The sequence below is a fragment of the Folsomia candida genome, unplaced genomic scaffold, assembly GCF_002217175.1.
Source record: "Folsomia candida strain VU population unplaced genomic scaffold, ASM221717v1 Fcan01_Sc053, whole genome shotgun sequence".
NCBI lineage: Eukaryota > Metazoa > Arthropoda > Collembola > Entomobryomorpha > Isotomidae > Folsomia > Folsomia candida.
The window spans coordinates 182252-253584 of record NW_019091245.1 but is presented as its reverse complement, the minus strand read 5'-3'; the positions used below and the strand labels follow the sequence as shown (position 1 = coordinate 253584).

General features: G+C 37.1%; 7 protein-coding genes and 2 long non-coding RNA genes across 12 annotated transcripts; 7 read left to right on the top strand and 2 right to left on the bottom strand.

Annotated features, from left to right (window-relative positions):
* Window positions 1-1434: 1434 nt before the first annotated feature.
* On the top strand, window positions 1435-2148 carry LOC110862283 (PE-PGRS family protein PE_PGRS26). The gene is made up of 2 exons (XM_022111464.2): window positions 1435-1601; window positions 1782-2148. The coding sequence occupies exons 1-2, from the start codon at window positions 1564-1566 to the stop codon at window positions 1993-1995; spliced, it is 252 nt and encodes an 83-aa protein (XP_021967156.1). The 5' UTR covers window positions 1435-1563; the 3' UTR covers window positions 1996-2148.
* A 4673-nt stretch (window positions 2149-6821) lies between these two features.
* Window positions 6822-22618, bottom strand: LOC118433473. Its single transcript, XR_004833401.1, has 14 exons — window positions 22504-22618; window positions 22295-22409; window positions 20505-20750; window positions 20294-20401; window positions 20042-20212; window positions 18884-18988; window positions 18694-18801; window positions 18479-18631; window positions 18272-18358; window positions 17075-17178; window positions 16875-16964; window positions 16690-16779; window positions 7228-7320; window positions 6822-7124 (listed from the first exon to the last, which is right to left on the bottom strand). It is a non-coding gene; the product is annotated as an uncharacterized LOC118433473 (long non-coding RNA).
* Window positions 7359-15948, bottom strand: LOC118433472 (exosome complex exonuclease rrp6-like). Its single transcript, XM_035845412.1, has 2 exons — window positions 15455-15948; window positions 7359-9987 (listed from the first exon to the last, which is right to left on the bottom strand). The coding sequence occupies exon 2, from the start codon at window positions 9982-9984 to the stop codon at window positions 8323-8325; it is 1662 nt and encodes a 553-aa protein (XP_035701305.1). The 5' UTR covers window positions 9985-9987; window positions 15455-15948; the 3' UTR covers window positions 7359-8322.
* Window positions 22619-30042: 7424 nt separating the features above from the next.
* On the top strand, window positions 30043-31497 carry LOC110862272. The gene is made up of 3 exons (XM_035845391.1): window positions 30043-30178; window positions 30242-30747; window positions 30815-31497. Exons 2-3 carry the CDS (start codon window positions 30477-30479, stop codon window positions 31444-31446), a joined length of 903 nt encoding a protein of 300 aa, XP_035701284.1. The 5' UTR covers window positions 30043-30178; window positions 30242-30476; the 3' UTR covers window positions 31447-31497.
* Window positions 31498-36345: 4848 nt separating this feature from the next.
* On the top strand, window positions 36346-46938 carry LOC118432855 (tenascin-like). Of its 4 annotated transcripts, none has more exons than XR_004833396.1 (13): window positions 36346-36445; window positions 36598-36682; window positions 39479-39580; window positions 39657-39764; window positions 39835-39949; window positions 43713-43801; window positions 43872-43979; window positions 44061-44144; window positions 44562-44663; window positions 44759-44848; window positions 46187-46332; window positions 46403-46507; window positions 46582-46614. XR_004833396.1 is itself a non-coding variant. In XM_035845403.1 (13 exons), coding segments are annotated over exons 1-13 (1233 nt in total). In that variant the 5' UTR covers window positions 36346-36443; the 3' UTR covers window positions 46765-46938. The 4 variants fall into 4 exon arrangements, 3 of the variants coding, with proteins under 3 accessions (XP_035701296.1, XP_035701295.1, XP_035701297.1); XM_035845403.1 differs by having other exon boundaries at window positions 39687-39764; window positions 46187-46276; window positions 46582-46938; XM_035845402.1 differs by having other exon boundaries at window positions 46187-46276; window positions 46582-46938.
* A 106-nt stretch (window positions 46939-47044) lies between these two features.
* Window positions 47045-48856, top strand: LOC118433464. Its single transcript, XM_035845405.1, has 4 exons — window positions 47045-47649; window positions 47756-47944; window positions 48021-48425; window positions 48502-48856. Exons 1-4 carry the CDS (start codon window positions 47455-47457, stop codon window positions 48724-48726), a joined length of 1014 nt encoding a protein of 337 aa, XP_035701298.1. The 5' UTR covers window positions 47045-47454; the 3' UTR covers window positions 48727-48856.
* A 12390-nt stretch (window positions 48857-61246) lies between these two features.
* LOC118433453 lies at window positions 61247-61705 on the top strand. The gene is made up of 3 exons (XR_004833380.1): window positions 61247-61343; window positions 61431-61529; window positions 61619-61705. It is a non-coding gene; the product is annotated as an uncharacterized LOC118433453 (long non-coding RNA).
* A 374-nt stretch (window positions 61706-62079) lies between these two features.
* LOC118433454 (keratin-associated protein 4-4-like) lies at window positions 62080-64171 on the top strand. Its single transcript, XM_035845384.1, has 6 exons — window positions 62080-62085; window positions 62255-62365; window positions 62455-62544; window positions 63155-63244; window positions 63732-63836; window positions 63917-64171. The coding sequence occupies exons 1-6, from the start codon at window positions 62080-62082 to the stop codon at window positions 64088-64090; spliced, it is 576 nt and encodes a 191-aa protein (XP_035701277.1). The 3' UTR covers window positions 64091-64171.
* A 2591-nt stretch (window positions 64172-66762) lies between these two features.
* LOC110862271 lies at window positions 66763-68303 on the top strand. The gene is made up of 3 exons (XM_022111450.1): window positions 66763-66957; window positions 67122-67717; window positions 67820-68303. Exons 1-3 carry the CDS (start codon window positions 66763-66765, stop codon window positions 68301-68303), a joined length of 1275 nt encoding a protein of 424 aa, XP_021967142.1.
* Window positions 68304-71333: the final 3030 nt, after the last annotated feature.

The following is a 71333-nucleotide window of genomic DNA, read 5'->3' as shown; positions in this document are numbered from 1 at the left end:
ATAAAAGATACAAAATAGTATTTGTATCTTGTATCTTGTGTAACGTGAGAGCATCTTATCTTGTATCTTGTATCTGAACTTTCGCAAAAAGTATTTTGTATTTTGTATCTTGTATCTGGACAAATTATTTCGCCCATAATTTATTTTAAATATTAGTCAAGATACAAGATAAATTTTTCAGCCTCACTAGCACATTCCAGGGGGAAATATGAGAATTTTATGCCTGTTTGTAAAATTGAAAAACTTTATCACGCATTTAGTGGGGATACAAACAATTTTAAAAAGTTAAGAAAGAGTACTCAATGCACAAATTTGTTAACCCTTGTTTGCATAAATTATTTGATAGTACTAAACTGAATGAAGGCGATTGGAACGATAATTTTTAAATGTTCATTTTTTGATATGCAAAGCTACAACTAAAGCCATTAATGCAAGCTAAAAGTTTTCCAAATACATCTGTCGATAATATTAAAGAGCAGTAACGTAATGCAAACATATATCTTTCGGTAAAATAGATAATATAATACTTTTGATAGTTTGAAACATGTAATAGCTACTAGCAATTATCTAAGTAATTTGTTATATTACCTGTAGAAACACGGTAAAACAAATTACCTAGTTATTGCATGATTCTTTTCAATCCCGAAATAAGGTATCTTGTATCTTGAAAAAAGTATTTCAAATACATATTTTGTATCTTGTATCTGGAACCACGCTATTTACTAAAAGTATTTTGTATCTTGTATCTTGTGTACTTGGCTAGTATTTGTATTTTGTATCTTATATCTTAGCGTTCCAATCAAAATATTTTGTATCTTGTATTTTGTATCTTCGTATCCAAGTATCTTGGCCAACCCTGGAAAATAGGAAAAGTTGAAAAACTCCATGGAAAGCAGTGGAAAATTCCATAAGAAAAAGTGGTGTTTGTGTGACTATTTCCAGCCAAAATTTTGAACTTTTTCTATATCAATGCAATGTTAAAAAGTGGAATTTTCGAGTTTTTTGAATTTTCCAAATTCAGAAAAACTCAAAATTGGTAGGGAACGGCTTTTCATCAAATTTAATGTCGGTATCCATGAGGTTAAGCATCCTATAAATACTATCATACATAAATATGTCGATATGTACATATGTTTAACTCGCATACAAAATTTCGGACACCAGGAACGAAATATATTGTGTGCTCATACGTGCAAAAAATTAAATTTCACATTGTTGGTGCAACCATTCGTTAACCATAGTCATGGAGTCCTACCCATGTCCGTGTTTATGGATGTATACATGTGAGCCGGCAGTATGTTCAGTGTTTGTCGAAAGTGCTATTGACTGATAAAACAGAATGCCGTTGAGGCAATTATTTACCAATAAACAAACAAGTTTACTCCTTCACGGGGCATCTTTCCGTGTAGAAAATGGGATAAAATGCTACCAACAAGTCGATCTTCTAGCTCAGTCAAGTCTTAAGCGCCCCTTGAGAGTTATCCATAACCGTGTTTACAAACATACATATGTACAAAAGTTACAAAATTATCCATACATTACAAAAAATTAGATCCTGCCACCATGTGGAAGACGCTAACTGGACTCTCTGGAAATAGCAAGTGAGATATATAATCAGAAACTGATGGTGTCACGCTCCCATTTTTCCATCGTACTTGTCTAAATTAAAGCCAGATTTACCGGGATGATCGACCTGCCTGATTATCTACGTACATATGTTTGAAGATGAGGAATTTTAAGCGGGAGTTGCACTATAATTATTTTACTCGTTTTGTTTGCAGTGCACCTAAAGCAACGTTTGGCTGTGGCGGGGATGGAGGTTTCATAAGTTCGCCAGGCGGGACGGGAAGGGTGGACGACTCGAGTGGTTCTGGGCCGCCCAAAATTACACCAGGGCAAAATTCCGGAGTAGGCGATGGAGGTGATGGAGGAGTATTTAATTCCGGCGGGGGCACGGGTTATTACGAGATCAAAAAGAACAACCTTAAAGAGTAGATCCAGTTAAGGGATTTGCTTAGTCGAAAATGTTTATGCTCATTAAATCCATTGTTTACATTATTTAAATATGATTCATGTTCTCCCGCTGTTTTGTAATTCCATTTAAATCTGAGGTAAAATAAAATAAATATTATTTATTTACTAAGCAAATAATAAGCATAAAATTTTCATAGACATCAATATTATGTATGTAGGCATGTGTCAAATATTGCGTAATTAGAGAAATATTAAATATTTAATAGCGTTAAAAGGTGTCACTTGAAAATGATGGTACATATGTTCGATTGTTCTAAGGCAATAGATCCTTTTATAAATACGTATTTAAGACTAACTTAATGCATAAAAATAAGGCAAATTTCTTTTACATACATATGTATGCATTTCTTATTAAAAATGTGTCTTCCATAAAAACAAAAACCATACGTCAACAGAACAAGTATATGCACCCCGGTTTCACTCCATATGTCCACAATCGTGGATAAATCAAACATGGGTTTTTGGGTAGGAATTCAGAAAACAGGAACTATCCACTAAATCAACCTATCCCACAATTTAATCATTTACCGTTTAATAAGGAGACAAGATACCGTTTGTCTCACACAAAATTCCTCTTCTAAATACAGTCGGTGTTAAACTTTCACAAAATTATTACCACATTCGTATCTTAATGGAAATAGGGATCTCTGCATCCTTCTCTCCGCATGGTTGGAGAACGACATACTCGACTCTAAAATCCACTTTCTACGTATCTAAATTATTTTTTTATTTAGTTGCCAAGGAAAACAAGAATATGGCAGAATATAATAAATATGTAAATTCACGTGATTTCGACTATGTGGCTATGGTACATGTATTAAAATTAAAGACATTTTTTGCTGAGAGGTGATTTGGCCGACCTCGTAATGCCTACAACATTGGAAATTCAAATTCGCATTACTTTTTCAATAGTGGACCGATTTTGAAAATTCAAAGTGTTCTTGAACCCTTAGGTCAATTGGCCAAATGTATTTTCCCAGATTTTCGAAATACGACCACACCCACCCGGAATTAAGGTCACAAGATAAAAAAAATATGTGAAATACAATTAATTCTTACTGCGAAATTTCAATTTATAAAAATTGGGTTGCATGGCCAAAATATTGCACTATACCCATGTCACAATAATTAATATCAGAACGGTCACTTACCACTCTCCCAAGGGGGTGTGGCTTAGGGCGCCTTGTTGGTCTAAACCAAACCATGGCATGCGATATGTCATTTTCCTCAGCTCAACGAGAAGATTACGACGGTCTCATTGAAAGTTAGACACCACCCCCTCAGGGGGTGTGGCTCACGGCGCCCATTCCACTTGCCTTGAAATATAGCATGTGACATATCATTTTCCTCAGCAGACAGATGTGATTTCAACGGGGTAATTGAAATTTAGACACCAGACCCACAGTGGGTGTGGTTCATCCGCCCTTTCCATGTTCGTTGGACATACATATGGTATGGTACGGCATATCATTCCTATCTGCGGACAGAGATGTCAACAGTGTAATTTAAATTTTGAAACTACTCCCCCAGAGGGTGTGGTTCATAGCATTTATTCAATTCCAATTTTGTCGTGCGACATGTCATTTTTATCTGCTAAACGATTAGATTCAGACAGATCGACTAAAATCCAGCAGCCACTCCCAAGAGGGTGTGGCTGAAGACGCCTTTCTCACTTTAGTCTACATATTCACGGTGTAATTATTTTTTCTCAACTAATCGAGGCGATTTAGACATGTCAATTGCAATTTAGGATCCACTTCGCCTGGGGTGTGGCTTGTGGCGGCTTTTCTAATTTTGAATGCTCGAAATATGACGTGTGATGTGTTAGTTTTTAAATTCGAGAAAACCATTTCGAATGAGTAATGCTTTAAATAAATCTCTAATTTAAGCCAATAGATCTTACCTTGGAGTCCTATCTGCAACTATTCTTTGGTGCGAATGAGAAAAATAATAAACATAAAAATCGCTTGTGTTCGACTGAAAATTAGCTAACCTGATTGTGCGAAAGGTTCATAAAAAATTTTAAAACCAATGAAGTGTAAAATCAGAATGACGCTTTAGTTTTCCAAACCATGAGCAACCAAGTCAAACCTAAATAGTGAATGCTGATAACGATAAAAAATTATATGTTGTGATTTATAAATGTTTTGCAGGCACCTGATAAGAGGCATGTAGATATCAGTTCCATAATTCCTGAGAAAAATGATACACATAAGTGCGAAAGGCGTTTTCAGCCACACCCTGTTGGGAGTGGCTGCTGGATTTTAATGCGTCCGTCTGAATCTACTTGTTTAGCAGATAAAATTGACATGTCGCACGACAAAATTCGAATAAGCTTGAATAAGTGCTATGAATCACACCCTCTGGGGGAGTAGTTTCAAAATTTAAATTACACTATTAACATCTCTGTCCGCAGATAGGAATGATATGTATGTCCAACGACTATGAACAACAACGCAATTTTTGATGAGTTCGGAGCCCCTCCATGTTTCACCTCTTCCGCGTAGGCCGTGGTCAAGCGCGCGGTATGTGATGACGCCTTTTCGTGGTGGATGTAAATTTTGGACTCTTCTCCAGGGTAGAATTTCGCAATTTTGCTTCAACCAAAGGCTTCAACACATCCCACATTTATCTGGCTACATTAATTTTCACATTTGGAGGAACTTTGAAAAGTCCCATGGGTCGTCGTCCTGAGATAACTCCAATGACTATTAGCTGGGAACCGTAGCTTTCCTTACTTTCACACACTCAGTCTTCGGACCCGGATTGTCCCTCTTGTACATAGCAGATTTTTCTTTTCCCTTTGCAGTTGTCCACCCTTGACTATGCCTCGTTGAAATTCACCACAAACTCGGACCTCCCACCCGCCAGGTGGCGCTCGTACAGTTTTCTGGAATTCGTCTTGCGGCTAGCGACATGATTGGGCTTCGCCGCATGTACGACGCATTTGTTTCGGGTAACTTTACCCAATTAATGTTGAATTACATTATTAATAGTTGTGTGACTCACTCCGACCCTTTTGGCAATTTATCTCTGACTGGGGAAATTTTCCTAGGACGTCAATCATGCAATTCTCTTTTTGACAGTTTTCGTCACTTTCCTTGTATTTAGGTTGTTTTTAGGTAGTTTGGGTAATCTCAACGACTCCAATTGACGTCAATATCTTCAAAATTAACCATTTTATGAATTAGACCCAGATTGACCTCGTGACCTTCCCGTTCAAGTTGTCTTTTTATCGTTCCACGCGAGCTCCTACCCTTGGAAAGGGTTTTTAAAGTATGTACCTCCATTTCTGCTGACGCTTTCCTCGCCATTTGACTTTCAAAAATACGGGAAAAATTCTAAGCTGTTGCCAATGATCCCCCCCGTCAACAGTAAAAAGAATTAGGCGCCACCGCATCTACAACTCCTGCAATCAGCGGGGCAAAGTGATCACACATGAACTGATCATGCTCTGTACATACGTTCGACTAAATGCCAAAGTGTCGCTAAATGGCTACACACCTTTCGTTTATCAAATTTATTCGCCTTGCGGCACCCGGGGGTGCAAATTACACCAAAACGTATTTAGTGTATCGAAACATGTAGTGGCTTGTTGATGTATGACATCACATATACATACATACAACTCTAAAGGAATGTGGGAATGAATCACGATGGATTACTACCGGATGGAGTATCATTATGGTGTACATATGTACATATGTAGTAATAATGAAGATTACCGTTTATTTGTACATACATACCACGGCAATGGTACCGTTACCAGTGTGTAACGTTTCATAACAAACCCTGTATAGGAGTTGATTACCAAATCATTACTATGACGGAGTAACTACACTGTAAACAAAATTGTCATCGACGATGTCAATATGTGACTTAACCGTAACTGTTAAGATTTTGCTACGACGTGGTCAAAAAATTTCACTGAATGGTAAAAATGTTTACCCTGACGAGGAAGATTTGTATCCAAACGGGTAAAAGTTCGTCACCACGTCGAAGTAAAATCTTTACCGTCACGGTTAAGACACATATGGACATCGTTGGTGTGAAATCAATACAATTTTGTTTAGAGTGTACTTATTTATGTGGCTCGGATTACCTGACAGATTTTCTAAAGTGGATATCTGACCGACCTAAATAACCTTTAAGTCATAAATATACTAAACTGGTTCCAACGAATTACGTACATACGTACATCGATCACATTACTAATCCTCAATCACTTTTCTTTCCATCCGTCAAACTGATAGGGGTCGACATCCGGATGGTGATGAGCTTAAATACGTGCCAAGCTGTGTACGCCGTATGAAATCGACGACCGCGGATGGTGGGAAAATGAGCGGGGAACTCTTTGACAATGTTGAAACCATTCATATTTAGAAATAAATTTTAATTAAAATTTGAAAAATAAACAGTGCTCTTCTAATCTGCGATCACCCTCCGTACAGGGTCGAAATGAAATTTTCATATAGTATCATAGGCTTGGACTGGACACTGTCCAGTCCAAGCCAATATGCCCAGTGGACACATGACACACTCTTAATAAGGTTACAGCAAATTCATAAAGAGGAAAACCATAAGTAAATGTACAAATATAGAATTTACAGTTTAAGGAGTTTCTAAGCCGAAGGCCAGAATATTTGCTGCGGTGCACCTGGATGCAAAATAAAACATAGACCGTATGGTTGAAGATACCAATAGTATACTAATTTATTTCAAACTACTCACTAATCTTTAATTTAATACAAATACGTAATTAAGACCAATTATGCATTAAACTAATGCATCAAACAAGGTAACACCACTTCAGAAATCAATCTAAGCGATCATATTATTATCAATAAGTTTTAATAGTTCAGAGAATAAATGTTGTTGAAGTATATATCGGGACAGTTGTATAATTCAGTTCAACACCCGGCATATTCAAACCCGTTACCCCCTTTGCTGCAAGTGAGCAAGTTATCAAAAGAACTTTTGCACCGACAAGCCTGAGTCCCACCACAGTCACGCCAACAACATGGAGGGGTTAGGCTAAGAAACGAGCAGTCCAGTGAATTACTTCTGTCACAATCCGAGTTCTTTTCGCACTATTAATACATTTTGGTTGTTGCATTGTAAATTTATTTCTTAACTAAGTTCAGTTTTGATAGATATTCAGGGGTAAATATACATAGTTGAAAATTTCCTTACACCGTTTGGATGCAGACATTTGCAAGTGTGTCCATTCGAGCATAATTTCCTTAAATCTCCAGTGCATTCAGGACATTGACTTGTCTCCTGGCACTGAAAGAAATGTTAAAATTTTTATAGTAATTTGGTGTTGGCTGGTGTAAACAATAAATATGTGAATTTGCACAAGGGCAAAGTTGCCTGATCATTCCCAATACTTGATAGTACTAATTACGTTAATTTTAGTGCCCTTGGATAAAATTCGTGGCAACCTTGCGAACCAAAGTAGTTACATAAGTTGGCAAAATTAGCTGTAAATTTCAGTTTTAACGCTGATTCTGTAGTATGGAGATATTGGTGGTATAAAATCATTTGAGTAGCTTTGTTGAGCGAAAATTCGGCTCTGGGTTAAGACAACGTATAGGTTTTTATGCACGTATTGTGTCCTACGGCATATCCAAAAGATAACAAGATATGAGCAAGCTTCAGTAAGATACGTATTTGTAATCGCTCTCCACAGAAATTGCAAGACCCTCAGCCTAATCTTATCATAATAATGACCGTAACGCTATTCGCCTAAATAAATAATGCCTTAAAATGCCTTATCCGTCTATTCAAACCAATCCTCTGCTGGGAATCCAAGGGCCATCCTTCTGTTTATTGGCGGTGCCTATAGTAATGAAGCCTGTTTGGGTGTAGGTAGTGGGTGTGACTGAATGTTCCCCCGTATGCGGAATAAGGGACGGTGTGGCCACAATGGAGTTTAACAGGAACAAGAAGTATTTATTAATTCTAAGCTGGAGCACAGCCAAGAGATGCTCCTCAGCCGAAGCTCAACCGAAGACTCCCCCGAATTGTACAAGACATGTCTTTATAAGTAACTATTACAAGATATAAATAACTAGAGTAAGGTAGAAAGTGCGTACGTGACCACTCTTACGTATTAGCCTTCCTATTAACTTGTGTTGGTACCATGTATTCTTTTATTAGTCTATTTTCCTATTAGTCTGGTGTTAGCTACAAACCACTCAATAGATGATTTGATTACTCCTACATATGAATATTTAATAATAAATGTCTACATTTATACTATCACCCCTTCAAAAAAGCCCCCTCTCACCTCCTTGTGGTGAAAGTGGTCGGTCCTATTGGTAACCCTAAGCGTTTTCTAAGGGCTCCTCTTTCTCTCCAAGCTTTTCCTTTGGAATACGGCTTTTTTAACAGTGATAACCCTTTTCTAAGTCTCTCCTCATTTTCCAATTTAAACTTTAATTTCCAATTTTTCCTAGACTGATAATTTCTAATTTTCCGTTGTCTTTTTAACTCTTCTACGCATGGTTCGGTAGAAACTGAGAGAACTTTAAAATATTTACTAACATCTTTGATAGGTTGATGTATTTCCATGTCGAGGGTGCCCAATGCATCCTTCGCATCTTTAACCACTCCGGGAGTGCCCAATGCATCTTCCGAAATTTCGTTAAAACGTCCGGGAGTGCCCAATGCATCTACCGGTTCTTCTAATTCTACAAACTCGACAGAACCTCCACGAGGTACTTCAAAATTAAAATTACCTTCCATAACTTCAAAATTTCTCTCGTTTTCTATCCACTCCATATCTATCTGCTTTTTCTCATTTAAAATTGAACATAAATTTTTGATATCTGAATCTTGTATTTTATCTAATATTTTCTTGACAACTTCGAAATTAAATTTTTCCAACTGTAATAATCTAAGTGTTTGATTCTTTGTTATAAAATCTCTATTTTGATCTCTAATCTGAGCTACTTCTTTACACCATTTCCAAATTTTCTCATAAATTTCAAACTTATTTCCTACGATAATATTTTTACCATTTGATATTAATTTTGTGTAATCAGAAATTGGGGTTTTCTTACATTTAGGGAACTTATACACATTACTACAAATTAATTTTGACTCATTCAGGTTTACATTTTCGGTTCCATACATTTCCTTGAACTTATTCCAACAGCATAACAACATTCTACTATCTTTTCTAGCATATTCAATCGCTCTAACTGGTAACGGTCTTGTAATCCAATAGAATCCTTGATATTCCTTATTTAACTCTAATCCTAATAAATTTTTAACTACATTCGCTAAACTTTCTTTCTGATTAATACTTAACCTAGTACAATAAACTGACTGTAAATCTATAACTCCGACAAAAAACATATCAAAATCACGCTGAAATCGTGGTACATCATTTTCCGAAAAAACTAACTTCAAAATACTTTCATTCAGAAAAATTGGCTCTAAAAACTCTTTCATAAAAGGATACACTAAAAATGGATCTACTATGAAATCATAATCATAACTCGAAATCTGAATTAAAGCAATACATTCTCTATAAAAATACATATTACCAAACTCGGTATCAATTGCTATTTCTTTCTGCTGTGACAAATGTGAGCACATAAACTTAAATCTTTTTTCATCATTAATTAACATTACATTTCCTTCATCTACTTTCCTTATTTCCAAATTCTCTGGGCTTAACTTAAACGACATAACTCTTTCATAATACGGGTGTACAATTTTATCAAAAAATAGTAACTTATTTAACATAATACGACGATTAATGTATTCTTGACATCGCTGTGGGATTGACGGTTTCTTGAACATTTTGAGTTTCTTAATATAGTCGATTTTGCGTTGTTGCGTCTTCGTGAGTGAAGCGGTGGAGAATTGGCTTCCACCGTGAATATCAGAGGAAAACGAATTACCTCCGTCGAGAGCGAACAAATCCTCTCGTGACATTTTCTACAAGATGAAAAAAATAGCATATAAGCAAAAGAATTATACAAAAAATTAAACAAAAATTATTTTGACTTTCCTATCGTAGCTAGTTTTCTATAATCTACTTTAGTTCTTGCTCTGAGTTGTCTAACAACTGGAATTTTTGGATCTTGATGCGTAATTACTTTTCTAATTGAAATTGGAACTTTGCCACTTCTGGGTGGTCTACTAAAATAAGGTTTTAAATCTGAAACATGTCTCTTTGGAATAAGACGAGAACATACGTCCATCGTGTACGTATCTGCATTTCTTTTTAGGATTTTAAAAGGACCTAGCCATTTAGGCAAAAACTTTTGATTAATATTACTGTCTTTATCTGACTGCGCGTGGTTTCTAATCCACACTTCCTGACCTACTTGGAAAACCTCTTCTCTACGTTTCAAATCAAAATACTTTTTATTACTTTCATGAACTTTTGCAATTCTAACTTTTACTCTTGAAATTAAATCTCTAATGGATTCGCGTAATTTTTTAGCAAAATCTAATCGCTCTTCTTCTGACCATTGTGTAATATCTGTCTTTAACGCTCTGTCAATCGGTAAAGCAACTTCTCTCCCAAGATTGAGAATTGCTGGAGATACTTGGGTGGTATCATTCACCATACTACGTAAAACAAGTGCAAATTTCTGGATATTTTCATCCCATTTACCATGTGTGCTTTCAATAAAAGTAGCAATCATTCGTATTAAATCTTGATTTGTTCTCTCCGACCTACTTGGAATCGGATGATATGCTGAAATTGTAGCATGTCGTACTGACCATTCTTTACATAATTTCTTCATTTTTTTGTTAATAAAATGTGAACCGTTGTCGGTAATGATGCATTTTGGAGCACCGTATCTACAAAAAATTTGGTCTTCTAAACACATTGCAACTTTTTCGCCACTCGCCTTCGTCATTGGAAAAAGTTCTACCCAGTTACTCAACTGGTCTATAACTACTAAACAATACGTATTACGACGTCTAAAACTACGCGGGTAAGGCCCGATAAAATCTATAAAAATTGTTTCAAATACTGCGTTCGCAATGGGAACGTTTCCTAATAAACCTCTAGGTTTCATACGATCAGTTTTATACTGCTGACACTTTTTACAACTTTTAACATACTCATGAATATCCTTGTTCATTCCATTCCAAAAAAATCTTCGCTTAATTGAATTTTGAGTCTTTTTGACTCCCATATGACCAGCTTCTGCAGAGTCATGAAAAACAGTCATCACCTCACCAATGAGTGACTTAGGAACTACCGGGACCGCAACTTTGCCTACCGGATAACTAACAACTTCCGGGACCGCAACATTGCCTACCGGATAACGATTTGGGACCGGACGTCTCCCTACCAAATCTGTACGTACAATATGTGGCGTGAGAGCCAATAATTCGGGCGTGAGAGCCGATTTAAACACGGGCGTATGAGCCATCACTAACTTTGGCGTATGAGCCACTAAATTCTGACTTCCTGAAGTCGATACTGGCGTATGAGCCATACTATTACTACCGTGCACATCAACATCAATTTCATCAATACCTGAAGCAATGAGATCAGGACTTTCAAACATTTCAACAAACCTAAACAAAACTTCATCTTTCACGAGATATCTCTTTTTAAACCAACTAAAATCACCTTTTCTACTTTCTGGGATCCCTTCTAACATACTAAAATCTTCCTTGGCCAGAGGTCGATTCTCTACAATTTTACGAATTACTTGCAGATTAATATCTACTTTCTGGGCTGATTTTACTTTCTCCAAAAAATTATTACAAAAACTAAGTGCAAAAATTGGCGTACAAATGTCCCTATTCCCTTCGAGATGATCAGGCTCGTTAGGTAAAGGTTCTACCGGATCTCTAGATAAACAATCCGCTACAATATTCTTTACACCACTACAATGGATAAATTTGCATCCCCACTCTTGTATTTCTTGTGCCCATCTAGCTATTTTCTTCGATTTACTCTGCATTCTGCGTAAATAAACTAAAGCTTTATTATCAGTAATGACTGTAAATTCTTCACCATATAAAAAATCTTTAAACTTATTAATTGCCAAAATAATAGCAAGACATTCGATTTCGCATGCATGCATTTTACTTTCTCTTTCATTCAGACTTTTACTAGCAAAATAAATAGGTCTTTCTTGCCCTTCAGGGTATTGTACCATTACTGCAGCTATTCCAACATTACTACCATCTGTGCGAATAAAAATTGGCAAATTATAATCTATACCTGTCAACATTACATCTGTAAGCATTGCATCTTTTAACGCCTGAAATGCTTTCTTCTGTTCAAGACCAAACTCAAATTTCATATTTTTCTTCAACAATTTATATAGCGGTTGCGCTAATGTACCAAAATTGGGGATGAACCCTGCATACCATAAACACATACCATGAAATCTCAATACTTTCTTTACCGTTCTCGGTTCTGGGAAATCTCTAATTGCCCTAACTTTCTCCTCTTGCATTTTTAATCCGCCTTTAGAAACAATATGCCCTAAATATAGCAGTTCTGACTTTGCAAATTCACACTTTTTCATATTAATACTTAGACCAGATTGACGAAGCCGCTGTAAAACCTGTTCTATATTTCTTAAATGTTCACTCAAAGTTTTTGAAAAAATAATAATATCATCCATGAAACAAAAACAACACTTCATTAATAACCCTTCTAATATTCTTGACATCAAAGAAACGTAAGTCATTGGCGCATTCTTTAATCCAAATTGAGTAACTAACCATTCGTACAATGAACCATTTGCATAAAAAGCTGTTTTCTCAATACTATCGGGATGCAATCTAATCTGCCAAAATCCTGACTTTGCATCAATAACTGAAAAATAATGCCCTGTTGGCAATAATCTCAAAATCACATTCGCTTTAGGCATCGGCCTACTATTTTTTACTGTAACTGCGTTGAGTTTTTTATAATCTATCGTTAATCGCCATGTACCATCTGGTTTCTTCTGCAAAACTGGATTAAAACCGTATGGAGACTTCGAAGGTCTAATCAAACCTTGCTTTAATAAATCATCTACTTGCCTCTGAATTTCTCTAGATAAATGTGGAGGATAATACCTTGGGGTTTCTGCTATTGGCGTCTCATCTGTCAGTTCAATTTTATGCAACGCAAAACTAGTAACGCCTAATTTTCCATCTTTCCTTGCTACTGTAGGATACTTATCTAACAACTTTTCTATTTTATCATGAACTGAATTAAGTGGAAACTCTGGTTTGGGAATATCTTTAAGAATCATACACATATTTCCTTCTGCATTTCCTAACTTATACACAAAATCTGGTGAATCATTAAACCAATACAACTCTTTTTGCTGATCTGGTACTATTCCATACTTTATAATTGCATCTCTACCAATTATGAAATCACAAACTAACTCTGGAATCACATGAAAATCAATACTAACTACTTTATGTCCCATACGTACATTCATACGTAACACACCAATACTTTTCACTTTACTAGAATCACCAAAAACTATTTCCATCCGTACTGACGTATCTATAAATCTATCTAATCCTAATGCAGCTTTCTTTTTAACTAAACTAAGAGTCGAACATCCATCCAATGCACCTTTAAAATTTCTAATTGATTTGCCGAATACTTCTGAAAATTGGACGGTTGGAATTGACTTGAAATCTAATAGTGGGAGTAACCGCGATCTCGATTCCTCCCTTCCTGCGAGTTTAAATAATCAGAGCTCTGCTCCTGATTATTCTGCCGCTGATTATTAGGAAATGTTCTTGGATAATCATCTCTATACTCCTGCCTATTAGTCTCTTGCCTATTAGTCTCGTACCTATTATTCTCATGTCTATTAGTACTATTGTGGTTCGCGTACATCTTGACTCTGATAATTTGTTCTACTTACTGCTGCCATTACTATCGGATTTGGGCTATTACATTCTTTCACATAATGTCCGAATTGCCCACATTTATGACACTTTATATCCGCTCTAGATTGTCTACCGCGTGTATTTGACGGATTTCTTGCTGATGATCGTCCTCTATAAGTGTTGGAATTGTGTGAACTCCTATTAGTCCCATGCTGAAATGAACCTCTATTTTGCGAATAAGATTGACTATTATTGGATGAATTCTGACTATTATTTGGCCTATAATCTCTATAATTGGATCTATTTCCTTGATTCTGATATCCACCTCTAAAATGTGTTCTACCACGTGAATGATATGATCTATTATTTCCATATTCATGCTCACTTTTCCTCTTTTGTAATTCTTCTCGTAAACCTTTTAGTGGAGGAATTTCTGCAGCTCGATGATTAACTTTCCTGCTCTGCCTATGCAAAATTGTATGAACTTCAGAAACACGTTCCAGCAAATTCTCTATTGTCCATGCATTTAACTCACCAACTAATGCAGAAATTTGGGGATTCAGAGCGTCTCTTGCCCTCTTTAAACTCATGGAATCTGGTTCTGTAGGATCTACTTGCTTTGCTAAATTCACCATTTCATAAATGAACTGTTCACAAGGGTCATTCTCCCCCTGTCTCCTACTATGCAATTGCCTACTTCTTTCCATTTGAACTGTAGGATTATCATATCTAGCCTTAAATTTATCTTTAAAATCATCCCATTTTTGAATAGATGAAGCTACGCTATCGTACCAAAGCTTCATTTCACCTTTCATAATAACTGGAAGATACAAATGATGATCTACATCTGCATAACCTTGTGCACCAAGATAATTTTTACATTTGGAAAAGAATGTTTCTGCGGTCATTCGCCTTTCATCATACTTTGGGACTTCTATGCTTGTATTAAGGTTTGCTACCCTAATTGCTCTACCAGCTAAAGATAATTGTTGAGATAAAAAAGTATTCACACAAGCTTGTTGGGCTGCTGATAACGTTTGAAAGGTTGGATCTGTATTGTCAAATTGAAATTGAGGTGCTGCTTGATTTGCTGCTTGACCTGCCATGTTGCCTATCTCTTCTCCAAACAAATTTCTAAATGCTAATCCATCGTTATCTAACTCTGGGATTTCAATTCGTGGTTGGCGTTTCCTTCTAACTACTGGTTTCCAAATTTGCCTATTTTGATTTTCTAACTTTTGCTGCCTTTCTCGATATCTACGTTCACGTTCAAAACTTTGCTGCTCTTTCCTACTATTTCCTGACATTTGTATAACACATCATTCTAACTATAATTATGCATATTCAATCTCATAAATCACGATTACCATACAAGATAACAGAGAACAAAAAGATAAATGTACCTCGAAATACTTTGACTTCCTTCGCATATACTTCAATGAATGAGAATTAACTTGTCTCGAAAAGATTTTGGAATTCGAAGGAGAATTGACTCTCTTCGTATGCAAACTACTCTGAGTTTAACAAACTCTCAAGGACAAAAAGAACTTCTTCTACCAAAATTATTGCAAGTTCACCTTACCGGAGAAAAACTGATGAGATGACCAGTTCAACGAGATTTCGCCCACTTGCAGGATAGGTCAATGTAGGTGTTTCCCGTCTTTATGTGTGCAATTTCGCCAGCCGTTGCGATGTGGATCTCAAATTGGTCCAATGCCCACTGCAGTACTTCTATCTCGAATTCAAGTTTTGGGATTAATCTGTCCTCTGGGGTAATTGGTCGGGTTTGGGAATATGTCGTCTCCACGCCAAATCTGGTAAGTCTCAGGATTGCCGTTATCTCGGAATTTGAAATATTGGTTATGAGCTCAAGCATCAGGGATATTCTTAATAAACGAAACAGATTTTAGTTACACATTCACACATAAATCACAAATTTTCATACAAAATGCCTCTTTTCTCTCAAAATTACTTTTCTTCGAAAAACTTTACTTCAACGTACTATATTTAACTGAATTTGACGGAATTACTAGATTTAAAAGTTTAAAAACACTAAATAGAAAATCTTCTATTACCCTCAGCTCAAAAATCACTTCAAATTTACTTTAAAACTCTTTCTGTTGCCCAAAATTTTTTTTAAAACTACTTAAAAATTACTAAACTGCATGTACCAAAAACAGGAAATTGGCAAGGTCGCCAGTGCAAGACCCCCAGCCTAATCTTATCATAATAATGACCGTAACGCTATTCGCCTAAATAAATAATGCCTTAAAATGCCTTATCCGTCTATACAAACCAATCCTCTGCTGGGAATCCAAGGGCCGTCCTTCTGTTTATTGGGGGTGCCTATAGGAATGAAGCCTGTTTGGGTGTAGGTAGTGGGTGTGACTGAATGTTCCCCCGTATGCGGAATAAGGGACGGTGTGGCCACAATGGAGTTTAACAGGAACAAGAAGTATTTATTAATTCTAAGCTGGAGCACAGCCAAGAGATGCTCCTCAGCCGAAGCTCAACCGAAGACTCCCCCGAATTGTACAAGACATGTCTTTATAAGTAACTATTACAAGATATAAATAACTAGAGTAAGGTAGAAAGTGCGTACGTGACCACTCTTACGTATTAGCCTTCCTATTAACTTGTGTTGGTACCATGTATTCTTTTATTAGTCTATTTTCCTATTAGTCTGGTGTTAGCTACAAACCACTCAATAGATGATTTGATTACTCCTACATATGAATATTTAATAATAAATGTCTACATTTATAAAATTAAGTCAGTTAATTAGGAATTCATAATTTTCATGAAACAATTATTTACCTCGACACACCTGCAAACGTTTGAGGTACACATTTTGTACGGCGTACTTGCTGGACAGTTTTTGTGTGAACAGTCCGAGTCCGCAGTGCACTGAATCAGACATTTACATATATATACATAATATGGATTACAAACTCTTGCATTTAAATATGTATGTATGTACAATGCGAGTTGAAATGGTTTACCTCGCGACAAGCACAGACATTGTTCACACATTTTTTGAACGGCGTGTTTGCTGTGCAGTTAAACGTGGAGCACTCAGAATCCGAATTACACTGCAATAAATCAAGAGTTTTTAAACATATCTTCAAGTCATATATCGATGTATGCAATTATATAGTCCAGATTTCAATGAACAGTCGCATAAAGTAAATCAATTGGATACCTCAAACCGACAAGGAGTACAATGTGTGGCAAGCGTTTCTGCCCCGATGCACCTACTCCGTGTCCACATTTACGCCGTGCTGTGCATGTTGCGTCGGTTTGGCACTAAAAAGAAACATATTTAGAAATTAGTTAACTAAGTTCTCGTTATGCACTGTTACAATTAGCATAGAACTTGTAAGTTCAGGAAACATACATATGTAAAGATGGACATATTTATATTTATGTCAAGTAACCCTAAGCCAGAATTCGCAAGAGCGAAAGTAGGCATAAGTACACCTTTACTAATTAACAGTGTTTCTACTGTTAAAAAGACGGGGAAGAATTAATGCACAATACTGCTTTTAATGTTTTAAAGACGTCAACATGGCAAGAAGTACATTAAAATGCATAAAAACAATTTTTGCTCAAAATGCTCGATGAGATATTTAATTTATTGTAGTAATAGTAGTTAACTATATTTTTAAAAAAGTAGTTGCAATCAAGATTTAACCACTTTTCTAGGCAAGTGAAAAACAGTGCGCATAAAAAGAAACACGGTTACATAAGTAATAAATAAATAGTCCAGTAAATGACATGTTTACTTAATTCCATTTTACATAAGATAAATTTTATGTTCGTAAATGCGGTTTCGTCACTAACATTTGCAAAATTTAGAGCTTTTTGCAAAATTTTGTAATTTTTTTGAGAATTTACAGAATTCTTAAAATTTTAAAACTTTACAAAATGGACAAAATTTAGTAAAAAAAGGTACAGTTTCGAAAATTTTACTAAATTTTATGAAATTTGACCAAAAACGTAATTTTTTTTAAATCGGTTTTCTAAAATTTAAAAAAATGATAAAGGAAATTCCCATTATAGGCCTAGCGCTTGACCTGAATGATACGCCAGTCAAACCATTATGCATTTATATTATTCACTCATGGGATATTACAACATATCCAATGGGCATGGAAACTTTTGAGTGTCACTTTGTGAAGCTTTCCCCCTAAGAAAACTAATTTCATATCGTTACTCTTAGTGTAGCAAAGCAAACTGAACATCTCCCAAAAGTATTACAAATGGGTTGTCATTTCTGGGTCGGGACATGTACAATCCGTATTAACTGTACACTAAATTAACAGATAAAATATTTACTTTAAAAGTTATTTATATTTTTTTAATTATGCGCATATACATACAGTATACCGTAACATACCTGTTTGTAACAACCGCAGGTATTATTTACACACTGCGCGTGCATTCCAGCCGGGCAATGTAGTCGGCAATCATTTGTATTATAGCACTATCAACACAAATTCCATTAAGAAAACTTCAAATTTCTGTATCCATACGTTATGCAGCATACATATTTACATATGCATATCCATCTATGCATTTAAAATCCAAGAAACTACTCTCTTACCCCTGCAACACAATCGCACTCTACTCTGTTTCCATCCCGTATGCAAAGTTTTGTAATGTGCGATATGTTATTATTTCGGCATTGATTATTGTAACTGATATACTCTAAACTGAATTCATCTCCAGGGCACTGTTGTGTCCCGTTTGCGGTACACTATGCAAATTAAGTATTTATGTAAGTAAACTTAATTACACATTTTTCTATGGATAACTTACATAATTACGATCTGTGCAGACGCACTCCCTCCCAACTTTTTTGAGGATGCAGTTAGCCGTTTTTCCGGCCGGGCAACGCATTCTGTTGAAGTCGTTGTTACTCCGGCACTATATTTAATGAAAGGAAAGTACCTGATTAAGTTCATGTTGTGTATGTAAGATCTCTCCACGGCGAGGTTTAAATTAATACCTGGTTACGGATGCATTGACAACGATTTGATGTGAAATTACAGTACGGTCCGTAGGGAGAGGAACATGTCAAGTTTGACCGTGTGCACCCTCCATCCGAGTCACACTGAAATTTTTGTAAAACGAGTTTATCCTATTTAAACGGTTTATATGTATGGATTTAAATACATAGATACATACCTTTTCAGGCACAAATGCAAATATGTACATATTTAGCATGCAATTATATAATAAATATTAAGTTAACCAAAATTTTGATTTGAAATCAATGCACAACACCGATTTAACCAAAACATCGCCTATATTTCAAGAAGAGCAAAATTTTGAAAACTTCCGAAGTGAAATTTCCATATTTCAATACATCTAAAATTTATTGATCTTAAAACTGTGAAAATTGTAACTATACAATGGCAACGAGTTATTAGCAAAATTTTGAGTTGAAACTAAATTTGATTTTAATTAAGAAATTCATTATTACTAGAAATGCATCCTATCAGTTTTAATCAGCATGCAAATAATTCGATTTGTTATATGTTACCGTGCAAATGTACGTTAACTATTTTTATAACTCTAACTTCCCAAAAGGTTGGCTAATCTGGACTTGTTTGATATCCTTAATATATGCATTTAAAGGACCTTTCAAAATGTGAAATTCATTTCAATAAACCTCGTGACTATGTATGTTAGGTTGAGCACAAATTAGATATTTGGCATGACAATGCAAGTATAATGGGAGTATAAAAGTTAAAGAATTTTTAAAATCCGGGCAAAACTCAATTTTTAGTGAATCTTAGGATAATTTTCATGGATTTTCCATGTTTCCGTGGATTTTCCACACCCACCGAGCGGTTGTGGTGGGCGAAAGAAGGGGCAATGAGTCCAACCAACATGGATTCTTGGTCGAACATAATCGACTAGTTGCGAAACTTAGTGGAGCACTAGTAAGCAAAAGCTCTATAAATCTACATGCGTCCGAGTTCTGTTGAGGCCTTTATGAGTATATTAAAAACCCATGAAGCCCAGTGGAATGTAGGCATGCTACACTCATTTTATACCACACCCACAAAGTACTATTTACAACAAATCCCAAGAACTTTCAAATCTGGGGTGATAAGAACGATGTACAGCACCACTCTGAAATTACATATGTACAAGTTACCGGATCTATAGGTGGTCCCCCTGCAACGCAATTACATTCTTCCCTGTATCGATCGGCTTTGCATACTTTCACAATTCTTGATTGGTTAAACTTGCAAAGCCTTTCATAATTTGAAACGGCATTGCGAGGAAATTTATCTCCTGGTCAGGCCTGAGTTCCATTTGTGGTACACTGTTCAGATTCATATGTAAATAGGTGAACTTAAATTAAGAGTTTATATTGAAAATTTTTTCAATTTAGCTGTTGGCTTACGTAATTATCACCGGTGCAAACGCATTCCCTGCCCTCCCTTTTCAGGATACAGCTGGCCGTTTCTCCCCCCGGGCATGACATCCAGTTACAATCAGTAACATCTTGACACTATATAAATATGTATTGGATAAGTTAATAAAATAATCATCATTAACCCAATCATGATGTATACATATATCCGGTGGAGTGGATGTATAATTGATACGGTCACCTTATTTTGTACGCATTGACAGCATTGCGATGTCCGATTACATAGCGGCCCGCCGTTCAAGCCCGTGCAACCACCACGATCAGGGCTAGTGATCTTCATGGTCCGAATTGGTCCGGATCAGACATGATCCGAAACCGGACCGAGGCCCGAAACTGTCAATCCGAAACCGGACCGAAATGTTTTTTCTCGGCTCAGAACCGGACCGGGACCGAACCGCTCAATCCGGGCGGACCGAAAGATATACCCCTATAGTGTAAAAACTAACGTTCATTCATATTCATATACCTACTACATAAAAAATTGTACTACATATTTATTACATACATTATGTATGTATGATACATACATATGTATGTCACTATGTCACTATACAAAAGTGGTACACAGAGTCATATGTTTCACGTTTAATTAAATGTATCCGGGGACATTTCGTTCCAGTGTAATTCCATTGAATTGGATATCACCAATTTATAGTTTTGGCAATAAATGATACGGTAATAGTGTACAATTTTTAAAATACATTTATGTATGTATGTACGTAAGCAGCCTCGACATGTTCAATAATTTTTCGGTCAATGTCAAGGTTGGCAAAATTGAAATAAGGCAGGTGTGTTTTTCCTAAAGTAATTCTTAATTACTTCTGGATATTTTCGTCATGCATGCTTTAGGTTTTTTAATATATATCTTTACACTAAATTTACAACACTTTGAAAATCCTTAATTTTGGGTAAAAAACTTCGAAACTTTCATATGAATTATAAAAATTCATAAGCGCGCCAAAAACATTCGGGCGGACCGAAAACCGGCGGTCCGGTCCGGTCCAGAAATATTTGATCCGAAACCGAACCGAAGACCGGACCGAAACTTTCGGTCCGGATTGCCATATGGCCCAATCCGGGACCGAACCGTCGGATTTCGGTCCGGTCCGGGCCAATCCGAAGCCCATTGAGAACACTAATCAGGGCACTGAAATTTTTCGTGTAATTTGAGGTAAATTTTTATGAACTAAATGTATGTAACGTTGTTTGGTTCAAGCCTTTCACAGTCAAATTAAACCATGAATTTAAGTATGCTTCATTAATGTTGGATGGACTACATTTTGACCACGAGAACGCTTCCATTGAGAAATATGTATTTCCAGTTTCTGGGTATTTATTCGCTAAAATGCGTGCCTCCCAACACAAAATTTAAGCAGAACCGATTAAATTTTATGAAACATTCGAGCCCATGGTACATAGCATACTGCATTGATATCGCTCCTATAAATACCTGGTCACTCTCATTCATTTGTCGTATTGTAATAATATGTATATCAAATTTACGGCATCGCGCTTATGGGAAAGATTGCGAAATCAAGTTTAAAAGAAATTATAGCTCCAATAAAAAAATCGTGCAAGTCGTCAAAATTCTCAGGAAGGATTCGTTACGCTATTCATCCAAAAATTTAAGCACCAAGGGACAAAAATTTGTTGGTTCGCGGTAGTTGGTTTTACGTGTCTCAGGTCAGACAATAGTAACCTTTGACATTGTTAAAATGCTTTTCGAAATTCGACCAGCACCTTCTCCAAAAATGTTTTTGGCTATCACTGTACAAGATTCTAAATTTTTATCTCAACCAGTGTATAAAATATAACAATGTGAATACCGTATGCAAACTAATTTTATGTAGTGCACATATAATTACCGCCATTAGTCACTCTGTTTATTTTAATAATATATCATAGTACATTATATCTAAGGTTTAATTAATTTATATTTTAAAGCAATATTTTAAAGCAATACATACAAACCGCAAATTTTAGCCGGTTTGGGTCGCCGGCCAAGCAAGCCGACTGGGCATGGGCGACACGCCAAGTAAACGCTACAAAGCCTAGGAACACAATGGCCACAACCTGGGATAATTTTCTGTAATATGTAGTAGGATTTCAATAAATCCATGGACTATGACGCTTTAGAAGATGAAAACGGTACAAAAATATTAAAATAAAGTTTGTCTTACATTGTGAGCCTTTGGATTTGAAGGAAATTAATATTCAGTTAATATTAATCCAAATAGTTCCAGGAATTTGTGTGTAACCTATTTTATTCATTTGGAGACGACTCCAAGAAGGACGTGGCAAGACTAAGATTTGCTCAGAACAGCGACGATATTTTATTGTGACATTATGTCGCAACCATTGCACGAGTATTGTTCATGTCCAAATTGTTCGCATATGCAAATACGTGCATATGTACATATGTACATACACATTTTACTGGGGTGGTCGGCAGAGTGAAGAAATTGTGCAATTTAGCTACATACAGAAATTCTACTTGTTTCAAGTAAAGCACGTACCACATATTTTGTCCAACACACTTACATATTTATTACAATACAAATAGTTTAAGATAGCATGTCTTGACCTCCAGGTCACTGCATGATGACAGTGCGAAAATATGTCATTCATTTGCAAAAATTATTCATTCCATTTGCTGCACTATGTACATATTAATAGATACAAACCCTCCATGCAATTTTAAAGATTTTAAAGAATTTTAATCCATCTTCAAACGCTCGGCGAAGACCTGCGATAAAGCCGTTTGATGAGATAAGAGAAGAAATTAAAGTTAATGTTTGCGACCTATGTTCATAGTAAATTGAATTTCCTATATTTTAAAACTCTGTTGTCATGAATGTACCATAACCAATTTAACGACACCTTCGCGTCCACCATTGGTCGCTCATTATGCCCATCATCGAAATAATCCTTACTTCTGATTTAAAGACATTTTGTCCAAGTCCAGCGGTTAAGTTTAGAGATAAGTAATTCTCTAGGTAACACACAGACAGAGGGCAAGGCAAACTCGATCGGATCATCATATTATACGTAAAAGGCGTAAAAATGTATGTATATATGTATGCATATGTACGTCTATATCCATACATATGTACATATGTATTCATCTGTCTAAAAAAATATGCTCATTAGTGTCATCGTCTAATAGGATACAAAGTTCGTCGCAAAGCAGGACCTTATCTCACATCTGGCATGATCTGAGGACAAAGTACGGCAACGTGAGTGTTGGCGTATGGATGCCAAGTAGAAGCCTCGTTTTATAAATAAGTTGGATTACTCACCTCTACGTATTTACTTGGGTAGGGGTCGACTTTATCTATTAATTTTCTTCCTGATACATACATACGTGCATATTTACATACATAAATACATGTAAATCAATGCTCTATATATTACTACCTTGTGATGATGATTGTCCGTACACCATCATCACAAAGGTGAGAAATTCAACCTAAATGGTATTAGTTTTTATGAAAATTATACTACCGAGGTGTCTGTCAAGGCCCCCAACGTTCCCCCTATATTAAAATATGCACAGTATCTGACTTATTACGTAAAATTAAGGAATTTCCAATTTTTTTAATTTTTTTTCAAAATTTTCAAAAATGTTACAGAATTTTTAAAATCGGTCTCAGTTTTCTAAAATTAAAAAAAAATGATATGGGGAACGTCCATTTTAGGCTAAGCTCGTGATCCTAATGATAAGCCAGGCTACAGCGGTAAGTCGACCACTTCCCAGTGGGAAGTTCCCACTCGACCCGATTCTCCTCAAAATCAGCTCATCGCCACAAACATCGTCATACCTTGGCGAAAACTGAATTTAACAGGGAAATTCTTGAACAAATGAACAAAACGTTAATATTGTACGAAGTTAAATTTTAATTAATAGTTGACCCAAACCTTTTCATCTATTGCACTAAAACCTTTTATCAGTTAACTCATCATAAGAAAATAAAAGTAAAAATAAAACTAAAAACTAAAATAATATATAAAAAATATATATGTATGTATATATACAGAAAGTTCCGCCAGATGAATTCGATGTCCACATAAAATACGAAATTTACCAACAATGGCTGAATCTGTTTTCTCGAAATTTTTGGGTAACATACATCACATAGTATCCAATGTGTCCACCACCAGCTTCTTTCATTTCTCTGATTCGATTCGGGAAAGAGCGACTCAATTTTTGGAGCAAGCTGACGTCCACGGACCCCCAAATTTTTTTAACTCTTACGATTAATTGCTCTCGTGTAGTTGGTACCGACTTCTCATAAATGGCATTATTTAATACTGCCCACAGGTTTTCTATTGGGTTCAAATCCGGGCTATTTCACGGCCACACCCCTTTTCCCCAGACGGTTTTAACGTTGTCCTCCGGGATCCTCATATTTGCCATGGAATGGTGGATTGGAGCTCCGTCGTGCATGAATACAATTTTGTTCTTTGCTGGAAACAGCGAAGGGTCCTTCATGGCGTCCAAATACATGGACAATATCTTTTCACGATAGTATTTGGCGTTGACTGTAACCTTGTTCTCCACGGCATGAATCTGTGTAACGCCACGTGCATAGAAGCCACTAGCAAACATCACTTTGACCGGAAATTTTGGTGTTAAGACTTTAGGAACCTTTTCCCGATTATCGGAGTAGAATCTTGTGGTTGCTGGGTTTCGCTTGTGGTGAAGTTCGATCATAGTTTCATCCGTCCAGAGGGTGTGGTCAATCAATTCCTTGTCTATCCTTCCGTCCCCCAAAAATCCACTTTCTTCAACGATATTGGCAAATTTCAAGCGGTCCCGTATGTTCTTTTGTGATAGTAGAGTGGCCTTGGCTGTTCTGTAGTTTTTCCTGCCCCATTTGGTGGTTTTCAACGGTCTCTCTTGATATTTTATTGTCTTGAATTTTATAACTTTCACTCGAGTTCAGTATACGTGCAGTTTTTCGTGTTGAAGCTACAAGTCTCTCCTTCATTCTGTGTCTACAGTTACTTGCTTAGTCTTCGGGGAACATTTTGATGGTCGGCGCGACCTTCTTTTGTCCATGGATAGCTTTCTTTGGGACCATCTCCAAACCGTTTTTGGGTCAACTTTTAAAATCCTCGATATTTGTCCAGCACCGTAGCCTCTTCCCAGATAAGCTTGTATCTCAATTCTTTTCCTCACTCGATCACCCCTTCGGCTTTCATGTCACAATTTTTTTTAAATTCGGTTGATAAATAAAGAAGTTGTGCGCAGTTGACTGAATCACTCTGGCCGCTCAGTCTCATCGGGCGGAACTTCACTTCTGTCACACTGTATATATAAATTTTATTCTCCCTGTTAAATTAATACTAAATTATAGAACGGCTGCCTATTTCATTACCAATACTCTTTTTATTTAAAATTTATTTAAAATTGATGTTTAATTACGTTAATATCTATGTTATAATAACCAATCCGGACTCCTATTAATAGTAGTTCATTTATTTATTTAAATTATTTAAAAAACAAATTCTGTTTTTCTCCATGGGCCATGGGCCCCAACGAGATGAAATTGAAATATGTACATACATATGCCAAATCTTGAGTACTTAGAGAAATGTTATATCATAGCGTTAGAAAGTGTCAACTGAAAATGGTGGCACATAAAAATGTTAGATAATCCTAGATGCACATATGGTGCGATCAGAAAGGATAAGGCCACCTACGTTTTGTGACATAACTTTTTTTCTTATGTTGAATCAACTCCAAATCTTCCTGTTATCTACACCATCGTCTTATGTAGCACAATTTGAGATAAGTTGGACTAGATTGGTACTTCATGCAAATAACTTATAGTGCAAGGAATGAAAAGTAGAAAATTCAGAGTGGCAATATAATCATCTATGGTGTATGTAATAAGGAGGCAAGATATGGTTTTTCGCACACAAAATTCTTCTACATACGCACTACAATTAGTGTTAAACTTTCACAAAAACTAAACAAGGCGAAATATTTGCGACGCGATACATACATAGTTTGACTAATCGTAAGCCTACATATCTCATCCATTTCAAATGATTATGCATCAAGCAAAACCAATGAAAGTGCCGTGAGTGTCACTGCTCCTGGAAATACATATTTTAACACACATTTGGATGCCTGCTAAATATGTTATAAATACATTGCCGAAATCTGCACTTAATAAACCAATCAGTTAGAAAAAATGGTATAATATTCACTTACTTCTTAAAAGTATGTATATATGCATGTCTCAAAAACCTACCGTCGCGCATATAAATAAATACTTAACTCCCTTCAGTCACTTGACAGGTTTAGTCACGTATGTAACAACTAAATATGTCCATACATATGTACATATGTATGTACATATGTGTCTATCGCATACATGGAGACCTGTCCAATGTGATCTTACTTTTATTAAATAACTACATATGTATGTAACCTGACGGGCCAATTTGTGCTTTGTTGAAAATGATTACATAAATATGTACGTCAATCGGAACGAGTACAAATCAGTAAGTACATACCTAGATATGTACATACATACATACTCACATACGAGGGAATATTTTTAAGTAATGTCCATCTATACCTTAGAGATAAGATAAGAATCTGGAATGCGTTCATTATAATCCGCGTACCGAGTGTACATTCCGCACCAAAAATGATACGATTCCAATGTCACATTCTCTCTCAATTTCACCCCAAAGTCACAATTCCAAAAATGGAATTTACGAAAATTGAGATCCGTTCCACCATACGATTTTTTCACTTCCAGGAGAAACTGCAGTAGAAATTCATAAAAAGTTACAGAAAGTTTATGGCGAATCTACTCCATCTGATAAAACTGTTTCCAGGTGGGTAACAGAATTTAAGTGTGTTAGGGAGAGTGTGGAAGATGAGCCTCGACCAGGTAGGCAAATTTCAGTGAGCGACGCGTTCACGTGCAAAAAAGTCGATGACTTTCTGCAAGTAGATCGAAGTATTACCATCCATCAGCTTCCTCAGGAAATGGGAATTTCATATAAAGTTATTGGTGTCATCCTACACAAACGACTGGGTTAGTCAAAGCTATCTGCCGGATTGGATGCTCGACTGCTTAGGCGAGCTAAAAAACTAAAACTCGTTGATTAATGTCTTGCCCTTTCGGAATTTTGGAATGCAGACCCCCAAAATTTGCACACCCAGCTAGTGACCGGAGGTGACCCGTAGGTTCATCACCATGATCCTGAAACATCAAGTTAAATCCCGGATTGTCTGCATCAAAAATTCTAAAGGATGTTCAAAACACTATGGGCAAACAGGCAAGTCGATTTACGATTGCCAGAGTCTTAAAAATCATGGCTACAAAAATTTTGCGGCTAAGAGAATGCCCTTCGTTACCCCGAAAAATCAGAAGAAGCGACTCGAATTTGTCAGGGATCATATTGCCACGGATGCTAAATTTTGGGATTCAATTTTATGGTCCGACGAAAGCAAGTTCAACATTTTTGGTTCAGACGGACGAACTAGAGTGTTCAGAACCACAGGGGAAGCCTTGGAATTAAAAAAATTACTACCAACTGTAAAATGGTGGTGGCAGCATCATGGTGTTGGGTTGCTTTAGCTCTTCTGGTGCTGGAAATTTCGAATTTGTGGATGAAATCATGAACCAATATAGCTACCAGGACATAATGGCTAGAAATGTGAAACAGTCTGCGCTGAAACTTGGCCTGAAGCGCCGTTACATTTTCCAAAAGGGCAAGGATTCAAAACACACTGCAAAATCAACACATTTTTTCAAGAAAAGTGGAATCAGGGTTTTGGAACGGCCCCCACAGACGCCGGATCTCAATCCCATTGAGCATTAGTGGGATCACATCAAGAGAGAATTTCGAAAATTCAAGATTTACAACATTACTGAGTTGAAAGGAAAAATTACGGACGCATGGAATAATATTCGTCAAGATGTGGGTGGAAAATTGGTTGCATCAATAAAAAGTCGTTGTAATGCATGGATTGCAAATAAGGGAGGCCCAAGTGACTACTAAAATATGACTAAATATTGTATCATTATTATTGTCTAAATTATTCAACACTTTTGACTACCGTATAATTTATTTCGCACATCCTGAAATTCACTTTTTTTTAAAATGTTTATTTACCGCCAAAAGCGTGAGACTTTTCGAAAATGACATGCATACCTACTACACCTAGATGAGTTATGGTTATTGTGCAAAAGAAATTTTGATGATAACTCTTAAACATGTGGAGTTATTCATGTCTGAATCTTGGGAAGTACCCCGTATAATTTAATTCGCTCTCCAGTGTATGTACACCAACGTATACGAAATTGCTATGTACATATCTACCTTTCATTTATTAAATTTATTCACTTCTCGGCACTCCGGGGGGTGAAAATTACACTAAAAGCTGTTTATGTAGTATGTCGCAACGTGTAATAAATAGTTTTGACTTGATTATGTATAGCACATATGTATGTACTGTGATGAGATAGAATTATTATTATTTAGTGTAAAAGTTGTTGTGGGGCGAGTTGAGTCGTCATGAGAACGACCCTCGGCACGGTTTATAAAGCCTTGTGCACGAGGAAAAAATCAGACTTGTCGTCAGTGTTTTGTGGAGGACGGCCGGGAGAGGACCGAGAAGAAGATTTCTCGTCAGTACTACTTGGGAGGCGGCGGGGAGAAGACCGAAAAATCAGACTTCTCGTCAGTGCTTCGTGGACGACGGCCAGGAGAAGACCGAGAAGGAAGACCTCTCGTCAGTTCTTGGTGGAGGACGGCAGGGAGAGGATCTCGAGGGACGACCTCGCCGCTGGATCGTGAGGGATAATTTCGCCGCTGGATCCTGCCTGCGAGCCTGAGATCCTGCGAGCAGAAATCGTCAACCGTAAGGGGTGGGGCATCGTGAGAGGTCGTCCTTTCACGAGTAATGTACTGGGGTGGTCGTCCCCCAGTATCTAAAGGTTTTCTTTTAATTACCACTGCGGTGGTGTGTGTTTCTTATGGGGAGAATGTGTCAAAGGGGTTAAAGTTAGTTGTCTGAGTAGTAATAAATGGTCAAGTGTTGTCAAAAGTCAAGTCTGTGATGAGTTGTAGTTTTATTCGTATGTGTACATAATTAGCAGTAGAAACGGACTCCGGTGAGCGTCGGAGACGCAAAAATTGTGATTCGTCACAGTACATATATATGTATGCACTTTAAGAAAGGTGGTAATGAATCATTGCGGATTATTACCGGATGGAGTATCTACATGCATTATTCACGTAACATAACTCTACCGGCGAGGTAATAATGCACATTACCGCATATTTATATGTACGACGGTAATTTGTACGACGGTAATATGTACGACGGCACCTTTAACAGTCTGTAACGTTTCATAACAAACTCTGGTGGGGTTCGTTAGCAAAGCATTAATATGACGGAGTAACGCCTTATGTGACTCGGATTGCCTAACAATTATATAACAGATTTTTTACAGTGTATGTAAAAATATCTGACCGACCCAAGTTACCTTTCACATATGTATACGTACATAAATACGCTTACCCAGTTCCAATGAATTATGTACATACGTAGATCACTCATCCTTAATCACTAAATTTTGCATCAGTCAAACTGATAGGGATTACCATCCGGACGGTGAGGAGCTTAAATACGTTTCGCATCTCGGATCATCTCATTTAACGCGTATATGTGTAGGCTTCCATACGTCGTTGTCACCGATTTAGATAATTTTCGCCCTTCTACATACATAGATACATACATAAGGAATGGCGTGGTTGCAAAAATTCGCCTTAATTGCCTTGTCTCTAATTTCTATTCCACCGTTAAACGCGTCAACCTTGGTAAGGAAAAAAGTAAAAATTTAGACACATTTCGTCCTTGACGTATTGAATCCTATCCTGCAGGAGGACTTGATTCGAAACGGGACACGGTTGGAATGGACATATCTCCGCGACGGGGTCCGATACTACATGACCCCGGACCTCACGGCGGATAAAATCGACTCTACCCGACAACGGTTTATCGTCTCTTACTCGATCTATCCACCATTTCCTACGACTCCTCCACCCACAACGACCAATCCTTCCATGTCAACCAGTCCGACAACGTCGACCACACCCACGATCCCAACCACTCCAGATGAGAACCATATTCCAAACGGATCCTTCTCGCTTCGTATCGGTAAACGTGGGAACCCTTTCGAAAAGTTCCCGTCCCGCCGAGTACCTCTTCCTTATCCCCCTGGAAGGTTCGGACAATGAGTTTCACCTGTACTTTAATAACCAGTCCTTCGTTACCCCGAGAACCCGGCGGCCATTTGATTTCTTCCTCGGTTCATATTTCCCGGCCGAGACGGCTGCTATCTTCTCTCTGCAACCGTACCAGTTCCACTTGAATTCATCGTATCGGGGTAACTTGATAATACTTATTTGAATAAATTTGTACTTCCCGCGTAACCAGATACGAATCATTTTAAGGTGAACGATCCCACATTTTACCCACTCTGGAGGAAATCGCCACCCTGGAAACAGAGTCCAACCGTGTCTCCGCCTACACCCAGTTGATCACTCGTATGCATGCCCTCGACCATGTCAAGGGGAGAGATATTTTCAACGTGGCGGCCCACATGGCGGCCACCTTACCCGCGAATCATGCCGTATTTTACGCCCTTCCTGACCCCGCCAGATTCATTTTCACGAGAAATGTAGCCCTCACTTTTGAACATCCCGATGGAGCTTTGTACCCCATGAAATATTTTTGGGGGTCTGACTTGCACCAGGGGTTCGAACCCTATTCCATCCTGCCCACCAGTATTTCGCCAAACTGGCCGCTGACAAATATATCGGTGGCAATAATTTATGGCAATAGGAGCCTTCAGCAGCATCGGATCTTTGTCAATCCGACCAACAGGCAGGTAACACAGGAAATTTTGGGGCAAAATTTACCCAAAGATTTTACCCTCCATTTGGGCGATGATTTATTCACGGTGACAATTTCTTGGAACGACGGGATGGGCTGGATTGGCACGCAAGATGTAGAACCAGACTTTTACTTTGACGCAAACAAGCCAATCGGGGAGGCGGCCAGGTTTAAAATTGTGGAGTTTTGAGTGGAAAATGTAAAATTGTCCGAATAAAACATTAATATTATCGCAAAACAATTCCTTTAATTCAATAAATCTGTATTTCATTTATGCATAAGCAATTATTGTAATGTCGTTAAATTGCATTGAGCTTTTAAAATCAGCACCCTCGTTAATACCACGTGGCTTAACCTCATTGAGACCAAATTCACCATATCGTCGCTGTTCGTGCAAAACTTGTCGGATCAAAAACCAATCGGAAACAAAAGTTGTTCCCTTCCAAACCAGTCGGAAACAGAAATTGTCGCCTTCCAAACCAGTTGGAAACAGAAGTTGTCGGATGAAAATGCGGGAAAAGCGTGACACCATGTTATAGTTCTGCAATCTCGTATTTCCCCAAAATTGATCCGACAACTTTTGTTTCCGACTGGCTTTTGATCCGACAAGTTTTGCACGAACAGCGACGATATGATGTATTTTTCTTGCTATTACTTGACGACCAAATTCGTCATATCATGTACATGTATTATTATTAAATTTTAGAATTTGCTATTGACTACCAAAACCATGAATGAAAATGGAAAAAGTTGAAAAACTCGATGGAAAAAAGTGGAAAATTCCATAAGAAAAAGTGGTGTTCTGTGACTATTTCCACCCACAATTTTGAACTTTTTTCTATATCAGCGCAATGTTAAAAATTGGAATTTTTGAGTTTTTTGAATTTTCGGAATATATGTAGAAAAACTCAAAATTATTAGGGAACGGCTTTTCATCATATTTGATGTCGGTATCCATGAGGTTAATTTCAAAATCCAGATTACTACCATATCACGCAATTTGGTTGCGTGAATGGATCATCTTTCGTCTCGGCGGAATTCAAGATTCACAGTCTTGAACCCCGCCCCGATATAAGGTAAATATATTAAATATGTATATAATCAACTTGGTAACAAAGAATGGAAATTGGAAAATCATCCAAAGTTCTAAAACAACATAAATTTCATGAGGTTTAAGATAATGCAAGTTCCGTTAATACAATGTATGTACATACATAAAATTAATTCTTGCAAGTGGAACCCTTTGTGTTTGCAAACGGAATTGATCATCTACTGTTTACTTTTTCAGAATAAATTTCCACCGAAATAAAATATGTAACTGGTTTTAGCAAAAAGTTATACAGACCCGAAACCTATTTATTTATTTGTTCACTGCAGCAAATACAATGCAGTAACACCTCATTGTGTGAAAAATTAGCATCATATAACAAATATTGATATCATTTCCTCAGAAAATATCACCAATCATGGTGATAATCACACATACGTATGTATGCATGTATAAGCAACATATGCCTTCGCCCCACAAGGCAAAAATCGTCCCAAGATTTTAGCAATGCACATTTGTACATGTACATATTTATGACAGATTACCTACGCAGTTCAATGTGCATAGATAAATATGTTCATAAACACATATGTAATACTTTTTATAAAAAGCAACCCAACCGTTGTAGTCATGCCATTGGTGGATGCATGGCGTGTACTTTGTCCTAAGATCAGGCAAGACAGGAGATTAAATAAGCATGCATGAATTGGCGACATTATTTTTATTTACATAGTTTAGTATCCCGACAGCCCAACCCGTTAAGCACGAAAATTACGTTGACGGTTATCCTCCAATCCAATTTTATTGATTCTGGTACTGCATATGTACATATGTACATACATACATACATACATACATATGTACATATCTACATATGCATGTATGTGCATATCAGGCCTGCCCAAAATACTATTTGAAAATACAAAATACAAATTACAAAATACAAAATACTATTTTGTATTTGGAACTTCCATTTCAGATGAAAGTATTTTGTATTTTGTATTTTAGAATTAGCCAGGTATTTTGTATTTTCAAATTTTCAATGACCACCAATGTATTTAAAATACAAAATATGTACATTTCCAAAATACAAATTACCAAATGAGAAGTATGTATGTAATTTATGTGTAGCATTTCACCCAAAATATCGACGAATCAGAAATTATTTTATTTTTCATGTCGTATCGTGGTATGCAGAAATTGTCTGGTTATGCCATTTTAACTGATCAGTCGGTAAATTTCATTTTTATTGTAAATAATCTTTGTGATGCATAATCACAAATATTATTTTTACCTTTGATTAGCTACCGTAATATAAATAATTCGATTGGTACATTTCAAAAGGCATTTTTGCATATATTTTTTTGTTTGTGTAAATTGCTTTGAATTTTAACCTGATCTGATGCCAGACGGTTAGAACTGTAAATAACCATAGATATAAGCGGAAAGTAGTTTGAGGAGGTTGAAGAAGACGGAGACAACAAAAGTGCCCTGTGAAAAAATTTTTCTGGGTCGAAACAAATGCGTGGGGCGAGAAAAATTTGTATTGTATTTTGTATTTTAAAAAGTATTTTAAATACGTATTTTGTATTTTGTATTTTGAAACATGAGCCTCAAATGAAAGTATTTTGTATTTTGTATTTTGGAGCAACTCGAGTATTTTGTATTTTGTGTTTTGTATTTTGACGCTTTACAAAATGAATTTTGTATTTTAAAACAAAGTATTTTGGGCAGCCCTGGTTCATATGTACATAAGTACAAATGTAAAGATTTGCACATTTTTACAGCCTCGTGATGTGAAGGTTAAGAAAAATTGAGTTCAAACTTTTCCATGATTAAGCAAACTAAATAAATGTGCATATTTGACACGAGCAGGTATATATGTACGTATGTACATAAATATGTACATATTCGTACACATGTACATACATACGTACATATGTATGTGCTAAATCTGTTGCAGCTTGTGAGGACTACATAAAGACACGTATTTAAGTCTGGTGTTCAGTCTTGCCTACTAATACATATGTACATATGTGACCTTATCTTCTACATAAACAGTTATGCCCATGTATATGTATGTGCACTCATGTGCAAAAATGAGTGCCATTGGGTATCAAAAAAATATTAATTTATGTACATAACTTGAAGAAATATCAATATTTTTTCATGCATCTTATTTGTGCGTTACTATAGTAACGCACATTTCCAACATAACCAGCATTCTACAAGTTTTCCCTCGTTTGAGGGAAGTACGAATATAAATTTAACTTTAAACGATGTGCAAAAATGATGATCATTTGGACAATTAAATTTATTTTTAATACTGTAAATTGACGAGATTACAAACCGTGCAACTCAAATATCAGGTAGGATCACCCTGCGCCGAATTAGGAGATTATGTAACAAGAAGGGCCTTGCACACAATCAGCAAGTTTCTTACGGTAAGAATTTTACCCGATTCTGGGTTGGCATACATACATTTTTCTGAAATTTGTTTCAGGTTATTATTTCATAGAAATACTACATACTTCCCCGAATTTTCCTTCTACTGTGTTCCAATCAGTGTCCAATTTTAATAAGGTCCGCCCTCTGTGGTGGCCATTCAAATCTTTAATTCTTTTCTTCTTGATGAGTTCCCAAGTTGATTTTGGCGTATGTTTGGAATCGAAGTGTACAAATAGCCACGTCGTAGATCTACCTTCCTCACCGAATTCCTTCAAATTTCTTGCCAGTATTTCTTAGTAATTGTGTTGGTTCATGATTGCGTCTTCAAACTCATAAATCATAATTCCGCAACCTCAACGCAACTGCTTGCAACTCCGTTTTTAGCTGTAAGATTTAAATTTTTGGTTCGTATGTAGAGCTTCACCGTCTTATTTTCAGACTGTATTGCTTCTGTCTGCGTCAAATAAATTATACATACTTCAAACACAACAAAAGATGGAATCCTTCTAGTTTTTGTGGACTTGACCCATGCGCTTCATCTTATTCTGGTACATATGTATGTAGGGTATCCGTTGGTTGTTCACGGCAGGGGAGCCCCACATTCCGCAACTTACTTAGAGATGGGAAATCTGCTTGACTTCCTTCCAAATTGCTCTCCCGCCTCTGTTGTCCATTTTGAGCTGGTTAGATTTGCAGTTATCTTCGTCCTTCTGATGGTGGATTGGGCCATCATATTAGAAAAAATGGTTTGCCACCTGCCAAATATTTATTTGAAATTGATCCAGGTCGACTTGTGTCTGGAAGGTATCCTTAGTATCGTTGGGCGAGAAATTTTTACAATTTCAGAGGTTTTCTTGTGGGTTTTTTGGTCCTTATTGACCCTAGTCACACTGATTTAAAATATGATCGCCTTCACTGGGGTTCTCATGTCTCAGGTACACATAAATTATAAAACTACCTAAACAATTAAATAGGTTGTTTTACCTGGGATAATTGTCAAAATATTTTAATGTATGTAAAATAATTGAATTTAAGTCGGTAAACTATTTGCTCTGTTCTACTTCAGCATTAGTTTATCTCTAAATAAACAAATAAACAAGTCAATCCTTTCTTTGTTTATGAAATGAGCGCGTATACGATTTTTGGATGCGCAGTGATACTCATTTTTGCACGTTAGTGTAAGTATACATATCTGGAATTGTTGTGTAATAATTTTTCGATAACTGCGTAGTTAACTGATGGATACATATGTACATATGTATTTATGTATCGATACATTTATCTGTTTTGTTTTATTCAGAATTACGTTACGTTTGAGATACTCGCAGAGTTTGAAAATTATGTATACACAAAGAATCACATTATGAAAATGCTGACGGCACAGGAGTCGCACAAATATGGTCCTACCTAAGAAAATTTCTAAGTAGCAAAAAAAAGTCGCAGAAAAAGTAAAAAAGATCGATATGTATATGTATCGATACATACTTATACGAGTACATATGTATCTATGTATGTATCGCCAAATGCATGCAATTCTTCACTAAATTTAGCAAATTGTCATCGCATATATAAAACCTCCCGTTAAGACATCACCCTCAGTCTTGCCAAGTCGTTCATTCCAAGAAGGAAAAATATATATTTGCAAAATCCTGTGATCGAGGAAACTTCAAAGCCTTTCAGAACGTTTCAAAATGTAAGAGACACATGTCTTACATATTTTTAATTTAGCATTTCTTCATATATTCTTCATATCCTGGTTGAACCTCTCCAGAATTCCAGACTTTTAACCCGGTTAAATTTTACGTAAATATGTATTGGAATGTTAATTGTATTTATTTGTGACAGGAAATTGTTCCATCTGTTGGTGGCCGGCTTGATATTATTAGCGTTCAGTTGGTCCGTGTGTCAGGCTCAGTCTACCTGTACCCAGGTAAGTCGATAATTTCGATTTTTTTCGCAAATTAACAACCACTTATGTAGATATTTCGTATCTAGTTTTAAACTAGTAGTTTAAAATTAACCCGCAGTTCGTTATGAGAGATTTAACATGGACAGACGCGAAAATAAATAACATAAATATGAACAATAGGTTCGACCAATTGTCACCCACACCGGTTTTAAATATTTAAACAAACGCCCATACTCCTTGGCGATGATGACATTTTCGAATTACGTAAAATACTTGGAGAAAAAATACAGTCAAATACTGTAAGCGTCATGAAAATTAGATAATTTCGGGCAACGTGAGATTCATGAAAATTTCTCGGTGCATAATTTCGGTGATAAATTTTTCATGAATCTCACGTTGCCCCGTGGTGCCTAATTTTAAGAACGTTCATAACGTCAGCTACCTAGTCCACGGTGAGAGCACGGAAGAGTCCGGCTAAACGGGGCAGTACTGCCGGCGAGCAATCTCCCTCCGTCCCAAAAAAGTAACGACGTATACGTCATTACTTTTTAATTTAATTATTTACTTACTTAATTTTTTTACAAAATTAAATTAAAATTAAATTAAAAATTAAATTTAAATTAAATTAAAAATTACATTAACAAGCGTGTGCACAATCCATTCTGCCTCTAGAGGCAAAATGGAGTGTGCACGCGCTCTGAGCCCTTTGACTGGTTTTACACGGATAAATGTCAAATTTTATATTACATCCAAAAAATCTGAAATTTGGCATGTCCATGCATGAACATGTCCTTCATCATAATACATCGTCAATTCCCGTTTGTTTCGATCGCTATAAACTTTACAGGAAAAATCAAAAGCAAAATTTCTTAACTTAAGCTCTCATGGCAAATGTGTCATTTTCAAAAAATCATAACTAAAACTGGGAAGAAAAATCCTAATTACGTTTTAATATGTGTGTTTCACAAGAGTAGGGGGAGGGTTTAAAACAGTAAACAGACGCCTCCCCCCAAACACCACATGGGGATGTGGTCCGAAATTTGGTGAACTTTTCTCCGTCTTTCGATGCATTTTAAACCGCAGAGTGCGTCTTATTAGCCGTGTGCCGCAATTTGACCACCCCCACTGCCCTCAGGGGGAGGGGACGTCAAATTTGCGGTTGAAGATGCATTTTGTGGTAGAAAATGTGTGGAAAGACGGGAAAAAGTTCACCAACTTTTGGACCACACCCCCATGTGGTGTTTGGGGGCAGGGGTTTGTTTTATGGTTTTAAAAAATCCTCAAGGTCTTGTGGAACACATACAGGTATATCAAAACGGAATTAGGATAGTACTTCCCCCTCATTACTTATGATTTTTTGAAAATGACGCCTTTGCCATAAGAGCGTAAGTTAAGAAATTTGGTTTTTGATTTTTCCTGAAAAATTTATAGCAATCGAAACGGGAATTGATCATGTATTATGATGAAGGACATGTTCATGCATGTGCATGCCAAATTTCAGGTTGTTTGGATGAAATTTAAAATTTGACATTTACCCGTGTAAAACGAGTCAGATGGCTCAGAGCGCGTGCACACTCGATTCTGCCTCTACGTCGTTACTTTTTGGGATTGAGGAAGATTGCTCGTCGGCAGTACGCTGACCAAATTATTTCCCTTATGTATGTATGTAGATGACTCGTCCCATCGGAACCCTTATTCCCGAGGTAGCCTAAATTTCATGTCATTCAAGATTTTACTATTGGTGCATCATACAAAGTAAAGCATAAAATTAGAAAATTGAAATATCTCAAAAAGTTGGAGCCATTTCTAAAACTTGGAAATATGGTTAAAACGCTAATCACTAGAAAACTATGCCTCACACGGGAAGATTTGTATTTAACAAATGTGTACATTTGACCATTTTAGATAGATAAAATTAACAAATTTCAAAAATTTCAAAAAGTCGTAATCTACTAACGCGTTTTCAAACTTAATTATCTCGCAGATCCACAAAAATCGGAAAATCTCGCTCAAGTTTTATGGTGTATTAGGTCATGTAGCCTCGTCGGACTTATGTGTATCACTAATCCCAATTTCCAATGCCCCAAAGCCCATGAGTGAACCATAACCCCCAATTAGGTTGACTTCATGGCGTCATATGCACCCGCCGCACCCACTAAACGGGGCGAAGAACACAAAAAAAACTTTTTTCATTCTGTTAACTCTCAAATTTAAAAAGAATCCAAGCTTCATCCTTTTAAAAAAATTCTCGCACTCACATGGTTGGTTCGTCATATTCAATGACAATTTTTATTTTATTTTTTTTTTATATTTTTGAAAATTTCCTCACCAGGGATACATACGTCCTCAAAAATATTAAAATTTCAAACAAGTTCAGTTTGAAATTGGGTGTAATGACCGACTATCTGAGATTACAAGAGCGCAAGGATTTTAAAAATCGGATAAAAATTGTATTTTTGGTTAGGATTTAACCGAATTACAAGAGGGCTTTTTATTATTATTTTTTCGCCCCGTGAGTGGGTGTAGCTGGCACGAATTAATATAGTCTTTGGGTCAAACAAATTGTTCTTTTTTTCAACCATACGACACTACAAAATATCCAAAGAGCACGGAAATCTGAGAGGTGAGACTACGCCTGTTAAATACATAAGTTCCCGTCCTTCCTGAAAATGCGCAAGATAAAAGCGCGAGTCTAAAAAAATTAGTCAGTACATTCATAAAACGGTGGTCAATTTAATAAATTGTGAAATAATTTAGTTAACTCGAACAAGCCTATTTGCATACTTTTTAATGATAATTGTCTAATTGAAATTATAGTGCATTGATGGCAGCTGTGGAGCCACTAACCTTCTGGGGTGTCTTTCGGGCGGGCCACTTTGCAATCGGACAACGAATTGCTGTCAGTGTGTAGAAAATAAGGTGATCTCCAATGTACCATGAATGCATTATTTCCTCGAAAGTGGAACACATTTTTTTCGAAATGCATAATCAACAGTGTCAATACTCGACTGATTGTAAATGGAAGGCATGTTCGGTTGGAGAAACGGCTAGTTGCATCCTCAAAAGGGTGGGCAGCGAGTGCGTCTGTTTGAGTTATAACTATGTAAGTACACATGTTAGGTGCTGAATTACAGAAATACAATTTTTTTTAACTTATCCTTGGTACCGCAAAGTGTACCGCAAATGGGACACAATTCTGCCCTGCTGATAAATTTCCTCGGAACAGCGCCTCGACTTATGATAGAAATTGCCGTGTCGGTCCAGGCTTACTGGATCCCAATTATGCAGGTAAAACGTCAAGGTTGCGCAGGTGGGAGCAAGCAATTATGAATTGGCAAGGACGATGGTAAAACTATCCACCTGCCATGTACATACATACACATGTGCATACATGGTTGGTCAATACAGAGGGTGATTGGAGATTATAAGAAGCCTTCTTATTTTTGAAATTGTAATTGCAATTGAGGCTTTCGAACCTTGGTTCTGGGTTCGGGTTGTGGGTTCGGGTTCTGGGTTCGGGTGTAGAAAATTGGAACCCGAGGTTGACGGTTTCGGGTTCGGGTCCAAGCAAGTCGAGAACGATTCATCGGGTGTGGGTTCGGGTTCGACACCCGCGTACCCAATTCCAATCCGAGTCCGTCTGTCAACTATGTATTATTATCTACTGATTTTGATAAACTAGTCATGGAAATATTTACTGTATCTATCGTGCGTTTGACCAGTTTCGGGTTCAAAAAACGTCGAACCCGCACCCGAACCCGAAATCCCATAATTTCCGGGTTCGGGTGCGGGTTCGACATTTTTTAACCCGTGTCGAGCACTGATGTGAATTAGCTCGCCCGCTGAAAAGTCGTTGTTTCAAATTTCCAAACCCCAAAAAAATCGAGGCGACTGTTATCAGGTAACTTGAGAGGTATCCCTACTTATAAAAATAACTCCGAGATTCGCCTACAACTCCGCCGCATACCCTTCGATGAATCCATACCTGTTCAAAATTTTTTCTTTCATTCAAAATTCATTCATCCCCACCTCAGAGTGAGCGTTTTCACTCATTTTCATTCACTATCATTCATTTTCACTTTCACTCATTCTCATTGTCACTCATTTTCATTTTCACTCATTTTCACTCATTTTTATTTTCACTCATTTTCACTCATTTTTATTTTCACTCATTTTCACTCATTCTCATTTTCACTCATTTCACTCATTTTCATTTTCACTCATTTTCATTTTCACTCATCTACATTTTCACTTATTGTGCTTCAATTTCATTATCGTGCAATTTATTTTTATTCTAAGTTAATCTCATTGTGTCAATAAAGTCCAAGATTAAAAAACTAAAGTTAATGTGCTACGCAGCACATTAAATTTCGTTTCTTTTAATTTTTATGTATGCACTTACGTATATACATACATACATATGTACATATTTTGTTATGCTTTGTGCTTGTCATTTGAATTGTCTATGAACTTTGGGGGTGTGACCATCTCAAATTTTGATCTTGGGAACTTTGGGGGTGTGACCATCTCAAATTTTGATTTTGGGAACTTTGGGGGTGTAACCGTCTAAAATTTTGATTTTGGGAACTTTGGGGGTGTGACCATCTCAAATTTTGATTTTGAGAACTTTGGGGGTGTGACCATCTCAAATTTTGATCTTGGGAACTTTGGGGGTGTGACCGTCTAAAATTTTGATTTTGGGAACTTTGGGGGTGTAACCATCTCAAATTTGGCTTTTGGGAACTTTGGGGGTGTAACCATCTCAAATTTTGATTTTGGGAACTTTGGGGGTGTAACCATCTCAAATTTTGATTTCGGGAACTTTGGGGGTGTAACCATCTCAAATTTTGGTTTTGGGAACTTTGGGGGTGTAACCATCTCAAATTTTGATTTTGGGAACTTTGGGGGTGTAACCATCTCAAATTTGGCTTTTGGGAACTTTGGGGGTGTAACCATCTCAAATTTTGATTTCGGGAACTTTGGGGGTGTAACCATCTCAAATTTTGGTTTTGGGAACTTTGGGGGTGTAACCATCTCAAATTTTGATTTTGGGAACTTTGGGGGTGTAACCATCTCAAATTTCAATTTTGGGAATTGTAGGGGCTCAAATAGTGTTTTGTGTATTTTTCTATTTTTCCAGCAGCTATTAAAATACTTGTAGAAAAGCCATTACATGATAATATAATAGAAAAGCCAAATTATTAGTACATACATATACATATGAACCAACTCAGAAGTGAAGTGATGAGTAAGTGAAATAAAATGTAAAATATCTCACTCATTCAAGATCCAACCCACTCACTCATAAAGTCTGACTATGAGTGAGTGGGTTAGATCACTTCACTTCTTGTTCAGAAGTGAAGTGAGTGAGAGAAATGAAATGAGAAATCTCATGACATTTCTCATTTTATGAAATGAGAAATGAAATGACAAATTTCTCGCTGAGTCATTCATATTCATTCATGAGATGAAATTTGAGGATTATTTCATTCATTTTCATTCAAATGATAGTTAATTCATTTTCACTCACACTCATAATGCATATTATGAGTGAGAGTGAACAGGTATGGATGAATCTGGCAGTATGGGAAGACGCGGCATCGTGATTATCTGCACTTTCTAGAGCTCGCCCGGCTGGAAAGATGGAATTTTTGTTCCAAAATTATTTTTAAAGCATTGTCCACGTAGTCCTTCGAATTAATTTTCCTGTTTGTGCAGCCAGGAACCAAATTCACCACCCCCACCCAGTCATTTGGCGTTATGCATAAAAATAATCAAATGTCTTTACTTCATCTTTACGAGATAGAAAAAAAATTACCGAGGAAATTTTGAAGTAAAATCATTTGCTTATTTTTGTGCATAAGGCCCATTGCACCTACAGCCATCAGTTTGCCACTAAACTTTTCGTTTTTGTGACGCACATAATTGTTAAGCTGTTTGTGTGAAAATATGAGACATTTTACAAGGGTTCACATAATCTCCAATCACTCTGTATTATAGACCGACATAGCTTATGACAATCTCTCACAAGGGATGGTCCCCGACTGCTTATTGAGTTCAGGGTACCCACTATACTTTTTAGGATCTAAGGAGGCCCCAGATGAAGGATCCATTCACATTTCCGTTTGAAACTCACATTTGGCGCCGTGGCGTAGCGCCAAACATTTTAAATGACATTTTCGACCAATTTCGAACCTTCATAAATGTTTGAAGTTTCAGCGCGATTTTCAAAATTTTTGGATTTAAATGATCACCAAAATCGAGATTTCAAGAAATAATTAAAAAACGAATTTTTAAATTTTTGACATTTTCAAGATTTTTTGGACAACACCCTTTTCCGAGTAAAAATCGAAATTTCTAAAAAAAATTCGACAAATTAATTTTTGGCATACAAAAATTTAACTCTTTGCGATCATTTTAGTGCAAGAATCATGAAAATTGGTCCAGAATTTCAAAAGTTATGGCGATTTTAAAAACAAAACATGCGAATATGGCGAACTTGGCGCCACGCCACGGCGCCAAATGTAAGTTTTACACGGAAATGTTAATGGATCCTTCATCTACGGTAGAGGTCAACGCCGTCGATTGTAGCCCGCCGGGCCGCCAAACGCCGACACAATTTTAGGCGCCGCTGCGGGCGATAAATTGAATTCCCTATACCTTCAGCATTGAGACGCCGCCTCGCGCCGCGCCGAAAACTGGTGAAAGTTGGCGCCGCCGCAAAACTGGTCAGAGTTGACCTCTGTCTCAATATCCACTGAAGAAATTCATGAGCCTCATCCGGAGAATTCTGTAGCCGGAATTCTAAAATTATACTTTTTTATATCTTACACAATGAAACAGCTAAACATTACATTATGCTCATTTTTAAACTGAATTAAGATCAGCAAACTTATTCACTTCAATAGAAATCTCGGCGGATTTTTGATGAGCATGAATAGTTTTGGAAAATGGCGATGACTTGAACTGGTGACGAGTTTGTAGGCGGTGCATATTATTAATAGCCGCTTGATCGAGCTTGTTGGGCTACTAAAAACGAAATTTTATTTAGAAGGGAGAGAGCAAAGAGGATTTGCAAGACTATGCAGAGGTGATAGATATCAGGAAGAATGCAATTGTGTTCCAGCGGAAAAAGTCAAGGTAATGCAGATTATAACGGAATATGCTAAAATATTGGGCCACATAGTTCAAATGACGTTGTATTAAATAGTGTCGTTCTTGGGTGGATTGCCACCAGCGATTAACCCAAGTTGTGCAGAGCGACTGCCCATCTACAAGCTTGGACTGCATAAATCGCACATGTGCATGCCCCCAACGGGTTTGTTACATACTTGACCATACATGAATGTGAACAATTGCCAATATACTATGTATGTAATATTTAGATTTCTAATTTTAGTGTGAAAGTAGGACTGAATGTGCATGTCAGTACGAAGATCGTCGCTCCTGCGGTCCTAGTGGTTACTGCAACTGCGTTAATTGGGTAAGAATTGTTTACGACGAAGAAAAGATAAATGCATAATTCTAATCCCAGACGAGTGTGTAAATGAGTATGATCTTCATGTGGCGATCTTAGAAATCATCGTAGCGAATAAACTATGCATCAAATTCAAGGAATATGAATGAAGGTCGTCATTTACAAGTAGAGATCCGTATCAATTCCATTACACGGAGATTTTTGGTTAAATATCTACATACATATGTATGTATATGCATATGTGTATACATAAATATGCAAATAGGATCGACATGTTACAAATACATACGTATGAATTTCGGAAAATGTTAAACCTTCAGAATATATTGCCTGGTTTTTGTTAATACGCGAATAATTGAAAACATTGATCCAAATTTCGCATTATAACGATTGCGGGTAATACTTACATAAATATACTCACAGTGTCGCACTGATCAAGGATGCACAGAACGGCGGCATTGCGCAAGTGGAACTATAAGCAGATGTGTTACAGGGTATGGGCGATGCACCCCTTGCCGATTGGAGGTACATACATATTTCTAGAAATATGTATATCAGCGTATGAAAAATTGCACATTTTTTAGTAGTTTAATAGCGTAATCATGTAAATTTAATTATAGTGTAATTCTGACTTGGACTGTGCTTCCCTAAACTGCACAGGCAATACACAGTATAAAAAATGTATCCAAGACGTCTGTTCCTGCGTTCAGGTAAATATGTACATACATGAATTTAATGTTCCTTTTTTATTCCTACGGGATGTTTCACCCTTAGCACCTCTCATCCTCAGTCCTCGGATTGATTATTTGAACCACGAGTAACAAGTGCAAACATATATAAATATGGCCAGAGTTGCATCTGCTGCACTCAATCAAGGGTAGAACACCAAATACCGTTCTCTTCGATCGATTAAACTTTTACCTAGAAATTCAATTATTTTATTTTATTTCAAAGGTAACATTTATTCAGAAATGTGTATTATGGCAGGAAATTGTAGTCTAATATATGTATAATATGCCGAAGTAAATAGCAAGTATTGCTTGGGTATTCAAGATGTAATAATTTTCAAATTATAATAACCGTAGAATTTTTGGCGAGCGTTTTAAAAAAAATTTTTAATGATTTTTGCCTGTTTCGGTGGGCCGTCAAATGCGGCCATGGCCACATCCTGTTTTGTCCTACACTCAGGATCAGCTGTATCTGTGTAAAGGGCATCAAATTCAGTCAATATGTATACGAGGGTTATTCGGAAAACATTTTGAAAATATATGTCGGAAATAGTTGCAGATCAATTTTTTTTTATATTCAGGAAGCCTGAATATATTTAGGACATAGTAAGTTTTTTGGGACCATATGTCAGAAATTGAGTTTATATGTAGTAAATTCGAGAAAAAAACTTCAAAAACTACTATTTTATTTTGGGATTTTAAATAAATTTGAACACTTGGATTTGTGTTTTCAAATACGTAAGCAAATAACAAGCGCTGAAGGTTGGGTTTCTACAACCAACAAAGGACACCGTTTGTTGATTTTCGTTTTTAAAAAAACTTTATAAACAGACATTTCACTTAACGGCGAGCTCTGACGCCGGCAACCTTGTGGTTGTCTTCTGAAATGATTCTCCCAAATTTGCATATAGCAGTTTAGAGAGGCCATGACCCTAAAAATTTTAGGCTTCGTATTATAAATTTGCTACACCGGTTGGCCTTAGATTTAATACCCAAACAAATTTCTTATTTGCAAATCTGACTTGGTTCGTCAAGTTTAAGTTTGAAGCTTATCAGTCAGTCAGTTTCAGTAAGCCAGTTTCAGGTCAATTTCTGATAGATGGTCATGAAATACCAATTTCTAAAATATGTCGGGACTTTAAGCAAAGGACAAAAAATTGGTACGCAACTATCTCGCACATACATACCTATGCTAAGCATTTTCCGAACCACCATCGTAATCGTACATTAAAACCACGACCAACTTAATGTTATTGTTAGTAGCCAGAAAACTGCTTCGCTCCTTCGTTTGTTCACACATTTATAAAATATGAATTGCAGTGTAAGGCTGATTCTGACTGTGCTTCCCTAAGCTGTCCAGCAAATAAACCGTACAAACAATGCTACGGGAATACGTGCACCTGCGTTGAAGTAAACGATTTAAATAACGTTTTCTTCGTTGCATGATTGAATTATTGAAATCAGATGTATGTGTTCGTTATCCTACATATTTATATGCATACAAAAAATTGACACAATACATCAAATTGATTTTAGTGCTTGGAAACCTACCAATGTCCCGATTGTACTGGATTCTCGAAAAAATTGTGTAAGCAGATCGGAGATCCCAAAAATACGTGCACATGTTTGAATCCATACGGCGTAAGGAAAAATAAGATTAAAATATAAAGAATTACATTAAACGTACAGATCTATGGAAATAAATATATGTACAGTGTGAGAAGAATGCCGATTGCCACAACAACAACTCGTATGATTGCGGTTTATTCTCATTGGCACCGCCTTGCTGTTGGAGAAGGTGCGATTTGAGTATGGTGTGCCAATGCAGAAGTTCTTCTGATGCCCTTTTGGGTTGTGAAGGCGGAAGAAACGGATTCGAGGCGCGTGCTAACTGTTAGCAACGCAGTATTGATGCATAATTTGTTTGACAACATTAATTTTTCTTTGAACTTGAAATTTACCTTGACCCTCAAACTGTGTACCTGGATTTTAATAATCCATTTGAACTAAATCTGTTAAATACAAACAATTCTAAATAATAATTTGATTGAAATAAATTGATTTATAAGTAACTGGGATCTGTCGTCTGGTATTTGTTACTTAATTACAAAACCAGATAAAACACACCTAAGGTTTTTCGCTTTAGTTTATTACCTTTTGAAGTTAAACGTTTATTCATACATACATAGTGGCATATTTATGAAGTGTGGCAGGACGGTGTACGGAATACGAAATTACAGATGCAGGCGAGTAGTATTAAGTATATCATATTTCGGGCCACATTTTATTGCGTTGGGCGTCGTTCGTAAATTACGTAACGCAAAATTCCGGATTTTTTACACCCCCCCTCCCCCCGTGTCAGGGTGGAGTAACGCAAACGGGGAACCCCCCACCCCCCCCTCGTAACGTAACCGAAATCTCAAAATTCCCCAATAGCCCAAAGATGCTGCCCGCAACTTAAAAATTCAGTTTTTCTGTCATTATATTTTCAGGCTATAATTTTCTTGTCAACATTTTCAACACTGGGAGAATAAATCCACAAACTCTGTACTAATAATAAATTAGTTGTAAAATATTGCTCTGAGGAGATGGAGCAGTTGTGTTGGCGATGTGGGGATCCCACTCATCATGCCAGGGACTGTAAATCGATGGGCGTGGACCCTAACCTTAAACGGGAAATTCAAAGATTTCGAAAAGCCTCAAATCCACCCAACACCCAGAAAATGTCATTGCAACACAAATTAAACTTGATGCGAACAAGTGCCCAGCAGCAATTGCCACTGGTGAGTCGCTAGTCGTTTTTGATTAAGAAATGAAAAATTAAGTAATAATCATCAATTTTTTTAGATCGCTCAAGTTTTGATAACTTAATTTTTGTTTTCATTTCAGCTTTATGTGATTCAGAAAGAAATCAATCGGCTCCTCGAAGTCTACCTAGACATGCATTTTCAGAATACATATTCCCATGCTATCGACGTCGATAGAGCGGCTGAAGAGATTCAAGATCTACTTGTTGCGAGAAATAATATTTCTCGTGATTGCGATGTGGTTCGAGAACTTGGGTGGATTGCAAAAAGAGTTAGTGATTAATTTCAATCTAAGTGTTATTTATACATTATATTTTCTGCTAACACATTCTCTGATTCTATTTTAGTTCAAATCCACGTTCCCGGAAGATGAAGAAATTAATATTTTATTGTACCGCTGGGAAGATCTCAACGAGTTTCGAAGAAATGTTTCCGATTCGACTTACATAGCACTCAATAATCGAAAAATTGGACTAGGTATTTTCGGGAATATTAATAAAATTAGAGAAGAATTACTTCAGTGGTTGGATGAGGCCGCCGCAAGTTTCAATGGACGTCCATTGCCATTGTTGGAAGCCAAGAAAGAATGCAAAAAAGAAATGAGCGGATTATCGGATATGGTGGCAAAATATGGATACTTGTTCTCAGCGGCCGACCTTCACACCTTGCAAAGTAATGTTGAAGGACTTGAGAAGCGTTGGACCTCGGTCATGAAAATTTACAAAAGCGAGCGGGAGCAGATGAAATTAAAAGTAATATGATTTTTACAACACCCCATGTTCGCACCGATTTTGAACTTATTTAATTGAATATTCTAAATTCTTTCAGGTGGCGTGTTCCCTTTGCGAAGACGATCCGAAGGCTTGGGTACTTAAATGTGGCCACGCATTTTGTAATAAATGCATGAGCAGCTTGTTAACCACTCGTACTACACGCTCTCTACCATTCCGAGATCCGCACACTTTGTTGATGACCACGATGGACATCCAGTTGCCGAAAAATTGTCCATTTTGTCGCGGTCCATTAAGTGGAAGGATCAAACTTTTTCTTTAAAGTGGTCATTGGACGTCCAAAAATTGTAAAAAAAATTTGTAGTTTCTAGTCAAGTTTTGACTGTTTTAAACTTTTGGCAAGAATTGTTACATTATTCATTTATTAAACTCAAATAAATAAATAAACACCAAGCATGCCATCGAATTTAATTTAAAACTGCTAATTAGTCCATTGCTACATCTTAAACTATTTGTTTGTATTATCTGCTTCCCATACTTGTTCCATGTAATTATCCATATTAATCAACGGGATACAATTTGGATTCACCCCATCCACAGGTGGTAAATCGACATGTTCCAAATCTAAATCGTCGACATCGAACCAGTCAACATGGTCACCTTGTAATCGTGCTTTCCAAACAACCATCTTCTCGTGTTGTCGTCTTGCAGCAACTCGGATGGGTCGAATTCGTGGGCTCGATAGAGCAACCACATCAGCATTCAAGGTTGAATGAACATTTTTCATATTGCAGAAACTTTTATGGGAATTCAAACTCTTCACGGTGGCGTGATATATTCCACATTTTGTGCAAGTGCGTGACTTAAGTTGATCTTGAACCGTCGGGCAGCAATAGTCAAATGCCATTTCTCCATGTTTGTCTCGAAGGTTCTTGTCGTCATACGCCAATCTCACATAGAGCGGTAGGAAATGAGATTTCTCTTCTAGTGAGTTACCTGTTTGATAGCTCGCCTCTTGAGATGTGGACAACGGCGCAGGCAAGAATCCTTTAAGGAAAGTGTTCAAGTTGCTCCGGCGCCTCTTGCAACACTTAGCATCGTCACATTTTATAATCTACAATATCAAAATGTATTCATACGACGCCGTATGACGCATTTAGATGCGAATAAAAATTCCTCAGTACCTGAAGTAGATAATGGCTTTCACGGATATGTTTGGAGCGCCATTCTGCGGACCCAACAGTTGGCTTTTCAGTTAATGCACTGTCTTCCGGCTTCACGTACAGAGCAATTGTTGCATGGCCGTCGATAACAGTTTCCGACCAAATACCGGCTAATGTCTCTCCAGCATGCTGAAAATTGTTCTTTTCCAAATCTGAATCGATGGTTTGTCCATTATCATCCAAATGACTCCCATAGTGATCATGCTCTAAAACCAGACCGCAAAGTTCCCGACTAAGGGGAGCCATCCTTCTTTCCACGCGGTTAAATGCACTTCGGCCTGGGGCGTTGGTGGCGATAAACAATGAGTCAAGGTCATGTTCCAGGAAGTGACTTATGGCGCAGTTGATCACTTTGTGATACCTGAAATTACAACAATTTCATGCGACGTCGCATGCATTTTAAAAAATTATTATACTTATTAAAGTTTACCTCGGGTTTTCGTCTGGGCCTCCATCAACTACGAACATCACAACTGGTTTACACTGTCCCTTGTCGTCTTTGCAAAATTCTTCAAACTCATGGAACTTGAACAGTTCTTCAAAATCGCGGGAGTGGGATAACGCGGTGCTGCTGCAATGTTTCCCGCTCCGTATGGTTATAAATGTTGGGCCACCGTATTTCACCGCTTTACGGTCCCCATATTTGTTCTTATCAATTTGTATCATCGCGTATACCGATGGGATCAGCTTATGCTTTTCAGCAACGACCCAGTCCTGGTCTGGAAGTCTGATTCTATATTCCATGTGCATCAGTAGCGGCGATTGTTTATTAGCAGCAGTTTTGCCAATGGGGACCCTGGCCTAAAAATTAAGGAAAACCCTTGAAACAGCCGCAATCCACGGACGTCCGTGCTGACTAACCTTATCATCTTGACTAATAAATAAAACTTGTTGTGGTCCCAGGGTTGCTGCTAATTCTTCCAAGTAACCTATTGCGGCTCGGCAAAACTTCGTATCGGGGTGTTGCTTGTGCAAATCGTTCGTAGCTCTTACCAGCTTTACTGGGACAGTGTTAATATGCCTTTTCCCCTCTGCTGTTCTAGAGCATCTGGGCAGCAGTCGGGTATATACGGCTGGTCGTTTGACCTGGTAACATTTTGGATTAATTGTTGGTATTCGATTATAAACTAGTAAAGGTCAAAAAGTACTTATATTAACCTTGTGACCCAGCCGCTGCAGCTCGGCAGTTAACTCATCCAGCGTTTTTACCGTTCTGATGGAAGTAGATCGACGTCGATCGTCTGCGGCAGAGCCATATGTGGCTATGTCAACAATAGTTTTGAGAAAGTCAGGCTGATCATCTTCAATACGAGGTCTTCCTACTTTTGGACGTTTCTTCAATTGCGCCGCGGCTTCGGGATGATCTTCTTCTAGTTTATCAAGTGCTTTTTTGTCATTATCTCTTTTCCTTTGAGAACGTAGCTGGCTCAGGACTTTTTGTTTTAATTCCTTCTCTAAATCTAAAAGATTGGACTTGGCTTTCTTTAATTCCTTTAATTGCTTATCCGTGGCAATTCCACTTTCTTTCTTTTTACTCAGATGTAGCACGTCATCTTTTAGAGCAGTTATTGTTTTCTGCAACTTATCTTGAGCTGGTGTTTGAAACTGCGGAGAAGTAATTGGGTGAACAGCTAGATTAGAATCCTGTGAAGAATTAACTTCAGAGCTTCCGACGTCGGAAGAAAGAGTGCTTGGAGTCAATGAAGGAATTTGTTGGGTCGCACGTTGGATTGGTTTTGAGAACCCTCTCTATAAAATAAGCAAAAACAATGTTGCTCAAATTTGATAATTTATGCAAATTGATGTTTCGTTGATACCCAAATATTGTCCAATTTGATCTTCTTCTCCTGGGTTATTCCGACCCATTTTGCAATTTCTTTTTCAACATCCAACTGAAAATCTGAAGAGTTACGTTTTAGCTGTTTCCAAATATCGGATACCCTTTGATCCACAATATTATGCTTATCTTGTGGATGTGCAGATTTATGGGCTTTGTGTAGCCTAGTCCAGAGGACCGTGTTTTGATTTGACATTTTTTTAAATTTAAAATATTAGCCATTCATTTTTGTACAATAAACCCGAGTAAATCAAACCGCGCGGCTTGTCAGGGAAAAAATCTCAATTTTACATTTTTGGTGAAAGTACGTAACGCAGCCTCTAGACCCCCCTACCCCCCTCAGGTCTCTCCGTAACCAAAAGCTACTACCCCCCCTCCCCCCTAAGGTGCGTTACGTAATTTACGAACGACACCTTGGAGAAAATACTAGAATATAAATAAAAGAATTGGGGGCGGTTAGGATGAACTGAAAAAATAGGAATTGTGTCTCCTGACAGTGTTGCCAATTTCCAGACAGATTTAATTAGTCCGTGTGAAGAAGCGAAACTTATCTTTTTAAATATGCACGAGGGTACATTTTGAATTTTCTAGATTTCAAGGTTATTGAGGTTAGTTTTTAAATGTGCGACTCCAATGTAGTCAGTATTTTAGTACGCATAAATTGTCTGTATATCAATGCAATATTATGAATGTGCAAAGTAAATGAATAAAGGATTGCAAGTAATTGACATTTTTAATTAGTGTCCATTGAATTTTATCTTAAAAACCAGACGTTCCTAGTAAATCTCAAATTATGGATTTTCAAAGGAATCTCCTCCCAAGTGAATGTATCATTCAATTCGATGCGAAGGGGTCAGTGCGTTACCTCAGATTTCTGTCTTAATATGTTTATGGTCACGAATAAGTAGATTCGTATTAGGGTGTTCGGGTGAATGCGCTATTTTAAATAAGTTATGAAGTGTTAAAGTTTGAAACAATTGCATGATTTTAAACGTGCGGGAGGTCACAAATTGTCACTCCTTTACTTCTCTCGCATCTTGTGAAAATTCATTCACACTTTTTGACTCTTTGTGATATTCATGTTAATTGGCCTTCTAAAAAATAAATATCAAGTAAATAATGGAGATAAATGGAAAATAATTCCCATATTTAATTATTGACCATGAATTGCGTGAAAATCCTACTAATTTCGAGTTTTTCTGTATTCAGAAAACTCAAAAAACTCATTTTTCACTTTTTTCAAATTTTTCAACTTTCCCGATTTTTATGCATGATTTTGTCCAGGCAAAATAGAAAATTTTCAAATTTAATAATAATAATACGAGACATGACGTATGTACTTTTCATCAAGTGATGTAAAGATAAATACGAGATATCTCGAATTTGGTCAAGAAAAGGTTAAACGGATTATTTGTGCAAGTTTTCAACTATTTAATGGTAAAAATCAGTTTCACAAGATGCAAGAGAAGTATATGAGTGAAAATTTATGACCTCCCACACCGGTATAATCATTTTCAAATTTTGGCGCTTCATAACTTATTTAACATAGCGCATTCACCCAAACACCCGAACACGTATCTACGTATTCTTCACTATAAACATACTAAAATTGGCCCGGTCGAAATCTGAGTTAACCTACTGACACCTTCGCATTGTCAGTAGTCTCATTACCTCACAATAAATTCTTTAGAATATCCGTTAAACACGTTTTGCGCCGTCGAGATATCCTCATTATCATCGCTGAATTTTTTTCCCTTAAATTTTTTTTTTCAAAATTAGAAATTAATATATAATATGTATATGTGGCAGGGTTCCATATCTGGAGAATATGGGGGTGGTCAATTTTCCAGAGCCAGGATATGTCAAGGACTAAATTAACAATCTTTGCCAAATGCAATGAAGCGTGGTCGTGAATAATAAAATAGCCTTTCTCCAAAGTTCCACGCCTTTTGTTGTTGATAGAGTAACACAGTTTATCCAAGACTTTCAAGTAATGATGCGAATTCATTGTGCTTCATTTTGGTAGATAGTCCGTTAGTAGAACTCAACTCAAATTCCCAAAAACGGTTTCCACAACTCTGCCCGCCGAGCGTTCTGGTTTTGACTTGATTAGACAGCTTTAACCTCTCTCCAGCCATTGCACTGTGGGCCAGGGGCCAAAAAATGTGGCCATTAAGGCGGTATCTTGAATTGACTATTCCCATATTTCAATGCTTAGTATGGAACCAACCTGTCCTGTCGGAATCTACTCGTTTAGTAGATAAAAATGCCATATCGTAAGGCATAATCCGAATAAGATTGAATAACTGCTTTGAACCACACCCCCTAGTGGAGCAGTTTCGAAATTTCCATCGCAATTTTGACATTGCTTCCGTACGCTGATAAAAACGATATGCCGCATACCATATGTCAAACTAAATGGAAAGGGCGCCGTGAACCACACCCTAAGGGGGAATGGTCTAAATTTAATTGCGATAATCATAACCACCTCGATGAGCTGAGAAAAACGATGTGCCACATGCCATAATTTCTTAAGATTGACAAGGGCGCTGAATACCACACCCACTGAGGGGTGTGGTTTAAAAAAAATTGACTTATGATACTGTGATCCCCTCTATGAGCTGAGAAAATGATAAACCAAAAATGATATGTCGCATGCCGTGCATTGGTTGAGTATTCACAGAGGCGCCGATTGCCGCACCCCCTACCGCTATTGACCTAGTTGAAGGCCGATGAGGCCTTCAACTAGGTCAATCTTTCTGATTAAGGTCAGAACAAGTTTAGGTGTAATGGGGAAGTTTTAATTTCAGAAACCACGACGGATGATAATGTTTTGCTATTTAAATTCGTTAAAATTGACCTTTGACCACACCCCCAATGAGCACAAAGAAAAGGATTGGCACTGGATCATGCCAATTATGACCACCTGGGTAGTTCGAGCATTGCCGCCAAGAATTCGCACCCACGCCCTTCGAATCATGCAGTTTATTTTAAAAATTGGGTTGGAAAACGTATTCTTGTTTTTTGACCTTGCGACCTTGATAACTGATGGGTGGGAACGACTTTTACAAATTTGAAATTATATCATTCGCCAAAGGGTTAAAAGTTTCTAAACCATCCGGAATTTTGAAACTCCATCAAAAACTGACCGTGCGACAGATTTTCAAAGCTTCCAATGTTATTAGTTATCTTTTTGGCATGAAGCATAATATAAGCTCCAAAAAAGTCGCCAATCGCCACACCCCTAGGGGGTGTCAAGTGACTATTAAACGTTACCTCATATAATACATGCCTTATGTTGCACACCAATATCTAATTTTTGTTACTTAAAATTCGGCTCATATATATTTTTGGCCAAAATTTAGTAACCCTGGCCCACTGTGGGTGGGTGATGCGTATTTATGCATGTATCTACCATAAAAACAATATGTCGAAATCACATCAATTTTTTTTCTGCCCTGCGCCCTGTGTATTCAAGTTCACCAACACTCATAATTAAAATATTAAAGCTTCTATGGCACTTACCGGTCATGTAAGATAACCACTTAATATCTCAGATTTACTTGAAATTCATTTTCTTATATTATTTTATTATTTGAAGATGACATACATACACTCATAATTTACATGTTGGAGCTTATCTATATTTTCATACATTATTTAAAATAATGTATGAAAATGAGTTTCAAGTAAATCTGAGATATTAAGTGGTTATCTTATATGACCGATAAGTACCATTGATAAGCTCCAACATGTTAATTATGAGTGTAAATGGTGGGTTTAAAGTTCCTGAAAGTATTTTCAGTATAAAGTTTGAATGTTTATAAATTTTTATTACGAGCATAGAATGCTATAATTTTTTGTGCAATTATAAACCAATGTTTGTAGTGTCCGCCAGCAGCATCCAGCATTTATTCAATTCGGCCTTTGAAAGACTGCGCCAGATTTTCCAAACCGGTAACCGAATATTTTCCCACTCATGTTGAAATCTTCGGAATAAGTCAGCTGTTGTGGTTGGATACTGCGGTTTGTACGCTGAATCCTTAATGGACCATTATATTTTCGATTGGACTTTAATCCGGTGAATTTCCCGGCCACACTCCCTTTCCCCACACCGTCAAAAACTTGGTGGTAACTTTTGCAGTGTGCGCCGGGGCGACATCTTGTGGAAAAGTAAATTTTTGTTGCTGAGTGAATAATGTCTGTTCCTTCATGGATTGAATGTATATCTGTAGTGGGAGAATCTTGTCTTTGTAGTATGCGACGTTCACGGTACCCCCACTCCTCATATGCAGCTTTTTAACTCCTTGAGCACAGAAGCCACCTGCCACCATTACTTTAATGACATATTTGGGGACTAATATTTTCGAGATTTTTGTGGGATCTTCAGTATAGTATCTTTGATTTTGCGTATTTCCTTTTGGTGAAACTTCCAGCCAAGTTTCATCAGTGAAAAGAATATGGGAACGTTTCTGCCGCGCTCTTTTATCATCCCTCAAATATCCCGTTTTCCTCACTGTTTCTCCAAATCTTAATCGATCTTGAATATTTTTTTGAGTCAGAATTTGTTTTCTTTGTCTTCTGTAAGCTGTTTTACCCCAATTTTGTTCTTTAACGTAATTACGACCACGGTACGACGAATTTTCTTCCCTTTTTTTGGTACCTTTTCGACTCATTTAGCCTCTTCAGCGTTCTCCTGACAGATCCACCAAGTTTCTCTTTTAAATTTTTTGTTATCTGCGCTTTTCGTGTAGGGGACAACCTTGTGGGTCGTTCACATCTTTTTTTGTCAACCACCGACCTGCGACCTTCCCACCCTTTGACCGTATTGTAAGCAACTCCGAGGTTCTATGAAATTTGGAACGCACCGCACCCCTCGCTCAATAGTGTTTGAATCTGCACCCTTTTTTCTTCTCGGGTCCTCACATTGCTGGGCTTGAAGGGAAAAACACATTGGTTCCCAAATAATATGTATTTTTGTGCGCGAAACTTACAAAAGATATGGACTTTCAGGAACTTTAACCCCACTGTTTACTTAAACTATATCATAAAATTATGCTTCCATATTAATTTGGCCTTTCCATCCGAATGTGATTTTTCTTTTGCTGCTTAAATGTCCTAAACAGACAGCAAATTAATACTATTCATTGTAGCAATATTAGTAATTAGAATGATAACAATTAAGATAATTAAGAGAAATTGCAAAAAAATAATTAAAGATGAAAATTTGTATCAATGATTCGAAGCGTGAGAATGAAGTGAACGAGAAATAGAGAGAATCGGACGGGAGGCGTTTGGCCTTTCACGGAGTATTTTTTCCGAATTGTGGGTCAAATTACGCATCAGAAACTGAGCATTATCGAAAATGCCGAAACATGTGTCCAATATTATTAGTTAAACTACAAAATAAAGTTGGTCTGATTAAAATATGAGCGTACCACTTCACGGCGTGGCATTGTAAGTGGCAAAAAATTCAAAACAGTAGTTTGGAAGCTAAGATATTTCGAAAAATGGAACATGTCCATGTTTTAGTTCCCGGCGTGTATGTCGGCTGCGAGTTTTCCTTTGTGCTTCCAAATTGACCATTTATCGTTTTTTTTATTTCAGAAAAAACGGGGTTTTTTCAGAATATTTTAGACCTTCTTTGAGATATCGATTTCTTGAGGCGGGAAAATTCAAAATGTCCGATTTTTGGTCGCGTGACGTAATCAAGGGTAGAGCATAAAGGGGTAAATCTTTTAACCAAATATCTTTGGCATAATACTCACCAGGGTAGTGGGGTGTTCCCTCTCATAAACACTATTTCGAAATTGTCACCCCTCAAAAAGTTATGGCGGGTTTTCTTAAGATTAACAATTTTGAAAACTGGGGCAACTAGGGGGAATCATTGGTGTTGAGGGAAGCCGAATATGTATGTCGATATATATGACAGGATAACCTAAAGGGTCACTATAATTAATGGGGGTGTGGTTGGACGAGACCACATCCTTCTGATTTGGGGTTTTTTTAACTAAAGCTTCCATGAGGCGGGAATATTCAAAATATTGTATTCTACGTCATTTACTTAATCAAGGGTACAGCCAAAGGGGTGTACTCCCTTGATCAGATCTCATAAAAATTTAATTCCCGATGGCCAGGGGGTGTGCCCTAAGAGGAACCACTTTTTCGAAACTAATGTTCCCATAAAAGTTGCAGCGGTTTTTGTAAATATACACGTTTTAACTGGGTCCACGTAAAAATCTACGCTTCAATAAATACCGCTATTGAAAAAATAGATTTTTTCAGCGGTTTTGCCGCAATACTTGCCGTATAAGTTTTTCGGCCATTATCGAAGCCGAGATGCTGTCGACGACCAGTGTCACTAATCTAAACGCTACCTTCATCGGGGTCCGCGGGCCTCAGGTACATACATACATATTTACATAAATATAAAACATTCTAAAACTACCTGACACATTTAAATAATAAAATTGGTTGTGTTACCTGGCGTAATTCTCAAAATATTTGATGTAAAATAATTTAATTTTGGTAAACTATGTATATGCAATATTCTGCTTTAGTACATCTTCAAATAAATAAACAAACAAGGCAAATTCTTTCTTTGTCTGTGAAATGAACGCGTATAAAATTTTTGGAATCCCAATGATATTCATTTTTGCTCGACAGTGTAAATATGTATATCTAGAATTGTTGCGAAATAATTTTTCGATAACTGCGTAGTTAACTAATGTATGTATGTATATATTTATGTATCGATGCATACATGTATGCATGTGGGTATCGCCATATGCATGCAATTCTTCACTAAATTTAGCAAACTGTCACCTCATAAATAAAATCTCCGGGTAAGAAATTATCCTCAGTCTTGCCAACACGTTCAATCCATTAAGGGCAAATAAATATCTGCAAAATTGTGTGCTCTAAAAAGCTTCGAGTCCTTGAAAGCTTCAGAAATGTAAGAGACACATGTCTTCATATTTTTAAATTTAACATTTCCAAAATTCTTCATATTTATCATCGTTGAACCTTTAATACCAGACTTTTAACCTTGTTAAATTTTATGTGCTGAAATGTTAATTGTATTTTTGTTTGTGGCAAGGCAATTTTTCCATCTGTTGGTGGCCAGCTTGACATTATTAGCGTTCAGTTGGTCCGCTTGCCAGGCGCAGTCGACTTGCACCCAAGTAAGTTGACATTTTTCAAGTACAAAATCAAAGCGACGTAACAACTTATAAATAACATCCACTTGTGTATATTTTTCATAAATATGTAAATACCCAGTATTAAATTAAACCGCAGTTTGTTAGGAGAGATTTAACCATCGACAGACTTTATTAGCGAAAATGAGTAATATAAATACAGTAAGATCGACCACGGCGATTTTGCATGTTTAAATAAACGCCCATACTACATATTTGCCGACGACGACATTTTCGAATATTGCGTAACATAAGATCTTATTATTTTAACATTTATCTAGTACTGTGGAAAACCTGAAATTTTTCCAATTTTTCATGATCGCTTATTTACCAACTGATTTTTCAAATAACTACATAGGATAGTTGGTTAAGCATATCCAATGTCATTTGCGATTTCTTTGATTTTTTAAAAATATTTCGGAACATTTCCTGCCCAAGGATATGTCTTCGATAAAAATTCAAAATTGCACACAAGTTTAGTTTGAGATTGGATATGAGCGAACTATGTGAGTGCAAGAATTCTAAAAATGAAAATGTAATTTTAAGTTGTAGTTTAACGAATGAAAGCGTTTTTTGTTTTCCTCTCGTTGCGTGAGTGTGGCCCCTGATTGAAGTTGCGGAAGATAAAAAATGTGGGATTAAAAAAACCGTGTATGTACATACAGACATAAAACGGAGGTCAATTTAATAAATTGTGAAATCATTTAGTTAGCTCGAACAAGCCTATTTGCATAATTTTTAAATACTAATTCTCCAATTGAAATTATAGTGCATTAATGGCCGCTGTGGAGCCTCTAACTTGAGGTGTCTTTCGGGCGGGCCACTTTGCAATCGGACAACGAACTGCTGTCAGTGTGTGGAAAATAAGGTGATCTCAAATGTAACATGAATACATATATTATTTCATCGAAAATGTAACAATTTTTTTTAAAAATACCAACAGTGTCAATATTCAACCGACTGTAAATGGAAAACATGTCCGGTTGGAGAATCGGCTAGTTGCATCCTCAAAAGGGTGGGCACCGAGTGCGTCTGCTTTAGTAATGAATATGTAAGTCCGTATATTATTTAGCTGCTTAATAATAGCAGTACAACATTTTTTTTACTTATCTTTGGCAGTGCACCGCCAACGGGACACAATCATGTCCTGCTGATAAATTTCCTCGGAACACCGCTTCGACTTATGAGATAAATTGCCGTGACGGGCCAAGCATACTGGATCCAAATTATGCAGGTAAAACGGCAAGGTTGCACAGGTGGGAGCAATTAAATATGTATGAATCGCCCATAATACCGAGGGGTCTAAGCACCCCAGCATTCCCACCTATACCAAAACAGGTACAGTATGTGTATGACTTATGACATAAAATTAAGGAATTTCCGTCCCCGGTTTACAAAATTTTGCGCTTTTCGTAAAATTTCACAATTTTTCTCAATTTTTTTCAAAATTCTCAAAAATTTTACAACATTTTAAAAAATTGTACAAAATTTTCAAAAAATAATGTAAATTTTTAAGGTTGGTCACGGTTTTCTAAAATTTAAAAAAATGATAAAGTGAATGTCCATTTTAGGCTAAGCTCTTAATCCGAATGATAAGCAAGGCTACAGCGGTCGTCGACCTCCTTCACTCGACTCGATTCTCCTCAAAATCAACTCACCGTCACAAATATCGTCATAAATAGCTCGGCGAAAACTGAATTTGACATGGAAATTCTCGAATTTTATTTGATAAGTCATATAATGTGCGTATACTGGCATATGTAGGTGTGAACGCTGTTGGCTTGTTAGACACCTCGGTAGTATTCCTAGTAAGATTATGATAACATTTCAATAACTATTGAACAAATGTTTGAGCCCCACTTGAAGAATTTGTTAACCGGAACTCGAAAATTATTATTATTTAACTTTTTATATCTTTAGTTTTGATAAGTATGTACATATGTATGACGGGCGAAAATTATTTCAAAGCCTTCAATTCCTCTAAAGAAAATTTTCAATACAAACGGCCTCTCAGGTTCCTTAGACAAAACGCGTTGTTACAAATATTTATATTTCTTCGAAATTGTCGTGGCGAAAATGTGTAGATGCATTGTTCCTAGAGCTTTATACAATGAAACAAGCGACACATTACATCAAGCTTTGGTGTAAATTTAATCTAGACCGCCAAACTCAAACACTTATACAAATCTCGATGAATTTTTTGACAAGCATTAATAGTCAGGGTAGCAAGTGGTATAAACCATTTTTCCCAGGACAGTGGGAAAAAAGGGGAAACAATCAATTTTTACCACCCCCGAAAATCAGTGGGAAATGGGAAAAATTGGGAAATTTGTTACTTCTTATGTGAATAGCGCTAGGTGGCGCTAGTTTTTCCCATTTCTCATTTTTCCCATTTCCAAATTATTTTGGACGGGAAATAAAGTATTTTGGACGGGATATATGCAACCCTGTAAATAGTTTTGGCGAATATGTAGTTATGTAACATGGTGATAACTTTCCCTGGTGACGAGTTTGTTGGCGATGCAAATGTACGGGTAACAGCTGCTAAACCCAAATTTCTTGCTTACAAAATATGACATCATTTTATTTAGAAGGGAGAGAGCAAAGAGGAACTGCAAGACTATGCAAAGCTGACAGATATCGAGAAGAATGCAATTGTGTTCCAGAGGGAGCAGGCACGGTAATAAAGATTATAATAGATTATACTAAAAAATTGGGTCTAATACATATTGTCATAATTACAATGAGGCTGCATTATAATAAATAGTGCCGTACTAGGACGGATTGTATCGACCAAATTGGCCTGAACGGTTGCTCCACACTACGCGTCGACTGCATAAATAACACATGCATATGTCCCAAACGGGTTGGTTACATGTTTTCCCATATGTAAATGAATGTGAACAATTACCAACTAAATACATATATTTGCAATATTCTTATTTGTAATTTTAGTGTGCAAATAATAATGAATGTACATGTCCGAATGAGGATCGTCCCAGTTGCAATAGACTTAGTGGTTACTGCGAATGCACCGTTTCGGTAAGAATTCTCATACACACTTTAATTATTGTTCTAAGCTTATCTTTATTTATATAATTTCGATTGTGAGCGCGTGTCCAGAATTAACCCCAATTTCATTGCTTTGATTTGAATGGTAAGATGTAGATCAATGCGAAACTCTTGTCTCGGATGAATGCGTGAATGAGTGGGATCTTCGTGTGGGACGATAACAAAAATTGTCGTAGTGAAAAAGCATGCATGGAATTCAATAAATATGAATGAACGAAAATAGTCACCTGCGAGTATTTATCTGGATGCACTACAGTTGAAGGATATTCCCTTGTTAAATATGTAAATAGCTGTATGTTTACTTAAGTGCATACATGTCTACATAATATGTAAGTCTATATAACATGTTGGTTACAAACATGAATTTCAAGAAATGTAAAACCTGATAAAATCGTCCTTTTTTTATACATATACCTTGGTGTTTAGCCTGTTTTTTTTAAATCGGCGCACAATTCTGAACTCTAATCCAAATTGGACATTAGCACGATTATAGCGGGTAATATTTAAATATATTTTTAGTGCCGAACTGATGCAGCATGCACAGAAATTCTCCAATGCGGAAGTGGAACTATAAGCAGATGTGATAAATTTATTGAAGGTTTTGAATATTGCACGTCTTGTCGCGCGGAGGTAGTTCTATAAATACATATCTCAACATATGAAGAATTACACATTTTTTATTTGGTCTTAATTGCGTAATGATGCAACTTTAATTATAGTGTAATTCTGACTTGGAGTGTTCCTTTCTAAACTGTACAGGAAATACACCATACAAAAAATGTGCCCAAAACGTCTGCCAATGCGTTGAGGTAAATAAATTCATTGCCTTTTTTATTCTTATTGGGCGTTGCACCAATTGCACCTATCAGTCTTTGGATTGATTACTAGTACATGAATATGTTCACCCAACGGGTGAACCATGACTTACATGTATATACATACATACATATGGCAACAATTGTGTCCTCTGCGCGCACCCAAGGGGACATAAATCCTTATACCCTTTGATTCTATCGTTTAAGCTTTTACCAAAAAATCCAATTATTTTATTTGATTTTCAGTTTAAGTTAAGATTCTGTCGGAAATAATACTGCAGAGTGTGTAGTGTTGCTTAATAAGGGATAGGAAGAAGTAAATATCGGAGTATTCATGATACAAGAATTTTCAAATTATAATAACCGTATAATATTTGGCGAGCATTTCAAACTTATATTTTTTAAATATATTGACTCTTTCGGCGGGGGGTAATACATATGTGGCTACATCATGGTTTGGCCTATATTCAGCTAATGCATCTATGTAAAGGGCATCACACTCGTTCATTAAAAAACATGACCACCTTACTGTTATTCTTCGTATCCGGAACATTTATTTGATCTTAATTCTTTTGTTCGTTGATTTATAAAAAATGAATTGCAGTGTAACGCTGTCTCCGACTGTGCTTCCCATACCTGTCCAGCAAATACGCCATACAAACAATGCTACCGAAACACGTGCAAGTGCGTCCAGGTAAATGATTCAAATAATTTTTTCTGCTTTTCATAATTGAATGATTGAAAACAGCCTGACAAATACTTTTCCTGTTTATTGGAGAACCAGAAATTAAATAATTTTGATTACGAAAAATGCACATTTCAAAAAATTATGCAATTTAGGAAACCTAGTTAATTATGTAGAAATATTATTTATCAATTTTGACCTCACCACGTTGCCCTGTCTTATCGGTACTCAAAGTAGGCTTATCAAACCTTCGAACGCCTAAACTTAAACATATTTTATTTCCGGGTTAATTTATCCATTCTCAACCAAACTTTTATTATCACTTTCATGAAATTATACATTTTTCAAACTATACCAAATCTTAAGATTTGGGGCAACCTAAGACCAAAGGGGCGACCCTCAATTTTTTTGTTAAATATGTGTATTTATCTGTTTGTGGTCAAATATATTTAAATTCTCACAAAAAGGAGAAATAATCCATTTAAATTGAATTTAGTGCTTGCAAACCTCCCAATGTCCCGATTGTACTGGATTCTCGAAGAAATTATGTAGGAAGATCGGAGATCCGAAAAATACGTGCGCATGCTTGAATCCCTACGGCGTAAGGAAAAAAAATGTCTCGACTATAATGTGAAGAATTACTATAAACCCACTGAAATTGAAAATATATGTACATACAAGAATGCCGATTGCCACGCAAACAACTCGCTTGACTGCCGTTTATTCTCAGTGGTACCGCCATGTTGTTGGCGTAGGTGCGATTCGAGTATGGTGTGCCAATGCAGAACTTCATCTGATTCCCTTTTGATTTGTGAAGGCGGAAGAGACGGATTCGAGTCACGTGCTGACTGTTAGCAATGTTTTCTTGCTGCATAATTGGTTGGACAAAGTTAATTTTCCTTTGAACTAGAAATTTACCTTAACTTTAAACTTTGAATTTGCAATTTAATTGTTTTCATTTGAATTAAATCTGTCAAGTACTTACAAACAATTCAAAAGTAATAATTTGGAAGAAATAAATAATTGTCTAGTTTGAATCTGATGTCCTGTACTTAATTATGTATTACTTCATTACCAAGCCGGGTAAAGTACACTTATAGGGTTTTACATTTTAGTTTATTATTTTTGAAATTAGACATTTGTACATACTTATTGGCATACTGCGTCAGGACCGTGTGCATGCGAACGACTAGGAGTCGCAATCCTATCCGATTTAACATTGTCGGATCGGATCGGATTGCCCCATGTTATAACAAATACTCTGATCAATCCGACTGATCGGATTGCCACTCCTATGAACGACGCTGAATACGAAATTACAATGCGGGTAAGTATGCTTGAAGAATATTACATTTCCGACGTCATTTTATGTGTTGGTGAAAAACATTAAAATAGGAATTGGAGCCGGTTGGGATGAAGAAAGAGAATGGTAATTGTGTTTGCCCGACATTGTGGCAAAAATAGTAACTGGGTTGCAAAACATACGGAGACGTATAATACATGGTTATAGACAGGCCCCTGATTAGGCCCTAGCAAAAAGCTATAGTAAAATGAGTCCAAAATTGGACCCCAAAATTTTCCTCACGTTCAAAACACTTTTCCAAGTTAAAATGACACTTCAAAATATACTTGACCAGGTTAGAGGTCCAGTATGTATTTATTATCAAATTCCACTTCATATTTCTTCCACCGACAGATTTCTAGCGAAAAACAGTATGTATTTATGGAGATTATATTTGATAGTGACCTCCTAGAACGTAAAACGTACGTTCCCAATTGAAGCTTTGAAACCAGGGTGGGAAAAAACCCCGGGTTTTTTTTCATAAAACTACTACCCACGGGTTTTAGGTTAGGTTAGCCAATAAACCACGGGTTTATTGGGTTTTTTGTGGTTTTTTGGGCTTTTTGGGTTTTTTGGGTTTTTGTAGGTTTAATTATGTAGTTCAATACTGGAATACTACACGATTGTTTCTATAATTTTATTAGCATTTTTTACCAAATTTTCCAGTTCCAGTTCCAGTTCCAAATTTTTCGAACTAAAACCAATTCTAGAATATGACTCCTACAACAAGAGTTTACATACACAAACTCGAATAAGTCACATGGTTGAGACATACCAGACTAGAATTAAAATAAATATCACTGTGAAAAAAATTTTTTCTTCATTTTTTCTCACGTTTACCCTATTCCAATGGGGCGACACACTATAAACTAAGCATATAAATTGTGTCTAAATAAGCAACCCATAGTCAAGTCTACTCGTGCTAGCAGAACAATTTTTTGTAGAACTCGGGCGAGAGAATTATTATTATTTTTTTGAAAATGCGGAAAATTAATTTTGCAAGAATTTGCAAACTTTTTCTCTCTGCAGTTTCCAAAGAATCCCTTGAAAGAAGGTTTAAAATTTTAATTTTTCAAAACTGGTGGCTCTAATTTGTATCAAAAACGGATAGAAAACATGAGGAAAATAAAAAAAAATTATCCAAAAAGTACTCCGTCTTGAAAGTTAAGTTAATAGGGACCGTTTATAATCTCAAATAACCCTCAGCATGGATAATTTTTGACATGCCTACAGCTTCCTTGCTTATAAAACCTTACCACCATAATTCCAACAACGATAATTCCAGACCTGAGTCCATGTGAAGAAGCGAAACTTAAGTCTCTGTTTAAGTTGTAGTAAATAACAATAGGTAATTTATTGCATTATTGTTGAATCTCATGTTAGTTTATCATAGAGTATGAATTCAAACTTCGTTTCATTTGTGAGATTGCGTCAGTCGTGCTGTGAGCGAGAGAGAGAGAAGGCATGGCCGTGTGTGAATTATTTTTAATCTCTTCTCAATATTTGTAATTATTAATTAATTGTCGTGATTGGTGGTCACTATTAAATGATAAGTCATCCGATTCATATATATGTTTTTTGTTGGTGGATTTGGGACAAATAAAGTCAGTTTAAAGTGAGCCAGTCATTGTGTCCTTTGTCACTTCACAAAACCATAAGATAAGCCTATTTTCGAGACGGTCCCAACGGGTATTTGGATAAGCTAACGGTCTCAACATTTCTGGCGCCTGGTATGGGGCTTATCTTGTTTTGCTAAGAAAGTGAAGTGAATTGTGTCGACGTGTCTCTATCCTGGTGCCCGGCGAGAGCATTGCTGACCCGGCGAGGAGAAGCAGAAGAAGTCGAATTGGAGTGAACCTGCCCTTGTACCCAGCGAGAGCATTGCTGACCTGGTGAGGGAGGAACCTGTTTGGAAAGGAGTCACCATTCTGTGTTGCCTCTTTGAGGACCCGACCCTGAGTGTTCGGGGTATTATAAGGTGATATCCATAATTTACTATTATTGGAGGGAGCTGTCACGGTCGGGAACTAGGAACCGAGGGTTTTTAAAAATCACACGCTGTACTGCCTCTTTGAGGGTTCCATCCCGAGCATTCGGGAGCAGCTGAGGTCAAGAGCGTTCCGCGATTTGTTGACATTAACTTTTTGTTAATATTTTTGTTTTGCTGTTGTTCCTGAGATTCGCCATGGACAAGATTAAGAAGCAGAGAACAACTAAGAGGTCGGCCACTACACGAATTGTGAAGGAAGTGGAAACCGAATTGGAAAAAGAAGAATCTGATGAGACCTACGGAGACATGTCCCTGGTGTACTCAACCCTGCAGATCTTCCGTCGCGTGGTTGCTCTCCAAATGAACTACTTGAGTCCAAATGGTGGGAGGGTGTGAACTGGCTAAAGCGACCGGAAGAAGAATGGCCATCATCCAAAAAGTGTGAGACAGACAAAGAGGAGGTTCGAAAAGAAGGCAAGGGACGGAAACGGACCATCATGCAAGTATTTAGGGAAAAGTCCTGGTTCCATTGCAAATTCTCCTAATTTTTTAAGACAGTTAGAGTGATGGGATGGATCTTACGATTCGTGAATAACTGCAACAAGGATGAAACCAAACATGTGCAAGTATCAAGGTTGAGTCCAAGTGAACTCAAAGTTGCAGAATATCAGAGTCTCCACAATATTCAACAAGAGTGTCTTCGTTCTGATGTTGGGGAATTATCGAAGAAACTTTCTGTGGTGGAGAAAAATGGACTACTGTGTGTGAAGACTCGACTACTAAACAAGGAGAACACTGATTGCTTTCGATGTCCCGTGATTCTACCAAGCGACCACTATCTCGTGAAGATGATGATTACAGATCTGCACAAACTTTATTCTCATCCTGGCGTGCAGTTTCTATTGTGCAAATTAAGAGAGCGATTTTGGATCTTGGGAGGAAGAAAAGCAATCAAGAAAATTATCCGTGCATGTCCAAATTGTCGTCGACATGATGCAAAACCTATGTGTGTGGAACCTGCTTCCCTCCCAACTAACCGTGTGACACCCGGAGAAGTGTTCGAGACCACTGGAGTGGATTTGGCTGGCCCAGTCATCCTGAAGGACGGAAGCAAAATGTGGATTGTGCTTTTTACTTGCTCCGTCTACCGGTGCGTCTCATTTGATGTGGTGTCATCGTTAAGCACCTAAGCTTTTATGGGAGCCATGCAGCGGTTCATCAATAATTATGGACGTCCGCGAACCTTCTGCAGTGATAATGGGACTAATTTCGTGGGTGTAGCAAACTTGCTGAAAACTTTGGACTGGGATGAGCTGCTCCTGAAGTGTGACGTGTTAGCAATCAAGTGGACCTTGAACCCTCCGTCTGCACCATGGTGGGGTCGATGGTGGGAGCGTTTGGTGCGGTCCATGAAGAATCAGTTACGGCGTATGTTGGGAAAGGCTAAATTGTCGAGTGAAGAGCTGCGCACAAGTTTGTCAGCAGTTCAGGCCACCATCAACGACCGACCGCTGACCGTGCTGACAGAAGATTCTGGAGACTTAATTCCTTTGACTCCATCCATGTTTCTGCATCCCAATAGGAGTGCCCATTTCCCAGAAGGAATAACACTTTGTGAACGTGGACTAGAGGGAACTTACAGGAAGATGCAAGTTGTGCAAAGTCAACTCCAGCAGCGATTCAGGACATTTACAACTACCTTAAAAACAATGAAGCTTCTGCAAATTTTAATTTAAGTTTTTTTTTCTTTTTTTTCTTGTGTTCATCCTTCATAAACTCAGTATTCTTTATTCTCGTCTTTCCCGATGGGTTTTATGTATTTCACTGTTCCTCCCCTCTCGAAAGTTTTCTATGCTGTCTCCGTGTTTCGGTGCAAGAGTAGAATTCTATCTATAAATGTGATATATTAAAAACTAGAAATTTTATGAATATGAAGCATGCAACTACCGTGAACTGTTTTGTTCTGACTGGTCTCTAATGTTTAAAAATTTTATTTAACTGAATTAATTATCCGCATTTTTTATAATATATGTCCTCTATTATGAAGAACAGAAATATTTACTCTCAGAAGATATCAACTTGGGCCGGCAGAAATTCACCAATATAGGTATGATAAGGAAATGTACCGCCCATTTTAAAAATTATTTTAAAATTTTAAAGATCAAAAGGTACGAGTACTTGGTCTCAGTTAGTTCGTGCAGACCTGACCGTGGGTAGTGTGAAACAAAAGTTGTGTGTCACACACCATGAATGATATTGGATGATGTTCCCGACAACCGTTTAATGTTCTTAATGGGAAGCTTGAAAAGTGAGAAAGAGGTACGAGTGGCCAATCGGACGCACCTTTTGGAAGGTGCATTCCAGGTTCGTGACGGTCCACTGTAGAGTTCGCCAAAAAGTGCTAAACCAAAGACACAATTTACGACTTACCAAAAATGAAAAGATGAAAAGTAACCGGGCCAAGTCCTTTGCGTTGTTTTAAGAAGGGCGACATGTGTTAACACCCAGACCTCCTTACAAACGCTTGTATCCAACATATAGGATTGGAATGCTCTTCTCTCTAGGTGAAATAACGCAGACGCTAGATGAAAGGTGTTAGGCGATACCGGGGAAAATAGGAGTGAAACAATCACAAGTTTCAAGCTATTGCATAGCCCATTCAAAATTAGAGTCCGAACCGTATTACTGGCGGTTTTAGAGAGAGGACAAATCAAGAGCCCAACGCATTATTTTTTCATTTTGGATATTTCCTATGCAATTACGGTTAATCATGAGTCCTCAATGACAAATGATGGACCTAGTTATGTAAAATTGTGTAAGTTATTTATTCTTTGTATCAATGTATTCTTTCATAAAAAGAGTTGTGGGAGCGATTTTTTCTTGTTTGAATCCTGTTAAGTTATATCATAGAGTATGAAATTCAAAACTTTCGCTCTTCATTTTGTGAGATGGGCGTCAGTCGTGCTGTGAGCGAGAGAGAGAAAGGTATGGCCGGTGTTGATTATTATTTTTTAATCTCTTCCTCAAAATATTTACATTATTATATAAGTTGTCGGTGATTGTAAGGTCTACTATTATAAATGATAAGTCATCTGATGGGTGCATTAGATATGGTGTGATGCTGAATTGTGGACAAAAAGTCCAGTGTGTAACGTGAGCTCCAGTCATATAGTTCACATTTTTGGTACACTTCACAAAGAACATAAGATAAGGCCTAGTATATTTCGTTAGATTACTAAGGTTTCCAAAGCCGCGTGAAGTGGATAAAGCATAACAAAAAAATGCGTAACTCAAACAATTATATTGAACGGATACATCTCATATATTTAAATACATATTTAATCCAACAGAATAAAAGTCGCCAAATAAACTTGTCGAATATGGCCTGGTGTGATTAGTGTGTGTAACATTACTGAATTATTTACCCGTGTGCCTGTATAATGACATTACAAATGGTAATTCAATATCCCTGCTCAAATCTATCACCGTAGTGGTGAACCATATTAAGGTGAGGTGTATCCGAATCACCGATTAACGATCTCTTGCAGAAATATTTTTGCACGAGCGTGTGATGTTTGGGATGATAAGGCACGTCCTGCAGACCGAGAGTGTGGGAGGATTCGACGGATAGGGTGGTGAGAGATTGAGCGGGCGGAATTTGAAACGTCCTTATCCACCGGGGATAGAATGTTCCCGCTTTTGTAAAGAGTGACGTGGAGCTACGGTTTGTGCCCTTCTGATATATGGCCTTGGCGCGCCGGTCTCTGTCACGGTGTTACTATTGTCGAGGGATTCTTTTCCGAAGTTTTGGGACAGAGTGATACAAGATTTTCCAAATGTGGGAGAATTTAGTTTTTGATGGTCTATTGCGCCGAGGACAGCTTGGAACCGAGGGCGGGCTTCCAGTTAGAAATTGAAGAGAGGTGGGTCCCGTTGGGGGGAAGAACTTGGGTAAGTACATGAAGGCGATTAAGGGGTCCACGACAGGAGCTGAAAAAGACCCGTTTGAATGGTAACACTTGGGGATTCTGTATCTTGCGAGGTGGGGAATAGTATGTGAGAATAAAAGTATATAAAGTTCATTTAATTATTTTATGTATGACACTCATGGAACCTTTCATATGAGCTATTTACAAGATATATCTTCTCGCTGGTTACACATATATTTACTCGAAATTTTGGTCACTACTAAAGAAAACAAGTGTAATAATCCTTGAGCTGGCTTAGATCCTACCTCTTATTATTCCGTCTAAGATATGTAACGCATGGCCTCCAGTGATCATAAATTAATGTCAAAGGAAATATTTACATATGATCGGAATGGTAAACTCCCTCTCGCTCAAAAACATGGGGACGATTTGAATTTACGTGTTTTAAGTTAAGTGTGAAATGAATTCAAGTAAATAGGTTGGGCTCTTGGTTGTTATACATACTAGACATGCCTCCAATAATATAATATTCACCGAAGATTTTTGACGTAGGAATTCGAATTTGGCGTTTATGTTGTATATCTAATTAAACAAAGGTTTGATGTTCCCGTGATCTCCTTGGTGGCTGCTTAGAGTCCGAGAGGTACCCATGCTTTTAGAGATCTAACCAGGCCCAAGAAAAATGAAAGAGTGACATTCAGCATGTTCCGTGTTGAAAACTCAATTGGCGTCCGTGGTTCCGGGTGGCCGCCAAATTCGCTTATATTGCAAGTTTTGTTTTTAATACTCGCTATAACGTGAAATTATAAACTTTATTTTATCCATGGATATTTTGGC

What these genes read in the sequence shown, in the direction of transcription:
- LOC110862283 (XM_022111464.2), top strand. Translation starts at nt 1,564, where the DNA reads ATGTGGAAGACGCTAACTGGACTCTCTGGAAATAGCAA. An exon ending in GGACTCTCTGGAAATAGCAA is followed by an intron (nt 1,602 to 1,781) that starts GTGAGATATATA and finishes TTTTGTTTGCAG; the next exon opens with TGCACCTAAAGCAACGTTTG.
- LOC118433472 (XM_035845412.1), bottom strand. Translation starts at nt 9,984, where the DNA reads ATGTCACGAGAGGATTTGTTCGCTCTCGACGGAGGTAATTCGTTTTCC.
- LOC110862272 (XM_035845391.1), top strand. Translation starts at nt 30,477, where the DNA reads ATGAGAACCATATTCCAAACGGATCCTTCTCGCTTCGTATCGGTAAAC. An exon ending in CTTGAATTCATCGTATCGGG is followed by an intron (nt 30,748 to 30,814) that starts GTAACTTGATAA and finishes AATCATTTTAAG; the next exon opens with GTGAACGATCCCACATTTTA.
- LOC118432855 (XM_035845402.1), top strand. An exon ending in CATGTGCATGCCCCCAACGG is followed by an intron (nt 43,980 to 44,060) that starts GTTTGTTACATA and finishes TTCTAATTTTAG; the next exon opens with TGTGAAAGTAGGACTGAATG. An exon ending in ACTGCAACTGCGTTAATTGG is followed by an intron (nt 44,145 to 44,561) that starts GTAAGAATTGTT and finishes ATATACTCACAG; the next exon opens with TGTCGCACTGATCAAGGATG.
- LOC118433464 (XM_035845405.1), top strand. Translation starts at nt 47,455, where the DNA reads ATGGAGCAGTTGTGTTGGCGATGTGGGGATCCCACTCATCATGCCAGG. An exon ending in TTGGGTGGATTGCAAAAAGA is followed by an intron (nt 47,945 to 48,020) that starts GTTAGTGATTAA and finishes ATTCTATTTTAG; the next exon opens with TTCAAATCCACGTTCCCGGA. An exon ending in GGGAGCAGATGAAATTAAAA is followed by an intron (nt 48,426 to 48,501) that starts GTAATATGATTT and finishes AAATTCTTTCAG; the next exon opens with GTGGCGTGTTCCCTTTGCGA.
- LOC118433454 (XM_035845384.1), top strand. An exon ending in ACACGTGCAAGTGCGTCCAG is followed by an intron (nt 63,245 to 63,731) that starts GTAAATGATTCA and finishes AATTGAATTTAG; the next exon opens with TGCTTGCAAACCTCCCAATG. An exon ending in CATGCTTGAATCCCTACGGC is followed by an intron (nt 63,837 to 63,916) that starts GTAAGGAAAAAA and finishes TGTACATACAAG; the next exon opens with AATGCCGATTGCCACGCAAA.
- LOC110862271 (XM_022111450.1), top strand. Translation starts at nt 66,763, where the DNA reads ATGGACAAGATTAAGAAGCAGAGAACAACTAAGAGGTCGGCCACTACA. An exon ending in TGAGTCCAAATGGTGGGAGG is followed by an intron (nt 66,958 to 67,121) that starts GTGTGAACTGGC and finishes TAATTTTTTAAG; the next exon opens with ACAGTTAGAGTGATGGGATG. An exon ending in TTTACTTGCTCCGTCTACCG is followed by an intron (nt 67,718 to 67,819) that starts GTGCGTCTCATT and finishes AACCTTCTGCAG; the next exon opens with TGATAATGGGACTAATTTCG.